The sequence below is a fragment of the Cornus florida genome, unplaced genomic scaffold, assembly GCF_030987335.1.
Source record: "Cornus florida cultivar Cherokee Brave unplaced genomic scaffold, ASM3098733v1 CherokeeBrave_3.0.0_Hap2_Chr05, whole genome shotgun sequence".
NCBI classification, from domain to species: domain Eukaryota; kingdom Viridiplantae; phylum Streptophyta; class Magnoliopsida; order Cornales; family Cornaceae; genus Cornus; species Cornus florida.
The window spans coordinates 80,045,502-80,117,590 of NW_026775575.1; the positions used below are offsets into that span (position 1 = coordinate 80,045,502).

A 72,089-nucleotide genomic window follows, 5' to 3' on the forward strand; every position below is an offset into this window, starting at 1 on the left:
ATCGTTATTTTGTAAAACTGGTTTTATAAAATTGAATAGATATGTGATTGCTTCTGGTGCATTGAAAGATGGTTAATATACTATAATCACAAGCTCTTAAGATTTGCAGGATGTAGAAACTAATGTTGCATCTTCTAGATTGAATGTTAAGAGAAAATTTGTTATTCCTGACTCATTGTATTTTTAATGTCTATTTTTGGGTTGTTATCAATCAAAATAAGATTCAAAGATTGGTCAAAGAAGGTTAATTACCTAGTAAGGCAGGGGAGCCTAAACCAAACTTGTGAACCCTGTTTTGAAGGATAGATAACTCTTAGGGCTTAATCAGCCAGATGAAATAGACATAAAGGACAATTGGAGTCGGTACACACTGACACGTGTGGTCTTATGAACATCCAAGCAAGATTACTCACGTTTTGGATAAGTTTATCTGATGCAACACAAGTCTTAAACTCTTGGTATATTCTGAGAAGGTTAAGACTGATGTGGAACACATATTAGGTAAACTTGTCAAGACACTTCGATCTGATCGAGGATATGAGTATTTCTTGGGATAGTGCAAAGACTATATGGTTAATGAGGGTGTTGTGTACCAGTTTTCCGCAATTGACGCTAAATTAATTTAGGTATCAAATAGGAATAACAGAATTCCACTTAACATGGTTAGATCTATGATCAGTTATGCCACATTATCTCTTTCATTTAAGAGTTTAGCGTTAATGACATCGAGGCGCATTATGAACTGCATTCCATCTTAGTCTGTCTCAAGGATACCGTTGAGCTGTGTTTTTGACTAAATCTTAGTTTGAATCATATGCACATATGGGGTAGTCTTGCACATGTGCACTTGATATGGACAAGTAAGTTGGAAACAGATCATATGCATGATAGATTTGATAGCTACTCTAAAATGTCACTAGGATGGATTATTTTATGATCTCAAAGATAAAAGTTGATTGTTTTCACTCACTGTTTATCTATAGGAGAATCATATTATGAATCACATACCTAGTAGCATAATGTTAGAGAATTTGGTATGAGTACCAGATGTACCACATCTGAACACACTTATTATAGAGATTGAGAATAATATATGAATTCCCTATTGATGCGTTAGCATCATCTACTACACAGATTCTTGCATCGGTACATTGATGTAGTGGGAGGATTATCATCCAATTCGACAGAATCATGTTTTTAGGTAAGACCATTATGGACATCCCTGTTAAACATGAGTTGGACCCAGTAAGCTACACGGAAGCGTGAACCGATGTGGATACAGATCGTTTTGGTGAGTTACTATGAAATCAGAGTTGGAATCTATGTATTCTAATAAATTCTGGGATCTTGTAGAATTTTCTAGTAGGGTGATTCCTATGGAAGGCAAGTTAATCTACAAAAAGATACCAGAAGATTTCTTAGTGAATAAATCATGAGTGTACAAGGGAATGTCATTAATTTTCTTAATTCTATATATTGATGACATCCTACTCATTTATAATGACGTGGAAGTTTTGTCATCAATTATAAGGTAGTTGTTCAATTACTTTTAAATGAAGGATTTTCAAGATGTAAGCTATATTCCTAGGATCAAGCTTTTGCAAGATCAGGTTAAAAGGAAAATAGGCTTATCTTAATAATCCTACATTGATAAAGTTTTAACCAGGTTTGGTATGCATAACTCAAAGAATGAGTTCTTGCTTTATTGATATGGATCGCTCTCTCTAGTAAGTAGTTTTTCAAGACTAGCGGAGGAGATTGAGCAAATGAGACTGGAACAATATGTTTCGGCATATGAGAGTCTCATATATGCCATGGTCTATACCAAACAGGACATCCGCTACATGGTAGGGATAGTCAGTAGAGATCAGTCCAATACTGGACTTGACAACTGGTCTATTGTGAAAAATATCATTAAGTACCTAAGGAGAATCAATGATATCATACTCATTTATGGATGTGATGATATGGTCCTAGTCAGGTATGCTAGTTCTGATTTTCAATCAGAAGTAGATACTATGAGGTTCATGACTTAGTGTATGTTCACTTAATGGAAGGGAAATCAGTTGGTAGATTGTCAAGCAGATTTCAACTGTTGACTCAAACCTGCAGGTGGAACATATTGCAGCCTTAAAGGTGGCAATATAAGCCTATTGGTTTGATCTCACTGATTTAGAGGTTGTGGAGCATACTAGCCTGCCTATCGAGCTATATTGTGACAATAGTGCAGAAGTAGTCCAAACCAATGACCCAAGGTTCCATAGAGGAACAAGATACACTGAGAGGAAGTATCATGTTCGACATGATATTGTCCGGCAAGAAAATGCACTTGTAGTTAAAACATTGCATTGGAACACAACTTTGTTGATCCATTATCAAAGGTGTCATTGATCAATAATTTTGAGCATCATCTGGATAACATTGGAGTTAGGTGCAATTTGAATTGGCTATGAGGGCAAGTGGGAGCTGTTGGGATTTATATGCCCTGGCATAGCAAATTCCTATCTGGATTGTATTGACATATGTTCCTGACATATCTAAAATATTTATGATTTATATAATTGGTGAATTCAATGTATTATGTTTCAATTCACTATGAAATTGATAGTGTCCAGTTAATTACAAGAAATATTTATATATATGTATGTGATGACAATCAATGCATGATATATAAATAGTAATTATAAATTGTTCATAGTCGGTAATTATGGATGGACTCATAATTAATTAAGACTTGAACGGGATCCGCGTTAGGTTGAGATATATTGCGAGAGCCGTCGTATGCAATTACTCCCTATCACTGTCATGGCATGTGACTCTTAAGCATGAGAAAAGTATAGACTCTTTTATTAATTAATAATTACTTTGATTTGTTCGGCGGATTCTTCGGGATCCTTAGACCGACACTTTGGGTAGTTATGTAATTAATAGTTAGAGGGTTATATTTTCAATATTTGCATCATTGCTACTTGTATTTATTTTGTATTGATTATGGTTGATCACAAAGTAAATTCGAAGGCCTTCGTGTGTTTTTAGACAAAATGATTTATTATATATTTATTTATTTAAATTATTATTTTTGTCAAACAAATGTTTTATTGTGATCGAACCAGAAATAATAATCAAAGGTACCAAAATAAATATATTAATTAAGTAGTCGGATTGATGGCTATATTTATCCGATAACTAATTATGCATAGAGGGGTCAAAGTGCAATATTGACTTAGAGGTTATTTATTATTTAATTGGAGTTCAATTAATTTCTTTTAGTGGAGTAGAAATTAATTTATGAATTAATTGAATTGGGTCCATGGACCGGACCAATTATTAATTCATTGTAGCCAATAAAATAATAGGCCCAATGGATTCTCACTCATAGCCCAACTTGATATTGGAATCATATTAGATTTGAGACATATGAATTAGAGATGGAGAAGGATTTGTTGTTTCCTTTTCTTTATTTTTATGTTGCCTATAAATATACATGGTCTATGTATATTTTATGGGGGTGATTTTTATGAGAAGGAAAAAGGAATAAATTTTCTCTCTCTAGAAAATTAGGGTTTATGTTCTCATCTAATGGAGGCTCCCACAAGCCTAGTTTTCCAAGGTCATTCATGGGGGCATATGAGTGATTCCTAAAGGCAAAATAATTACCAAGAAGATGGAGATCCAAGGAGAAGGCATCTTGCTAAGGGATCTACAATAAGTGAGAACATTCACTTTAGAGGAAAGTTTTAAAGGTTTACTCAGACCTTTGATGTAAGTATTCAATCCATTAATTGAATGATACATCATATTTTTATTTTTGCATAAAACTTGTCTCTATGTGATGAATCAAGATCTATGAATCAAAATCCCTCGAAAAGTTTTTAAAAACTTGCACGTTTCCCAACACCACTATGGAGGAGAGATCTTGTTTGTTTTGGGTTAGTGGAAAAGGTTATTTAGTCTGATTAATTAAACTTAATCATGATTAACCAATGTTACCATAATTAGGTTTTGTTACTAATTATAGTATCTACATACTCTGTAATAGTTGATAATGATTCTAGATCTACATATATTTATATATTATATTGAAACGAATGTTTGCACAAACTTATTAGTCTATAGTACAATCCAACCCTTTATTCAGTGAGAGACAATTAAGACTAGTCAAATAACGAATAACTAAGGTGATCAAGATTTAGATTTGATTACACAAAGCCCTTACGGTCATTTATTCAATCAAGGTGTGTATCCATATGCACCCCAACTCATGATAGTATCTCATCACTTGGGCTTCTCATCACTGGCATAACAACAAAGGGTTCTATAGCAATTCAGTGGCAAAGCTTGCTTTGAGCTCACTTGTTTACAAACATATGGATGGAGCGTAATAGGAGAATTTTTAAGAACTTCTTGTCCCAAAATGCACTTCTGCAACAAGTCTTAAATACAATTAGATAGAAGCTATTGTCATCTCAACTCACAAATTCCCCAAGCTCCAGGCGTATTATTGAAGAGTGGGAACTCCCAGCTTCTGTTATCCGACCATCGGCAAAGCCTCCAGACAGCAACTAAATCTTAAAGGGCGACAATCAGTCTCCATGATCACTGCTTTGTGTTGTGTCCAGTTTTGGGCAACTGTTATTTTATGCTTCTCTTGTATGAATTGTCTTTGTGGTGGACCTTATACTTTTGGACTTGTAATGTTTGGTTAGCCTGGGCTAATTATCTAGCTTGTAATTCTCTTGGTTTTTATAAAATTTATTTACCTTTCAAAAAAAAAAAAGATTTGATTTGATTGAGAAAATTTTGAGTCCTTGTGGCCACTTTCACTTGCATTGGTCAGTTTAGATAATGAAAACAAAGTCGGGTACAAGAGTCGTGGACAGACTTGATTAATTGTAATTATGCACACATGAATCATCAGATTGTTGAAGTCTAGTGTGAAGTTAATTAGTCACTAATACTCAATGTTCTCATAGACCAGAAAAAAAGTTTTATTTCGGATTTGTAATTGGTATATTTTTTTCGTTTCTATTTCAGTAGGCAAAATATCGACTTCGCCTTGCGTATTTCGCGGGCGAGTTATGTCATAAAAATAAAATAAATAAATAAATAAAAATAATAAAAAAACTAGCCCACTGTGTTGACATACCTTTATTTTTTTTATTTTTTTTTGGAGGTCATTGGGTAATGGTTTAAATGGTGACAATTTTTTAATTAATCGGATGAAAATTTGTTAGGTTATGTTCGACTGCATTGAATTGAAGTTTTGGAATCGAAGATAAATTTGGTTCAAATTTCTAAGTCACTTTTTTTCAATTCCACCAATTCTAATTGCAAAACATCAATTACACAGTGGCAGCGGTCTTAAGTGAATAGATATACATATATTGTCAATAAAATTTGTTGACTAAACATTCAAACCTAAACTATGATGGAAATATTATTCAAGTATTTTTTTCTTCATAATTTAAGGAGATGCATAAGAAAAAATAATAATAATAATAATAAAGTATATTTCATATCATCTTTTATGTACCGAGGGTCTTGTGGCCTAGTGATATTTCTCTTAAAGTGGATGATAGGGGTGGATTTTTCAAAAGAATTTTTTAACATTGAATACACACGCGCGCGCGTACATAGTCAAACTTTGATTTATAGCCTTACAAAATTACATATAGAATTTAAATAAAAAGTAATGATAAAAACCTTATTGACTTTTTTATATATAGAATATTTAATTTATATTTAATTTTATGTATGTTAAGGTCATTGTGAATTCAATATAATAGTTTTTTAATTGAATTTATGGTAGGCGCGCTCGATTTTATAGAATTGGTAGTTTAAAATTGGAGAAAAAATAATTTAAAGTTTAAATTAAATTTTCTCCAATTCCAAATAAACGAACCTAACATAAATCTAAATGGAGAAAATTAAAAGTATGTTGAATATTATGAAATTGGTGTCTTGAAATTAATATTGAAAATAAATTAGTTCAATTTTTTTCTTGTAAATAAAATCAATTTCAATTTAAAGACACCAATTTTATACCACCGAACACATTACTTTCTAAGTTTTATCTTTGAAATTTCAATGAAGATGGGTATTTCGATATTAATGTAAGATTATTTATTTAATTGTAGCCCACATGATTTGGACATGTGACATATTAATTGTAACCCACATGATTTGGACATGTGACATATTCCTCTCTCTGCCTTTATAAAAGTGCATATATTTCATCAATTATGTACAATTAATGATACAACACATAAAAGTTTTATGTGTGCAAAAAGTTAAGAGAGAAACCAGTTTCCACCTTTGCCTGTTGATCAGAGTTGCAGATTAGTTCGTGGTTAAAAGATCTAGAAGTTGGATTTAATCTCAACAAGGTTTGATATTATGAATCGAGATATTTATATCTAACTATTTATTTATGAATTATAGATATGTGAAAATCATGAAGTTCTAAGATTATGGGATTCATGTTTATTTGTGATGAATGATTTAATACGAATAATTATAGTTTATAATTAATTCAAATTGAAGAATGTGAAATAATAATAATAATAATAATAATAATAATAATAATAATGGGATTCAATTAATATGATTGTCCGGTGAATGTGAAAGCCCAACCTGACCAGCTTAGTGGGAGGGGCTGAGAGAGACCCAAGCTCTGTCAACAAGTTTGGAGTACTTCTTTTCTTTTCTTTTCTTTTTTCACTTAATCCATATATATAAATTAATTAATTAATTAAAAAGCCATTAGGTTTCACCTAATAATAAATCGGATTCAAATTAAATTCTTAATCTAATTCTCTCCCCCCTCTAAGAAGAAATGTACACACCTACAAATCCTTCTCCCTTACCGAGGAGACAATATTACAGTTTTAGAGTGGCAGCATACGAAGTTTGTCATCCCAACAACAGAGTCGTTACATTCATGGAAGTTAAGAGGACAGTGGCACCGTTGTGGGAGTTGAAAAGTAAAAATGAATTGCATTGTGCTTCTCTATTGAAAAGCTGGCCAACCTTGGCTCATTGGACATTGGCTATAACTTATAAGGTTGATTGTTGATATTCAATATTTGTTTTCGTGGCTTCAATCACAAATTCACAATATATGGGTTTCGTTAAGTTATTTATGAGGAAGTGTGCAAAAAAAAAATAAATAAAAATAAAATAAAAATAAAAAACACCTCTAATCTTTTCACATTATGCAAAATTACTACTCAAAAAAAAATTTGATATAAATTAGTATTATAATACCTGTTTTACCCTTTTTTTTCTTCCAAAAATGCTCAAGAGGGTACAAATGTTACTAACCTCGTAGTATAGGGATATTATGTTCACAATACCTTATATATATATATATATATATATATATATATATTGAAACTTTTTTCTCTATATATATCTCTAAATTTTTTTTTTTTTGAAACTTTAAGAATTTGCAGAATAAGGATTTGAATTTTTTAAGATTTCAATTTACTGTTTTCTACTAATTTATTTTATTTATTTATTTATTTATTTATTTTTCGTACAAACATTGTTAAACAAAAAAAACAAAAAAAAAAAAATGAAAAAAAAATTCCAATATCAATGTGCACTAGTTTTCGGAGTTTGCAACAAATTTGTTTTCTTTAATTTACACTTTATTTTCGTTTTGTATTTTTTTTTTTATCTTTATTTTTCTTTTAATTTTAATTTTCTATTTTATCTTTACTTGTCTATTGCCGGCGTCCTCCAATAATGTTATTTTCGATCAGTTTACAAAATTATTTATTTTTATATATTTTATAAAATAGTTCAGTAAGAGTAATTTAGTCACCTAAGGTATAAATTTGTCAGAGGAACCCATTTGTACCAAATTAAAACTTTATCGGTATTTTTTGCAAGTGAATGGCATTCTCCAATAGTGTCATTTTCAATCATTTTACAAAATTATTTATTTTTGTATATTTTATAAAATGGTTTAGTAAGGTTTAGTCAACTTATGATTTAAATTTGTCAGAGAGACATACTTGCAATACCCCTGATTTCAAAGCCATGAGTTGATCAAGTTCAAGCCCAAACCAGGGGATATCAAACAATTAAGTAATAAACGAACATAGAATACAAATTGATAAATAAAGAATAAATAAAAGCTGAAAGGAAAAAAAAATTATTAAATAATTAAATCCTCAATGAATAAAATCCAATAATTAATATACTTCTCTAATACCAATAATCCTCCAAAATACAACTCTGAAATCCATACTATGTGGACCTTTATTAAAATCTCAACTGAAATAATATTCAACTACTAAATTTGATAAATAACAAAATAATCTGAATAATGTCCTACATCAATGTTTCGGAAGAGTGAAGATGAACAATCTCTGATCTGCACGAACAACTCTAGGACTGGTATTGCCGAGGACCTGAAAAATAAATAGTGAATCAGACCCACAAACAAGTTCCCTCTACTACGATTCGATCAGATAAATGATAATCAATACATTCATAACCAAACTCATGTTATATATACATAGTTGATATATACATATATATACACTATTGAACTCTCACTAATAATAGGGCAGTCTCAACTGTGTAGTAGACAACATGCAAAGCATAGACAAGGTGGTCATGATTACTGTCATCTACCGAGGCACACACATTTCCTATTCCAGCTACCCATCAAAATCCGACAATATACGCTTCATACCTAACCATAGATCCCGAAACTTCAAGCTCGTATTATGGCTCACATATATATATATATACAATATCAATAAATAAATGTCATATCTAACAACGGTACAACTAGAGTGTCATGACTTAATAACCAGTCCACCTACATATCAATCAATACCATATCTAACAATGGTATAAAATACCAAGGAGACTGACTTATTAAACATCTCAATGATCACATCACAATCAAGAATAAATCTCATCATATCAATATCACAATAATTATAGTCCATTATAATTCCAACTAAGAACAATAGATATGATAGAAGCATAATTAATATCATAATAATCTTTTATTTGTAACTAATCATGTTAAGACAAATAATTACAACCATGAATCATGCTAGTAATTTCTAAGTAAATCAACAACAATGATTAAAATAATATAATCAATAATCATATTTAATTATACAAATTAAATATTAAGAAAGATTAAATTAAATTTATTTAATTAATTTAACCTTTTCCATCTAATATCAAAATATGAAGATCTACCACCAAAATATATATTTTAGACCCATATTACTGTTCTAAAGCACATAAACATGTTCGGGATTGATTACATTTAAAACGGAGTCATTTAAAACAATTTTAACAAGAACAGTCCCCAGAGCTCAAGCATAGCCCTGTGCTCGAGCACAAACCCCAGTGCTCGAGCACTGCATGTCGGACAGCTTTGTGTTCGAGCACAAGGCCACTGGGCAGAATGTGCAAATCCAATTTTTGGCCTGTAACTTCTCGATTTGGATCCTAAAACCTAAGTTCTAAGTCCCGTATGATCATCAATGATTTATACAACGAATATACCTCATATCTAACAATTTAAAACAAGATTTATGCATCAAATCAAAAAATTCATCAAGTTGAAAAATAAACAAATAATAACATGAAACCCTTTAGTGTAGTTCATGCATAACAATTAATTTGTCCATTCAAATTCTTTGATTTAATCCCTAAAGCCTAGCATGTGATGGAGAGATCATATATTCAAATGGGAAGAGATATCATAAGAACTTGTCTTCTGATTTTGGGATTGAAAATCAACTATATGAATTCTCCGGTCTTCTTCTTTAGATTTGGCAACCTCCAAGCTATTCTGGTTACCTTTTCTTCCTCTTCTTTCTCTCTCTCTCTAGATCTATGCCTCTTTTGCAACTCACGTATATATAAAAACTCTCTTCTTTTAACTACTACATCTATATATACTAACACCCAAATCTTAATTAACCTATGACTTACTAGAAATAACAATAAAAATAATAATAATAATAATAATAATATACACATACATCATAATATATATACATACATCATAATATATATAAATGCACTAATGGATTATAATCCTTACCTATCTAAGCTCATATTCAAGTAGTCCATGAGACCCATTTGGTGGGTCCATTACTACTATTCAAATCAATCCCCTTAAATAAAATAAAATTTTTAAACCTAACAATTAATTACAAATAAATACACGCAATTAAACAAGCAATAACAAACAATTAAATAACATAATTCACATTTAAACAAATTAAATCAATTCAACACATAAAAACATAGCCACATAATTAAACAAAATAAATAAATAAATCTTAATAATTCCTTTGAAAATTAGGGGTATTACACTATTTGCACTAAATTGAAACTTTAGAGGTGTTTTTTACAAGTGAGGAGTGTGATATGGACTGTAAGCATTCTTTAAATGTGTTTTCTGCACTTATCCTTATTTATGGTGATAGAGAAAATCAAAAGTATAGGTCAACGGTGAAGAAGAGGAATCTACAAGTCATCATAAACAAGAGAGGGAGAGAATTAGTTAGGAATTTAATTTGAATCTGATTTATTAATGACTTTAACCCAATGCCTTTTTAATTTTTAATTTATTTTATATCGCAATGATGGGTATCACTAGGAAGGGATGCAAGAATGAGAAGGTATTCGGTGTGCCCATTGCACGCTGTCACGCCATCTATGCATAACATGCATCCATATATGTATAACATGCGTGAGAACGACAGCTCTAATGGGCCAGTGCACCGAACACACAAAATATATTCTCCCAAGAAGGGCTCAGGCCGATGCCCTATTGAATTTTTTTATTATTTCCATTATACCGCTATAAATTTTGTAAAATTTCAAATGCACCCCCACTAAAATTACGAAAAGAATCTCACCATAAAAATATGCTCCGCTGAAATTTTTTGGTCTAACCTATTTTATGCCATTATATATATATATATATATATATACCCAAACATTTCAAGTAAAACAACTCAATATTTGCTTCAAGAAAATGCCTATTTAGCTTTTGAAATTATATATATACCCAAACATTTCAAGTAAAACAACTCAATATTTGCTTCAAGAAAATGCCTATTTAGCTTTTGAAAAAATGCCTATTTAGCTTTTGAAATTATATATATAACTTCAAAAGCTAAATAGGCATTTTCTTGAAGCAAATATTGAGTTGTTTTACTTGAAATGTTTGGGATGATTTATTCTTTGCTTCTCAATTTTGTCCAACAAAATTTTCTTCCGGGGCTATCATGATCACTTGATGATCAATAGGAGATTTATATGATGGATACGCACTCTAGTAACAAGTTAGTTTGAAAGATTGAATTTGTCACATTAACATTGAAAATATACTTAATAAAAATATCAATGAATTCTTTTGTTTATTATAATAATTTAATTTTTTAGTATTCTTTTTGTACAAGGCCGTCTCCTCTCAAATAATATTCTAGTCTAGCAGTGCGTTCATGTGACATATTTTTATTTTTATTTTTTAATTATTTTATTTTATTTTTTAATTATTTATTTATTATATTATTATTATTATTTTTTACCATATGCATTTGTGAACTAACACAAATTTTTATTGATTATAAGACTGAATTTCCCATCATTTTCTGCGAATTATTCCAAACAGAATTACAAAGTTTGTTTCCAAGAACATGGAGGGTTAATATATTCATCTTTACACACAATCACACTTATCCGTCGTCATAAAGCCCTGCATCTATTTTCTAACTTATATCTCTGTGCTTCCTCTATTCTTCTAATCAATTTTTCTCAACCATGTTAAAAAAAAAAAAAAAAAAAAAAAAAAAAAAAATCTTTGTATATTAGTAACAATCAAACAACAGCAAAATCAATGCAGATAAACAAACTGCACTAACATAAGTTAAGGAACAATCTTTTAAACTCATTCAATTGACTATATATTTATATTATCACCTCCTGACCAGTGGATGGCTATCATACATTACAATAAATGGTTAAGATTTACTCTCCACCTAAATACTTAAATATTTAAAAACTTTATAATATTCTATGCTCTTCTAAAATTCTCTTCAATCCACCCCTACATAAAATAATCTCTCCAATGTTCTACAATCTATTCATCTCCAATGTTTTAGAATCATCCCTCCTCCCTCGAGAGTAACTTCCATACACAATTCTATCACTTTTGCTTTCTAAAACCAAGCAAATGGAGTTCCAAGGTTTTTTAAAATAATATCAAAATTTCTTGAGAATATCACCCCCAACTCGTACTTTTCTTATTCAACGTCATATTTAAGACCACTAAGTCCAACTTTTGAAATTTTAGTCTCAAACTTTGATTTTTTTATTTTATTTTATTGACAAAAAACCATCACTTACACACTTATTTTGCTTCTTTACTTTAAAAAGTAGGGGAATTACCACTAGACCACACTCAAACTTTGATTCGCTTGCAACATTAGATATAAAATTTAAATAAAAAGTAATGATAACATCTTTTTAACTTTTTTATTTTTATTTTTATAGAATGTTTATGTGAATTCAACACAATAGTGTTTAGGGTGAATGGCATTAGACCTCCCTTTTTATCTGTATTTTGCACTAAACTCCTATTTTTTATTTTTTTTGTCAAAAAACTCCCTAATTATCCGAGGAGGTGATTAACTGACATAAGTTAGCTGAAATGGAGCTATTTGGACATTGAGTTTGATCATCTATTTTTGAGAGAAAAATATTCTTGTACCTATTTTAATATACCCCACATATATATATACTCCATTATCACTTTTAGTCACATATCCCCATCATTACAGCAATACCTACTCTTTGCTCAACTTCTTTTATTTACCCATCACATATATATATATACCATTATAATAATATATATAATATGTATCATAATATAATGGTATATATAATATGTACCATTAAATATTATTTATACTATATTTGCATTTCCAATCAGCCTTCTGACCTATATAAGTCTTGGATTTTTTCTTGAAATTTATTTGCTAATTTTTTTTTTCCTGAGAATTATATTGTGCGTCATTTATTTGGTTTTTATTAATTATCATTTTATACAGATTTGTTAAAGCAATTCATCTTCTAACACTGTGAGAAATAATGCCTAAATTTTTTTCTTTTTTTATTATTTATGCCTACATGTATTTCTTCTTCTTCTTCTTCTTCTTTCTAACTACTTTAACTAATTTTGCAGTATATTCCATCTTTCCTAAGCATAGACTATGAAAACATTCATTTATAAAAAAACATTGGAACACCATTGCATGATCTCCATTCTTATGTCCGAGAAGCTATTAGCCGCCAATCTCGTACACTAAGAATGGGTTGAGAATAATTAATGAATACCTAAATGTAAGACAAAGTATTAAATATTCAAAAACTATTCAAACATTAAAATCCAATTGATGTGACTTAATTGCTCAGAATCATGCAATCAAAATATATAATTCATTAAAATACCCAAAGTTGAAACAATCAAACCATAGTACTTAGATCGAGTTATATCAGTGCCCTAAAACAGGAATTATCTACTTATGGCGACACAGGATATCATCTGTGCTATTGTGATCTTCATCGTCACGGACGACACTTCTCTTCTCAGGATCTTTACCTTCTAAGGTTATGGAAACCCTAAAAGCCGCCACTACAATATGAGACTTCTAAAATAATACGAGAGAAACAAAGAACAATTCTTCTGACGCCTTGTGCCTTCTTTTACAAAAGAATTAAGATTCTGATGGGCTTTTAAGTCTTTTGGCCTATCTTAGATGAAATAAGACTTAAAAAGGATAAATCCCGCAGCTTATAATTCCAACCTGCCATAGAGGGCTCAAGCTTTAGAAGCAGAGCTCAAGCTATTTGGCACGGGCTCGAGTTTTGGAAGCAGAGCTCGAGCTTTCTTTAACATGGCTTGAGCTTCATGGAATGGTGCTCGATTTTCACTTTTGTACTTAGCCAAATTTCTTCAACTATTTTCGAAGCGTCTTTTCCATCAACACTTAGAATATTTTTGGGTTTTCTTCCTTTTAATAGTGCTCGATCTTCTCTTCAAGGTGCTCGATCTTTAGGTGTAAAGTGTGATACCCCTCGGATCCGAGATACGGGTTGATCACGCCCAGGCCCAAACCCGAGGGAAATATCAAACAATTAATATTTAATGAATACAGAATACAAATTGAAATAATAAGAAATAAACAATAAATGGCGGAAACGAATTCTAATTGAAAATCCTCAAAATATAATTATTAAAATCCAAACTCCAAAATAATTTCATTAAGTTAACAACTCGGGAATCCCTCAAATGGACCCCTAAAATAAAACTCAAAACTAGAAAGGAAATAACTATAATCCAAATCCAAAGCTAAATAAAATAGTAGTCTTACATAGTCGGAGGAATGGAAGTCCGTATCTACTCTACACAATCAAGCTCTAACTCTGGAACTGACGAGTACCTGAAAAATAAGAGAGCGGGTCAGGCCCACATGCAAGTCCTATTCTACTACGATCCAAACAGGAATCCGATATGCAGATACATCCTAGATAGACTCAACAATATCTAGAGTAGTCCATATATGTATAAGTACACACTATAGGATGCTCACTAGTCCAATAGGTCTGTCTCAGCCTGAGTAGAGATGTCATGCAAATCACACATAATGTGGTCATGTGTACCTAGACCTACCAGGGAACAACAATTACGATCCAGCTATCTATCCTAGGCGATATACGCACCCTAACCATGGTCCTGAGACTCAAGCTCATACTATGATACCATATCATATATATATATATAAAGTCCGTGTCCTCCTAATACAAAATATCACCCATCTAGTATAGTGGTTTGATATATGTATAACAATCCATCCCAGAAACCAAATTATGTCATTCAGTTATTTATTGACCTGACACTAATAGGAGTTCGATTTAACCTTTATGGTTAATCCACACCTTAATCCATTTTAGGTAGGACTTAGTGTTGAACTAATCCATACCTAGTATGTCACCATCCCATACCGGTGCATACTGTCCTCCAGCTAACATAGTTGACAAAAACAATATAAATATTTATCAACCACTTCCCAAAATAAGCATAAATACAGTTTAACTTGTGTATAACTAAATTATGCATCAAATAAAATATTTAGAACCCCAATTCTAGTCCTTTAAATTGACAAAGTAAGACTACGCAATTTACTTCTCCAAACAGTATCATAACTGATGCAATATATAGTAGGTTTAATACATCAGTTAAATCCATCTAAGCATACACATATTTAAATTACTATATGCTTATAACACAGCTGAAAACATGATTCACAATTTAAAATCATGCAGAGAAATCAAATTGCTAAAACAGTAAGCAAGATAAATTAATTATCCAATCTTCCACATACGGTTCTTCGTTTAACCTTTTGTTAATTCCATCCTCAATATCTAAATGTAAACATGCTTCCCAACATTTTTATAAGTCCCTAGCAATGATTTACGCCATTCATTAGCTTTTAAACAGCTTTAGAAAATCCAATCTCAGCCCAACAGACCCAAAAAAAACTGTTTTAGTGCGTTTAAGGAGAGAGCAGGCTCTCCCAAAATTGGGAGCCTGCTCTAATTTACCTAGAGCCAGCTCTAGGGCTCTTAGAGCCAGCTCCAATGCATCTAGAGCCGCCTCCACTTCTTTAGTAGCCGGCTCTAAGGTTTTGGGAGCCTGCTCTCCTTCTCTTAGCAGCCGTTGTCCGTTTTCCCCCCGCCTTCTTCGACTTCGGTGATTTCCCAACCACTATAATGGTTTTAAATTCTTGTTCTAATATTCAATTAACATTCCAGATTAATTATAAGGCATCGATATGTATCATTGATCTCAAAAAAGCAAAGCTTAAACGCATAAACAAAGAGAACCGACTAACAGAACCTTTAAGAATTTTGTATATAAGTTTCATTCAACGAGATTAATTATCAATCAAGCATGCATAAGCATTCTTTTAAACCCTGGAGTCCACCTAAGCATGCACAGAACACAGATTCATGGGAAAGAATAGAACAGAAACTTGCCTTTGAGACTTTGGATTAAAATCTCTAAATGTCGTCTCTATTTTTCTTATAAAAATATATTCCTTCCATTTGACTAATGTGAACTTGACAATCTTCATGACATTATTATAAAATTGTTTAATCCCTTTTACAAACAAAATAGATTTTTTTTTTAACTAAATAAAATATTGTTTTCAAAACCTTTTTTTTTTTTTTTTTTTCTCCTCGACAGTCTAGTAAAATGTTAACATATTAAAAATATATATATATCTAGAAGTGTTAAGGCTTGATAGGTATTTAATTCAATTTCTATTTTAGTTCCTTTCAACTAACTTCCGTTAATTAAATCACCCCCTCGGATAGTTGAAGGGGGTTTTTTGACAAAAAAAATTAAAAAGGGGCTTAATGCAGTTCACCCTAGTTTTTAAATTGAATTTATATTGATTGCATGGAATTAGTGTTTTAGAATAGGAGAAAATTTAATTTAAAGTTTGAACTAATGTTTTTCCAATTCTATGTAATGGAACATATATATATAAAAAATAAAAATAAAAAAATAAAAAATAAAAACTATGTTTGGTAATATAAAATTGATGCTGAAAAAGTAAAGATACATACACTTACAAATTAATTTATACGAACCCGTACAAACATAGTAAAATTTAAATAAAAAGTAAAGATAATATCTTATTGAATTGGATTTACAAAATAATTTTTGAATTAGATTTATGCTATCTTTCATTGCATGAAACTTGTCCCATGAAATTATAATTGGAGAAAAATTAATTTAAAATTTGAACCACATCAAGTGAGAACATTAATATCTCCAATTCCAATTCCAATTCCAATTATATGCAAGATGACATAATACAAATGTAAACTAGAAAATTTAAAACTATGTACGGTAGATAGAATGAAGTTCGTATCTTAAAATTGATACTTGAAAAATATTAGGACAATTTTACTAATTTTTAATACACCAATTTCATAGTACCGAACACATATTACTTTTTAAGTTTTGAATTTCATAGTATTTGAAATAAAAAAGGTCCAAGTCAGTTCGGGCTATTAATATGCTTGTGGGGCGAATATGGAAGCCCAACCTTACGAGCTACTACGGGAAGGGGCTAAGAGATCAGGCCTTGAGCGTGAGGGTAGGACCCAAGGTCTCTCACTAAAGTTTAGTGGGCCGGGCCGAAACTTCATTAGATGAACCAAACCATTAACTTTCGGACATTTTGCTGACCCTACTTTTATTGTGGGTCAATGCACGTGAAATTGTACGTACTGGGAATGTGTGAAATTTGGACTATTTCGCCGAAATTTTAGACTAAATAATACATAGTACCATACTAGTCTAATTAATACTAGTATTTCTGTCATTTAATTTTAAAATCGAATGTTAGGTCACTTATTTCTAACTTGTCACGGAGTATTACTTTACATGATTGAATTCACGAACCCAGCCTCGCTCATGTCTTCTTTTTTATCATCTCCAACTCAATTACAGATGCTCTGATGTAATAAATTCTTGCTGTAATATGATGTAATTCTTTTTTTAACTATTTAATAATTTTTTTTAATTTTTTTTTACTAATTTTAGATTAAAATTTAAAACAAATATGTTAAAATATATTTAAACTTTATTAAAATTAATTTTCAACATTACTATTTATAGCAGATGCCTCAATAATCCAACAAATTAGTGCTTCTAATAAGTTTTAAAGTGCCAAGCATCGACTATATGCATATATTAGTCTGATTTCTAATATTTCTTACCTGTTAAAAAAAAAAAAAAAAATTATTATTATTATTATTATTATTAATAATTTCAAAATACTTGAATCATATTTTAACTCATTAATTTTATTATTTAAAATTAAATATATTAAAACAAGATTTAAATGCTTGAAAATCTCTACCCGCACTCCTCCAACTCATATTTACTCTCTTTCGTTGATCGCACGTGGTAGAAAAGATAGAGCATCACGTGCTATCTTGTCTTCACTTGATCTGGACCGTCCAGTTATTTGGTTGTATGATTGGATTTGCCGTATTGATGTGGGATGGATAGATGGACGAGACTGTGGTCAACGAGGGTGGTCCACAGTAGAAATATGTGCCACGTGGTATAACGAGAAAAATTGATGTTTAATAACGCAATCATCGCATGGTATAGTCAATGTTAGGTGCAGCTAATAAATTTAAAAATAAAATAAAATAAATAATGGTCAACTCAATTGACGTGATTTGAAATATACAATGGAAAAGTATTTGAAATGTAGAGAACTACTGGAGAAAGTAGAAACACGTCTCTTACGTGTTCAAGAAAATGACAGGATGATGAAACAGGACAGGTGCATTCCAGAATCGCATTCAATTCTTCTAGGTTCTGAATCTTCTGATTTGAAATTCATGGGTTAAAATTATGTTATTTGAATCAAGTTTTTAAAACAAGAGATGTAAAAACTATAAAAAAAAATAAAATAAAAATTCAAATTTGATGTTCTTTTGTTTTTTGTTTGTTTTTTTTTTGGCTTTACTTTGTGCTGGATTTCTAGGCTGAAATGTTTTTTTTTAGGTGTACACAGCTCTGCCCCAATCCACATGTCGTTTTGGGACTTTAACTCTTAATCTTTTATTTTAAAAGGTAAGAAAGTACCACTAGACTATACTACGTAATAGTAATAGGAGCGGCCATGTATGAGATCCGATTAGGCATTAATCCTAATTAGATCCGCATTAATCCAAATCAGATCCCAATTAAAAAAATCTAAATCCTTCATCGATCCGTAAGATAACTGATTGGACCCGGAATAATGGATGGAATCGGATCCACGAATTGTGATTTCCCCAAATAGTCAAATATTGTTATTTCTTAACCATAACTTAATAGATAAAATTTCAATTTATCAATATTAATTCATTATTTAAATAAACATTAAGTAATATATTCTTACAGAGATCATTAATTAATACATTCTTAATATATATATATATATATATATATATATATCACATATTGGATTTCTAATAGCATAATTCAAAATCCAATTCGTAAACTACTAATTTTATATTATTAAATCCAGCAAATCGAATGAGATTGAATCGACTCATGGATTGGTGAATAAAAAACCCACCATTACAAAACCACCACTACATGGTAGTCACCTCTTAGTAAAAAAAAAAAAAAAATTATGTATATCTAAAAGCTAGTAAAGATCAAGCTTTTGAAATATTTAAACGTTATAAGGCTGAAATTGAAAATCAAAAGGAAAAGAAAATAAAAATTCTTCGTAATGCGAGGGGTAGTGAATATGTTTCTAATAATTTTTCTGATTATTGTGAAGAACATGGAATAATACATCAGAAAAGTACACCTTACACTCCACAACTGGAGCCATCTATTTCTTTGTTTATGCTAGTTCTACTTAAAGTATAATGAAATGTCTAGACATATTGGCTTGACAAATAAGTATGTCAATCGGTTACATTAAAGAATATATTTTGTAAGTCATGACTTGGTAGATTTTAACAATATCAAAATCTAGTGAAATATTTACATCTAGTGGAATGAAGGTTGAAACCCTTTTCTTGAAATCACTAATAATGGTAACCCGACTTTGTATTAGAATACCACTAGTCCAAAGTTTAATGGGTAATAACAAGTTACTAATAAGTGATTGTACATGCATTGAAAAACAATTGTACAATGCCCCTTCCAGGATGTTCAGTGCGGACTGCTACGTTTTTTGAGGATGAGTGGTACTCTTAAAGAAGTTCAAACTAATGTGAAGTGTCTACAGTAGCAGGGACACATATTAGAACTTCTCTTATATGAACATAAGAAGTAGTGTCATTTCTAGCAAGGGTTATTTTGGTTTACTCTTATAAATGTTCATGAAACCAGGATGAGCACAAGCCATAATAGTGTTAAATAAATTATGAACATCTCATATAAACTGGATATGATCACGCGTTTGGTATTTTGGGTTTTAACATTAAGGGGACTTGGTTTAAGCTGCGGCCACCATTGTTCTTCGTTAAAACTTTAAAGTGCTTACAGTAATTGAAGGTTTAAATCGAGAGATACCTTCTTGTATACGTGATGATATTACAATAATTTTGACTAGTAGTTATATATTACAATATAGTGGGGGATTGTTGAATATATTGTAAAATATATATGGATGAATATATGGAGTGAGAAGAAGGCAGTTAAGTGAATGTACCAAAAGTCACGTCTCGAGTTTGTACCCATAGTTATGCCTGTTGGATTCCTACAAATAGATATAACTTTTGAATTGGAACTAAAAGTTATAACCTCTGCACCAAGAGTCATGTCTGTTGTATACATCCTACATACTTTATAAATAGAGGTGGCTAATTCAGATTTGATATAAGAATATAATCTTTAATATATTCTCTTTTACTCTATATTCAGTCATTCTTATAACAGTTTCAACAGAGTGTTCAAGGGAATTCTTTTGTATTGCTAACCGCGGATTCCGGCTTTGTTGTATCCTGGAGGTGTTTTGCTATGGAACCCGATAACAAACTCAATTAGAGTGGGGGCAAATAACACATTAAGAAAAGTGACTACACACCTCAAAACTACAAATTATTCTTTCTTCTTTAATTCCGTGTATTTGTCTCAACGCAAAACCACCATTACATGGTAGTCACCTCTTAATAATAATAATATTTTTTTAAAATTTGGAGATTATTAATTTTTAAATTATCTTTAAATCTTGCAAACTACTTTTTGCTAGTTCGTAAACAAATTAAAAAACTATTAACTAATACAATGCTTATATCACATTAAACACAAAACCTACTTTTGTAACCACCAATTATTTATTTATCTGATTTGTTATTGATGTATGTATGTAAGCAAATTTGCCTTTAAAAAAAAACTTCCTTTTTGACGAAAAAGAAATTTAATTTGTGATTGCATAGTAATAAAAAAAAAATACTTTCTTTTCTGTTATTAAAATATTGGAGTGTCTAGTAATACTATAATGTAATAATAATAGAAGTGGCAGATTACTAACATCAAAACAACTTTTATTTGTTATTAAATCATTTATTATGGATAGCCGCATCCGGTGTTGAACCTCTGCTCCCTCCCCCCTTCCGTCCACATTTTCTCCTGTTCACACCCTGCCCATCTTCTAGACGCGAACTCTCTCTCTCTCTCTCTCTCATTTAAAAAAAAAATTTCAAAGCACGTTGAACGAGTTGAAGATTTCAGACTCGGTAAACATTCCTGACTCGGCTCTGAATCTGATATTCAACTTCAAGAATTAGCTCTTTAAGCTACATCGTCTGATCATTTCTTTGTTGTGTATTAACTTTTGGAGTTTGTTTTCTCTCTCTCTTAGTTTGTTGCAGAGTAAATGGCGTTGGTCACTACCAGAGGAAGAACAACAGACCTCCAAATGTCCAAGAAATGGAAAGAGAGAGAAACAAGTCCCGAACGGAACAAAGTCTGGATTGAACCTCCAAATAAGGTTAAGGCCGAGACAAAAGTCCCTGTTGTTTACTACCTCTCGAGAAACGGCCATCTCGATCACCCTCACTTCATCGAAGTCCCCCTCTCCTCCTCCCAAGGTCTCTTTCTCAGAGGTAACAAAACCACAACTGATAAACTAAATGGGAAATTTTTTTATTTTTTATTTATATATATATATATATATATTTTCTTGCATTTTCTCGGCAACCAAATGGAGCTTTACACCTCATCTTCCCAAATCAAATTGATTACTAGTTTAATCGGCGCCTTCTTTGAATCTCTCTGTTTTTCAGATGTCATCAATCGCTTGAACTCGCTCCGTGGACAAGGCATGGCTACCATGTATTCCTGGTCTTGTAAACGGTATACTTCACTTATTCTGTTTTTAAAATCCTATATATATATATATATATATATATATATATATATATAGTTTCTGTTCCTGATTTTGAATTTTTTGATTCAGGAGCTACAAGAATGGATTCGTATGGCATGATCTTTCCGAAAACGATTTCATCTACCCAGCACATGGTCAAGAGTATGTTCTCAAAGGATCGGAGCTTCTTGAAGGTAATTTGATCTCCAAATCTGATGAAACAGTGTCTTCGGGCTCAAAAAACTCTTTCCTGGAGAGTCGAAAATCCGAAGAAATTTCCGATTCTCCATTGGTCAGGCATAGGAGGAACCAGTCATTGAGCGCGATCGATGTTCACGAGTACAAAGTCTACAAGGCCGATTCCACAGGCGAGTACGCCGGAAGGGCCGCCGCCGACGCGTCGACACAGACCGACGACAGACGACGCCGGCGAAGAGCCATCAGAGACGAAGCACCTGAGAAGGACAAGAAAAGCGAAGAAACGTGTCAGAACCAGAGCACAGAGCTAAGCAGAGACGAGATCACTCCACCGCCGTCCGATTCGAGTCCCGAATCCCTAGAAACGTTGATGAAATCCGAGGGCAGGCTCACACTGTGCGCGTCCGGAGAAGTCGACGACGATCGGACGGTGAGTAGCCATCCAAGTGGACGGATGAAGGCGTCTTCAGTTCTGATGCAGTTGCTTTCCTGCGGTTCGGTCTCGTTCAGGGATTGTGGGCCCGGGTATGGAAAGGATCAAGGGTTTTCGTTGATCTCGTACTACAAGACGAGGGTGCCACGTGGTGCCGGGTCGAATCGGGTCGGGAAGGAGGCCGAAGAAGCTTTGGGGGAAAAGGAAAACCCTAGAAAGGTTATGGTGGAGGACAAAGAGTATTTCAGTGGGAGCTTGATAGAGACAAAGAAGGACGAATTTCCAGCTCTGAAGAGATCCTCCTCTTATAACGCAGAGCGGTGAGTCTCTCTCTCTCTCTCACACACACACTATTCTTAGTTACAGATGCATCTGCCTTGCACACAGTGATTCACGTGGACATTTTGTTTGATTCTCATCCTACAGTTTGATACACCACATGCACAAGTAATATGCATTTTGGGGTTTCATAGCCTTATTTGTCATTTGTGCACTTAATGCGTGTCTTGGGAAAAAAACTCAAATTGACTCTGTTTATAGTAAAACAAAATTAAACCTCAAAGATATAATATAAAAATACCTCTTGGCAGGCACTAGACAATAATGTTGTCAAAGTGGTCATTAATTTTAGCAATTTATTCTTAGTTTATTCTTAATTATTTAGAGATTAATAATATTTGTAAAGTGAAAAGCCTTAGCTGACTTCTTTTCTTGGGAGTGATCAATGGGTTACATGGGTTTATTATATAGATGTTGAAAATATATATCTTTTAACTCAGTTTTTAAAGTTTGTATATAATTGTCAATCGAACTAACTTTTTTGTTTTTTTTAAGTGCCATTTCTCGTTTTTCAGTTCTCTGAATTCAAAAAATTATTTTTAAAAACTGAACCAAACAACAGATTTGCTATTTTCAGAAGATCAATTGTCTCTTAGGAAGAAAACTGCTTATTCAACTGTATTTTAGTTTTTACAAATAGATGTACTCTTTAAGAATTAAATACATAATGAAATTGTATTTCTTTTATTTATTTATTTATTTTTATCTCATTTGAATTTGGCATTGATCTTTGGACCACTTTTTGAGTCTTGACAAAAAAAAGGCAAAAAGAGGACCTATTAAACTTTCCCTTGTTTCCTTAGCTAGCATAGACTTTGTTAAAGTACCACACAGTGTACCAGTAAGTTTGTTCCTCCAGTTATAATCACCACATGAACTCCACATCGTCCAATCAATTCCGGGGCGTATCTTCACTTTTCCTTCTGCACCATGGAGGGTGGGACCCACATGGAAACTATGCAGATGGGGAATTCAATTTTGGCAGCAATAAGGACAACCATATGAAGCTGTCTTAATGTCAACAGCTCATTTGGGGCTTCTAAAGTGCTTTCTCGTGAAATTCAATTGATTTTTCATCACACACACATTTTATTGTTTACTTGCTTAATCTTTCAGGGGAAAAAGAAACAGTGGTTTCTTTATTGTAATGGTTTCATTCAAATTTAATGGTTTCATGTTCAAAAAAATGTATTATAAATACTTGGCCAAACCATAGGAGATATATCCTCTTTATATATGAAATTTCACGAAAAAATGAGCTCTATGAAGCTTCTTGAATTGTACTACTACCTTTTTTAGGATTTAGATTTCTTGCGGCCATTTTTGACACCGACCATTACACGATGTGCAGCAATTGGGGGGGCGGGGGGGGGGGGGGGGGGGGGGTCATTTCTAAGCTTTCTTCTGCATCATGGCAGGGTCTGTCTAAATAATGTCATTCCCGGCAAGTGGCATCACAGTTTCATGGTCGAGTCATAAGGGGTTTGATCAATCTAAATGTGTGGCGTGTAAGGTTTTCATAAAATGTTAAACAGAGGATTATGGATGAAAATGATGCCTTTTTATCTCGAGTTTCAATTTTTTAAAATAGATTATACATTCCTGGATATGGTAGGTATTTTCATCAAAATTTTCTTAAGTAGTTATAGTTGGAGCTCTGTTAGAATATTTATTGCTTGCTCCGTTTGTGGTAGTGCCTAGTGGTTTATGTCTAGAAGAAACAGATATCAGAATTATTCAGCCATGGCTTTCAAGTTCAAAAGCAATGATTTTCTTAAGGAGCATTTCATGGGGTTTTCCAATGAAAAGATTTAGATCATGAATGTTGGGATCATCAAACTTATGGTGGTAAATTACTTCTGACGAGTTAACCATGTGTATAGGTTTCGGTGTTAAAAATTAAAATAAGTAATTCCCATGTCATGCTTAATTTGCTCCAATTTTCTTGATTGCATATATATGAACACAATCTTGAAGACATTCCTCATTTTTATTAATTCCTGGTAAGAAATTAATTTATGTGGCTGTAAGCAACGGGACCTTAAGCAGATGCAGTAGCTAGCATTCAAAAGCAGCCCACATGAGCACAAAATATTCCAGTTGTGCATTTCAACTAATTTCTTCACATGTCACGTGATACATATATATATATATATATATATACACACACACACACACACACACACACACACACTTTTGATTTACTTCATTACTCATGGATTGATCTTTTCAGGTGCTCGAAATTGGACCTTATCGAGGAGATAGACGGAGTAAAGGCAAGGTGCATACCGAGGAAGCCGAAGACGCGGTCCAAAAAGGAAGGCAACAATGACATCTCCTGTAATGCTGCTGATAGTCAACAGGTAGCAAAAGAGTAGTGGTCCAACTTTAAGCCTAGAAGAACAATAGAAGAAAAATAGTAGTATCATTTTTCTGTGTCCCAAAGTCGTAATGTGTAATTGTAATTGCAGTGTAGGAGAGATCAAAATGCAAAAGAAAACAAAAAATTGTAATGAAATAGATGGTATTAGTAATGTAGGCTAAATTTGTGCAGTTAATTACTTGCAGTTCATGACACAGTGGCACCTACGTTCAAAGAAAAAATGAAAGGGGCATTTTTGTTCATTTTTGAGTTTGTGAACTATATTTTCTCTCATGGGTTTGTGATTGCAAATTCTTTACAAAGAAAAAGTAGTTGGGTTAGAATTTAGATTCTTTTCTTATTTTTTTTTATCCCAGTCACAGCTTTAATTTTCTTAAATAATTAGCATAAATAAAAATACATTCTCAAGTATATATTTTCTTAAAACACAGTTTCTGTTATCTGGCTTTTAAGAGTTGTTTTTAAAAAACTGAATTTAGCAGACCTAATTTTCAAAACTAACTCATTTTAAAATTTTTTTGGGTTAGGCAAGTGTTATGGGCATACACAAATGTCCACAAAAGGACTCAAACTATAGGCGCTACTGGCCCACTGACTCAATTTGTGTAACATAGTCAACTCAAAATTATCTCAAAATTAACTTTAAATTGGTATTAAATCCTATGGAAAATTACAGTTTCATGGTTAGAGATCTAAAAGTATTCATGCTTTATAGTTTTTATCATTTTATCCATTTGCTCAATTAATCTGTGAATGTATATTCTCCTTTTTCTTTTTCATTTTTTTTTTTTTTTTTTTTTTTACTAAACAATCAACTCAAGTATAACATTGCTTCTTATTTATATATATATTTTTCAGTAAACAAATTCTTTGAACAAAAGAACGGTACAAGGAGGACAGCGGCCCAACAAGCCGGCAATCCACAAGCCCAAAGAAAAATAACACCAAACAAAATAACCCAAGGCACAGAACAACACCAAAGCTAGCCCACTACTCTATCACCACCGTCACCAGGTCAACATTGCTTCTTATTTATCCACAAATTCATTCAATATTTTCATTAAATCGGTTGAACTTATATTTAATTATAATTTCTTGAGTGATTCTTACAAATTATTTAAATTCTCATGTGAAAAAACTAAAAAAAATAATTCAATTGTGCTTAAACATCACAATAATATCGTTTCCAATTTTTTTTTTTTTTAATTGGTCAAACTAGTATTTAATTAAAATACAGAAAACCCCATCGACTTGTCATCTTTTCCAATAAACCTCTTCGCCTAATTTTTTATCAAAGAACCCTTTCGACTTGTAACCCTTTCCAATAAATCTTCCTCATCTAATTTTTTTTTTCTTTTACCAAAGAACTCCTCTCAACTATCTAAGGAGATAAAAAAGTTGATATTTGGATCAAAATGCTCTTTTATTTAAATCTTAATTTTTTCAAACTTTAAAAATTCATATCTCACAAACCGTACATCCAAATATTACAAATAATATATGCACAAAAAGCTTATAAAACAAGGATTCCAAAAATATAAGATTTGTTTAACAAAACTTCATAACCAGAGAGAAATAGACAATATAAAAATCTATTGCAACAATCTTATTTTATTTTATTTTTTATAAAATACTCGGGTCATTTGCAAAAAAGAAAATTCATATTGAGCATAACATATAAAAAAATTAGCCCCAATAGAGACCGAATATTCATTTTTATTTTATTTTTTAAAAAGTGAGTCTATAAAATAATGAAAATACTTTTGATGCAAAGTATGATGTCTCGTGAAATCGATCTTTGTTGGGACTAAATTTTTTATATATTTGGCTCTATATATAAATGAATAATTTTGAAAATTTTCTTGTAAATATCTCGAGTATTTTATTTTTAAAAAATAAAAAAAGATTGTTAGAGTAGATTTTTAGATTGTCTATTTCTCTCTGATTATGAAGGTTTGTTGTACAAATCTTATATTTATGAAATCCTTATTTCGTAAGTTTTCCTTGCATATATTATTTATAATTTTTAAATGTACGGTTTGTGAGATATGAATTTTTGAATTTCGGACAAACAGATTAGTGGCCTAGCGGTACCAAGCCCTTACTTTTCAAAAGAAGATTAGGAATTCAAGCCTCAGTGAAGGCATGGGTGTGTGAGTACTAACTAAGGATTTTTTTTTTTTTTTTTTTTTTTTTTGAAGTTCGAAAAAATTAAGATTTAAATAAAAGGGCATTATAATTCAAATATCAACTCTTTTACCATATTCAGATAGTTGATGGGAGTTCTTTGGTAAAAAATAAAACAAGAGGTTTACTAAAAAATGTTACAAGTCCAGGGGTTTTTTTTGTACTTTATCCAAAAAATAATAACTCCTTTTAGTACAGAGGTGCAACTTGGTTGGGTAACCTGAATCCAACCCGATTTTTCGCGTGTTTGAATAATTATTTTTACAATTATGATTGGTCGAGTGTTGAAAAGTTCCAACTTAAATTCTAATATTATTTTCGTATATATATTATTTAAATACATTATATAATATTTAAATTATGATCACCTTTTTTCATTTTCAATTTTTTTTTTAAAAAATATTAACAGGTCAGTGGCTTAGTGGTACCCGATTCTTACTTCCTAAAAGAAAGTTAGATGTTCAAATCTCGGTGAAGGTACGCGTGTGTGAGTACTAACTAAAAAAAAAAAATTTAAAATCTTAATTTATTGTATGTTAACGATATTGAGAAACTAATTTTTTAAGAACTTGTTTGAAATTTATTAAAATTTACTTTTAAATATTTTTGTGTTCATGGAATAATTTATTTACAATTAACTCAAAATTGCATTAAATTAAATTTTTAGTGTGGAGATTGTTCATATGGCCGAGTAGCTCAAACTAACCAGACTTTCTAATCAGAATTCTCAACCCAATCGAGTTGCAAAATCCTAACGATGATTGGGCTTGGGTTTGCTGGTTAAAGTTAAAGATCTACTTAGAGTTTGATTAACATTGAACATTTTATAATGTCGGATTGGGCTATTATACACCAACTCGCTCAACTTGCCTGTCTTGCAGCCCTAATCCCAGCACTGTAAAAACGTCACCAACTCATAGTTTTTCGGTTCTCAAATTTTAGGGTTTTGACAATGAGTGGCCAGAGATTAACGATGTCCTTCTTGGACAAGCTACCCGAAGAACTCTTGACTGAAATCTTCACAAGATTACCGATCAAGGCTATCGTGCACCTCACATGCGTTTGCAAATCATGGAACGTTCTAAGAACCCTAATTTCATCACAGCACACATCAATCGAACTACTGCAGACAAGAAGAAGACTCAATTACTACTCAGGTACCGCTCTCACGCTGACCAGAAAGATCACTACTCAGTACGTTTCGATGACGAAACATTTGATGAATGTATGACTCTCGACAGTTCTTATAATATGTTGTCACACCTTTATTACAGTCTAGTGGGTTCATGTAAGGGGTTGATTTGTTTGCGCAACAACGCTGGTGTTGTTGTTTGGAACCCGGCAATTAGAAAGACCCTGCGTCTTCCGAAGCCCCCTAGTTCACTCTCGGATCGTCGATTTCCTTGTACCGTTCTTGTTGGGTTTGGATTCAATTCTTGTACTAATGACTTCAAGGTTATTAGAATGTTTCAGTTTTTGGATTTGGACACGGAGATTTTTATGGTTCCACCTGTGGCTGAGGTTTATGAGATAAGCACTGGTTTGTCGAGAGCCATTAGTGCTGTTCCTCCATATAACATGTCTAGTGGGAAAAAAAGTTGTTCCTATTATGATGAGAGTGTTTTTGTTAAAGGGGCTTCTCATTGGCTATTAATTGAGAATCCCAACTCGATTTTGTCGTTCGATATGGCTTCTGAGGTTTTTCGCGAGGTGATGTTTCCAGCTAGTGTTGCTAACGAAACTGCCATGTCAATTTCGATTTTCAGAGAATCTCTATCTCTGTTCACTTATGATAGAGATTTATGGGAATATTGTATATGGGTGATGAAAGAGTACGGTGTAGTGGAGTCTTGGACGAAATTATTCACTATTGGACGACAAATAGGCAGAGTTTTGGGACTGAGGAAAACTGGTGAAATTCTTGTGGCAAAGGTGGCGCTGCTTTCATTCGATTTCGGGAGGGAGCTGGTTTCATTTGATCCAGTGAACAAGCAACAAGTCAATCTTGGAATTCGTTGGTCTCAATGCTCGCCTCGTTTGGATACTTATATGGAGAGCCTTGTTTTACTTGATCGGAAATATTAAGGCATGTTGAACCGTGCATACAGTTTCAGAATTTTTTTTTTTTTTTTTTTTTTTTTTTTTTTTTTTTTTTTTTAAGTTGTATTCGGTAGTAGAAGAAGAAAGATTGTGGCATTTTTTTTAAGATTGCTGAAGGATTAGGAAGCAAAGACAAATAGGAAGGCAGACAAGGTTTATACTTCCCATTATCTTTTTTTTTTCACAAATTCTTAATTAAGGCGGAAATTAAGTCACTACAACGTACGGCATTGTCTGTGCCGGGTACGTGAGGAGGGAAGACAGGTTAAGAATGACACTAGATTTTTATAGATTTTTAAAATTTTGTTCTTACATAGTATTTGAAAAGTTGTAGATCCGGAAATGAATAGTTATGAATATGTGGGATTTTATGTGGCAATCAAATTTATCTACCAATGTTACTTCTGAATGGGTTCCCATGCTAATTTAAGGTTCAAGATTAAAAAGGCGATTATTTATTGTACAAGTCTTGTTATTTTGTAAGTATTGAGATGCCAGTTGTGTTTTTTTAGAGAATGTTCAAATTCGGTATTATTATGATTTTGATTTCTTATACTTGAAACAAAAAGTTTTTAAAAATTGAATCTATATTGTGATTATGGATACTTGATACGTTGGGGTTATACTTATGAATTTGTGATTTAATTGACCGTATATTTTTGTGTTATGGGGTTGTGATATTGTGATTTTTCAATGTTATTTGGTGGAATTTAATCTTACTCATTGATATCTAATCTTTCATGACTGGAAGGGAGGCTTTGGTATTTTTCTTTGTAGAGAATCGTCTCCCTGCTGTTGTATATGTAAAAGGGATAGAGTACTCTTAAGGATCTTTTAAAGTATTGTCAAGGTATTCTAAGGCCTATTCATCAATCAGGTAAAATTGTTTAATCCCCTCTTTAATTTGTTGATAATGTCTCCTTTCTCAAAATTGTGAAAACATCCTTACAAAAAGCAAGTTCAATTATACATCAGAACAACTTGGATGATGCATTAGCAATCTGAGAAGTAATGAAGAATGGCTTGTTAGTTTTTACTTCCCGGAAAAAAAAAAAAAAAAAAAAAAAAAAAAAAAAAAAAAAAAAGAAAGCCCCTTTAATCATGGATAATAAATGAAATTTTCAGTTCCCAGAACAAATGGAAACTGAAGCTCATTGTATTTAGTTATTAGTCATTTTTTGTGTAACAGATCAGATTTATGAGAGATAGCGAAGTAACAGATCAAAATGCCTAGACCCATTTTGCTCAACTACATTTATTTTCAGGGACGCTTACATAGTTTAGAAAAAAATTGAACTGAAATCTTGAGTTTTGGATCTTATTACAGATGTCAATATATGTATATTTTTATGTAGAGTTAAGTGTAAAAAACTACACCAATAATAAATTGACATGTGATCGTTGAGTACCAAATCAAAGATGGTGGGTTGTTATTTACTTATCAAATTAGAGATAGTGATTGATTACCATGATTTGGTAATTAAAATAAAACGTGTACATTTATTATTGGTTCACAATAACCGTGAGTATATTGTAGGTCCATTAACTAATAAAGACATAAGTATTGTTCTTTTTTTAATATTATTTCATTTTATTGACAAGAGGGTTTTAATATCTTTTTATGCGAACAGAGGAGTAATTGTACCAAATTAATAATATAGAACCATGTAAACCAATAATAAATTTACATGTGATCATTAATTTCCAAATCAAATATAGTGGGTAAATATTCACTTACTAAATTAGAGATAGTAATTTGATTACCATCTATAATTAGTAATTAAAATAGGACGTGTCCATTTATTATTGGTTGTCCTTAAAAAGAAATCAGGCAATGTAAAAAATCAGGTGAGTATGCTGTAAATATTGTCCTTACAAAAATCAGACAATGTAAAATTACCATTTTAGGCAATTTCCTTTGATTCAGTGTTCAGAGCACTCATTCTCACTCTTGGCAAATGCAGGAGGATTAATTTTGGAATATCAACTTACCAAAAAATATATATACATATTTGGCCTAAAGCCACAGCCTAAATCCACTCTTTCCTATTGTCCGTTGCATCTTCTCCACCTCTCTATCGTCTCAGTAGAGGTGCTTCGACCGACTGTCACTCCCGCGCCGGACAGCCACACCAACCAGTCAACCTGCGATGGACATCCACCATCCTTATCTCGATGTTCGTCGCATCTCCTCCACCTCTCCAGTGCAAGTTAGCATTTAGCACCAAGATCAAAACCCTAGCCTATGGCCGATGCATCACCATCATGTCAAAAAAAATTCCTTCAAGATCTTCGTCAACTGTGTCATCATCGGTGTCACCATCTTCATCTTCTGGCAAAACGGCGCCGTGGTTGCCATTGCATTGACCTAACCAGTCTCAACATCTATGCGCGAAGATCTAACCGTATACATGCACTGCACGAGCTCATCACTCTGATCTTCGGTGGCCAATACCCTTCACCGTCGGCAACCATAACCTGCTGCACTCCCTTCGCCCTCTTCTTCACTATCGACAACCATAAGCCTGAACTGATTGTTAAGCCATGGTTGCCGAAGCTCTGTAATCTTGCCGGCTTTGTTTACCGGCAATCAACAATCCACTGCTAGCACGATCATCGTCGGAGGCGTCGACTTACACCTTCGCTGAACGCACTGTGATGCACCACTGGTTGTGATGAGGGGCGTAAGAGAGAAGCAGTCTCTTAGAAAATGGTAGAATAAGAAGAGAAAAGGGCAAATTAGAGTTTTTAAATTAATTTTGACCAAAAAGTGGTTAGGAGGGTTTATTTGCACATTTTTTAAATTTTATGAACTGAAATACATATTTTCAAAAAGAAATGACCATTTGTGTACAAAACATCTAACTATATATATATGTAAGGATTTAGGTGGTTATTGATTGATTTATTGATCAGTTCTCACATAAGAAAATTAAATCCACTTATAGATGGTAAATGGTGGACACTTAACCAGGTGAGCTATATGTAATCGCCATCTTCTTCTCTGCAAATGCTCAAATTCATGGTGGATTTGAATTCAATATGTATGACTAAAAATTGGCAAAATAAAAGATAAATAATCATTACTATTGAAAGTCTAAAATCTACCACATTTGAATTCAAAGGACAGATCAAAATCCTCAATTGGGAAGATGGCGATTATATATATATATAAACATACATTATGGTTATTCTAATAAATATAAGATCCAAGACTTGATCCCAAGTACCACTCACAAACAATACCTCAATACTAATAAATATGTACAATATACAAAGAAATTATACAAAAAAAAAAACTGAGAAGAAAATGACAACTTCAAGATTTTAAGAGTAAATTTACATATATTTGAAGGAAAAGAGAGAAATAGACATTAGAAAAGAGAGAGAGACTTTTAGAGATAACATTAAGGGTTGAAGCGTAATTTCTCACATACTAAAGTATAGGGTTAAAGTTAGGGGTGGCCACATATCTGATCGGATTAGATATCAATCCTGATTCGATTCAGTCCCAATTAATTGAAAAAATCTGAATGCGCCACCAATATGTGAAATGACAAATTAGATCGGATCGAATCCGATCAGATCTACGGATTGGGATTTTTCCAAATAACCTAATATGATATTATTACTTTTCAACTTATCAATATTAATTCATTTATTCAAATGATCATTAACTAATTTTAATCTAAAAGATCATTAATTATTTCATTCTTTATATATATGTATATAAGTCACGGATGAGATTGGCTAGATATTTCGCCCTTGATTTTGTCGTTCGATATGGCTTCTGAGGTTTTTCGCGAGGTGATGTTTCCAGATGGTGTTGCTAACAACACTGCCATGTCAATTTCGAATTTCGGAGAATCTCTATCTCTATTCAGTCGTGATGGAGAAATTTCGGAATATTGTGTATTGGTTATGAAAGAGTATGGTGTAGTGGAGTCTTTGACCAAATTATTCACTGTTGGACGACAAATAGGCAAAGTTTTGGGACGGAGGAAAACTGGTGAAATTCTTGTGGCAAAGAGTAAGGGGGAGCTGTTCGTATTCGACGAGTGGGATCTGGTTTCATTTGATCCCGTGAACAGCAAGAAGTCAATCTTGGAATCCGTTGGTCTCAATACTCGTCTCATTTAGATACTTATATGGGGAGCCTTGTTTTACTTGATCGGAAATATTCAGTAGTAGAAGAAGAAAGATTGTGGCATTTTTTTTAAGATTGCTGAAGGATTAGGAAGCAAAGAAAAATAGGAAGGCAGACAAGGTTTTTACTTCCCATTATCTTTTGCTTCACAAATTCTCAATTGAGGTGTAAATTAAGTCACTACCGGAAGACAGGTTAAGAATGACACCAGATTTTTATACAATTTTAAAATTTTGGGTGTCCCGTTCCTAGAATAAATGGAAACTCAAGCTCACTACAATTAGTAACAAAGTAACAGATCAAAATGCCCAAACTCATTTTGCTCAACTACATTTCTTTGCAGGAAAGCTTGTCTAGTTTAGAGAAGATTCTAGCTGTTTAAAAAAAAAAAAAAAAAATTGAAATGAAATCTTGAGTTGTTGCCTCTCATCACTGACATCAATTTATATATATATTTACATATTACTGTGTAAGGATTTGAGATGGTTATTGATTGATTCCTATATGAGAAAACTAAATCTAAATTGGAGGCGATCACCTAATGGCAAATACACTCTCAATCACACCATCGAATCCTTAGGCATGCCTGTCCCCTGCTCCGTGATACCAGTTGGTTTGGACTCAATGTCCATCCCTAGACACACAGTGCATTAATCTTTGGTTAGCTGTACTCAATAGACTACCTAGCTACCCTCGACTGCCATTCAGTGGCTTACAAACATATCCCAAATCATTGCTCACTGTGTCTCATCCGAAGAATCCCTGAACGATCTATTCTTCTCATGTTCTTTTACATCTCCGATATGGTCTCACATTCAGAACACTTGTAGTCTTTGTTATTGGTGGTCCTTGTTTAGACCTGGGTTAGTTTTTGGGTTGATCTTGTGTTGTTCAGGCTTTGGCCTCTTGTATATACTGTACATTTTCTTTTTAATCTACGACTATAAAATTGCTTGATACTTAACCTACTGGTAATCGCCATCTTCAACTATGCATGGTGGGTTTGAATACAATATGAATGACTAAAACGTGGCATAATAAAAGGAGTAATACTTGCATCTTGCGCAGGGAGGATGAAGTTCATCCTCCTGCTGACGTGGCCACCTCTGAGAATGACACCTGTCCAAAACTTAAAAACTGCATTTAGATGGGCAATGCACATTTTTGCGAGTTAAACCCGTTTCCCTCAAATCTCACACGTATCTACTCTCTCTCTCTCTCTTTCTTTGTCTCTTTTCTGTTCATGAGAACCGTGGAGAGAAACGGCAATGCAAGAGTCCGGCAGAGATGAGGACGGTGAAGGACGGTTCTTGGAGGATCTTGGATCTGTGAGCGAGTTGGCGGTGTGGGGGAGAGCTCGGAGGTGGCGCCGTCAAAGAAGAGGTTTTCTTGGAAGAGGAATAGGGTTCTGGAGTGGTGTGAACAGTCGCAGCGGAGCTGAGGGCGAGAATAGCAGAGAGCAGCGGCAGAAGGCGACGTGTGCGTGATACTGAGGGTGACGCGTGAACGTGACGTGCCCCTGTTGTTGGTGCGAGTAGATCTGACGCCCTATCGCTGTAACTCCGACGGCAGCGACGAGGTTGGTTCACGGCGACGACAAGTTCATGATTAGTGGCGCACGACGGTGGTGACCATGGCCATGACGATTTTTGGAGATAGTGGTGTACCTGTATTTGGTGATTCAATAGTTGCACATTTGGTCTGAAATATTTGGTTAATTCTAGATTAATTTTGTTGTTGAAGGTTTTTGATCAGTGAAGTTGGCAAATTTAGAGTGAAAATACTTGTCAGAATTGCTCTTTTCGTCCAAAGGAAGATCTAGTTATGTACAAAGAGGTAAAAAAAATTGATTCCAAAAAATAATAATAATAATACGCCGGTGTAGTAGATCCTCTCCACCATATCCTCCTCCGCATCTTCAATTTCTTTCTCTGCCTTCCCTTTTATTTGGATCGCATTATTTTTTATCTTAATCTCCAGTCACTCTTTTTTATGTTCCATTCGCTCCATCAAAATCATTTGAATAACTATATATATATATATATATATATATATATATATATATATATATACACACACACACTAGTAAAAGACACGCGCGATACACGTGGTGAATATTTAATTTGTGGTAAAATTTTGGTAATTTGTATTAGAATTTTATAAAAATTATTTAAATATATCCTTATCTAATGTGATAATGTTTTATTGTAAATAAAATAAATAATTTATGGTAGAATTTTATATAAATAATTTATTTTCTTTAAATATGTATATCCTTATCTAATTAGATTTTTTTTTATTAAAAAACTCATAATAAAAGATAATTTGTAGTAGAGTTTTAAAAAAATTATTTTATTTTTTATACCAATTATTAAATATTTTTTATATTAATAATTCTTGTCTAGTTATATTATATTTTATTAAAAAATTCATAATAAATACATAAATAGGTAATTTTTATTAGAATTTTATATAAACTCTTTTAAAAAAATATTTTATTTTCTTTAAAAATATTTTATTTTTTATACCAATTATTAAATATTTTTTATATTAATAATTCTTGTCTAGTTATATTATATTTTATTAAAAAATTCATAATAAATACATAAATAGGTAATTTTTATTAGAATTTTATATAAACTCTTTTAAAAAAATATTTTATTTTCTTTAAAAATATCGTTGTCTAATTAGATTTCCTTCATCAAAAAAACTCACAATAAATAGATAAAAACAAGTTATATGTATTAGAGTTTTAAAGAAAATAAAATAGATAATTTATGGTAGAGTTTTATAGAAATTATTATATTTTTTGAAAATCTATTTATAATAAATAAATAAATAGGTAATTTGTGTTACAGTTTAATAGAAATTTTTTAAAAAAGACTTTTTATATCAATTAATAAATATTTTTTTATATTAATAATTATTGTCTAATTAAATTTCATTTTATTAAAAAAATCATAATAAATAGGTAATTTGTGTTAGAGTTTTATAGAAACTCTTTTCAAACCTCTTTTTATATTAATTAATAAATATTTTTTTTATCTTAATAATGCTTGTCTAATTAGATTTTCTTTTATTAAAAAAACTCATAATAAATAGATAAATCGGTAATTTGTGATATAGTTTAATAGAAACTCTTTTAAAAACTCTTTTTAGATCAATTAATAAATAATTATTTATATTAATAATACTTATCTAATTAGATCTCATTTTATTAAAAAACACTTAATAAATATATAAATAGAAAATTTGAGTTAAAATTTTATAGAAACTCTTTAAATATTATATCTTTGTCTACTGTAATAGAGTTTTATTGAAAATAAAATTTGTGATTTGTGATAGAGTTTTACAAAAATTATTTTATTTTCTTTAAATATATCCTTATTTAATTAGATTTAATTTTATTAAGAAACTCATAATAAAAGTTAATTTGTGGTAGAGTTTTAAAAAAATTATTTTATTTTATATATCAATTAATAAATATTTTTTATATTAATAATTCTAGTTTAATTAGATTTTCTTTTAATAAAAATTTCACAATAATAAATAGATAAATAGATTAAATTAAATTTTATTAGATAGATTTTAGTGTTTGATTGACATATATATATATTTTAATAAAAACTCTTTGCATATCAATTAATAAATATTTTTTTTTTATAAAAATAGATAGTCAAATACTGAAACTCTTTGCACATGTAATAATACTATAGATAAAAACTTTTTTTTATATCAATTAAAAAATATTTTGTTATATAAATAAATAAATACTTAAACACCTTGGCACAATTTCTGTATTTTACTCAGAAAATTAAGTTTTCTTTTATTAAAAAATTCATAATAATAAATAGGTTAATTTGAATTTTATTAGGTAGATTTTAGAGTTTTATAAAAGTTTTTTTTCTATAAAAACTCTTTTCATATCAAAAAAAATATATTTTTTTATATAAACAAATAAATATTGAAATACTGAAACTTTTTTCACATTTAATAAATATTTTTTAAATAAATAAATAAATACTGAAACTTTAGATTTACTTTTATTAAAAAATTCATAATAATAAATAGATTAATAGGTTAATTTGAATTTTATTAGGTAGATTTCAGAGTTTTATAAAGTTTTTATTTTCTTTTTTTTTATTTTCTTTTTAATAAAAACTCTTTTCATATCAATTAATAAATATTTTTTACACAAATAAATAAATACTGAAATAATGAAAATTTTTGCACATTTAATATTTTATTTTCATTAAATATATCCTTGTCTAATTTAATTTAATTTTATTAAGAAACTCATAATAAAAGTTAATTTGTGGTAGAGTTTTAGAAAAATTATTTTATTTTATATATCAATTAATAAGTATTTTTTATATTAATAATTCTTGTCTAATTCAATTTTCTTTTATTAAAAAATTCATAATAATAAATAGATAAATAAGTTAATTTAAATTTTATTATATAGATTTTGGAGTTTGATAGAGTTTTTTATTTTTATTTTTTTTAAATACTTTTCATATCAGTTAATAAATATATTTTTTTATAAATAGATACTTAAATATCGAAACTCTTTGCACATTTAATAATAGTATAGATAAAATATTTTTTTAAATTTATTAATAAATATTTTTTTATACAATTAAATAAATACTGAAACACTTTGGTAGAACTTCTGTATTTTACTCTGAAAATTAGATTTTCTTTTATTAAAAAATTGTAATTTGTAATACGTGTTAGAGTATTATAGAAAATATTTTTTAACTCTTTTTACATGAATTAATAAATATTTTTATATTTGAATAATTCCTATCTAATTAGATTAGCTTTTATTAAAAAAAAACTCATAATAAAAGGTAATTTGTGGTAAAATTTTAGAAAAATTATTTTATGTTTTATATCAATAAAAAATATTTTTTATATTAATAATTCTTGTCTACTTAAATTTTATTTTATTAAAAAAACTTATAATAAATAATTAGGTAATTTGTGTTAGAGTTTAATAAAAATTCTTTTAAAAACTCTTTTTATATCGATTAATAAATATTTTTTATTTTAATAATTATTGTCTAATTATATTTAGTTTCATTAAAAAAACTAATAATAAATAGATAAGTAGGTAATTTGTGTTAGAGTTTTTTAAAAACTCTTTTAAACCCTCTTTTTGTATCAGTTAATAAATAATTTTTTATATTAATAATACTTGTTTAATTAGGTTACTTTTTATTAAAAAACTCATAATAAATAGATAATCAGGTATTTTGTGTCAGAGTTTTGTAGAAAATAAAATAGGTAATTTGTAATACAGTTTTATAGAAATTATTTTATTTTCTTTTAATATATATACTTATCTAATTAGATTTAATTTTATTAAGAAACTCATAATAGAGTTATATAAAAATTATTTTCTTTTATATATCAATTAATAAATATTTTTCTATGAATAATTCTTGTCTAATTAGATTTATTTTATTAAAAAATTGATAATAATAAATAGATAAATAGGTTAATTTAAATTTTATTATGTAGATTTTAGTGTTTTATCATATTATTTAATAAATATTTTTTTCAGTATTTATTTATTATGTAGATTTTAGTGTTTTATTATATTATAAAAACTCTTTTTATATTAACTAATAAATATTTTTGTATATAAATAAATAAATATTGAAATACTTAAACTCTTTGACAAAGCTTCTATATTTTACTCTGAAATTCAACTAGTTTTATATCAATTAATAAATATTTTTTTATATAAATAAATAAATACTGAAACTCTTTGACAGAATTTCTGTATTTTACTCTGAAATTCTAGATTTCTAGAATTCTCAATTTCTGTATCCCTTCCTCCTTCCTCCATGCCTCTATTTATAGGCTTCTTGGATGAATAGGATAATGACATGTGTCCTTTTCTGATAATGACATAATCATAACTGGGCCGGGCCAGTTATATTGTAATAATTATCCATAAAAAATAACTAAAAATAAGAGTTTGATATAGAATATGATTGATTTTATTAGGTAATTTTTAGATTTTTATAAAATTATAATTATCCATAAAAAAAAAACTAAAAATAAGAGTTTTATATAAAATGTGATTGGTTTTATTAGGTAAATTAGATTTTCTTTTATTAAAAAACTTGTAATAAATAAATAAATAGGTAATTTGTGCTAGAGTTTAATATAAACTCTTTTAAAAACTCTTTTTATATCAATTAATAAATATTTTTTATTTTAATAATTCTTGTCTAATTAGATTTACTTTTAGTAAAAAAAACTCAAAATAAGTAGATAAATAGGTAATTTTTGTTTTAAAAACCTCCTTTTGTATCAGTTAATAAATAATTTTTTATATTAATAATACTTGTCTAATTAGGTTTCCTTTTATTAAAAAACTCATGATAAATTGGTAATTTGTGTTAGAGTTTTATACAAATTCTTTATATATATCTTTGTTGATAGAGTTTTATTGAAATTATTTTATTTTCTTTAAATATATACTTGTCTAATTAGTTTTAATTTTATTAAGATATTCGTAATAGAAGCTAATTTGTGGTAGAGTTTTATAAAAATTATTTTATTTTATATATCAATTAATAAATATTTTATATATTAATAAATCTTGTCTAATTAGATTTTCTTTTATTAAAAATGGATAATAATAAATAGATAAATAGGTTAATTTAAATTTTATTATGTAGATTTTATTGTTTTATAGATTTTTTTTTTTTTTTTTTTAGTTTTAGTAAAAACTCTTTTCATTCCATTTAATAAATATTTTTTTATATAAATAAATAATGAAACTCTTTACACATTTAATAATAATATAGATAAAAACTCTTTTTATATCAATTAATAAATATTTTTTATATAAATAAATAAATACTGAAAACTCTTGAAAGAGCTTTTGTATTTTACTCTGAAATTCAACTCAATTAATAAATATTTTTTATATAAATAAATAAATACTGAAACTCTTTGGCAGAGTTTTTGTATTTTTCTCTGAAATTCTGGATTTCTGGAATTCTCAATTTCTATACCCCTTCCTCCTTCCTCCATGCCTCTATTTATAGACTTCTTGGATGAATAGGATGATGACATGTGTCTTTTTCTGATAATGACATAATCATAATTGGGCCGGGCCGGGCCGGTTATATTGTCATAATTATCTATAAAAAAATAACTAAAAATAAGAGTTTTATAGAAAATGTGATTGATTTTATTAGGTAATTTTTAGAGTTTTATAGAAACTATAATTATCCATAAAAAATAACTAAAAATAAGAGTTTTATATAGAATGTGATTGATTTTATTAGGTAATTTTAAAGTTTTATAGAACTTATTTTTACAAAAACTATTTTTATATCAATTAATAAATATTTTTATTTAAATAAATAAATACTGAAATATTGAAACACTGAAACACTTTGTACATTTAATAATAGTATAAATATAGATATAAATATAAATATAAATAAATAAATACTGAAATACTGAAACAATTTGCATATTTAATAATAGTATAGATATAGATATAGATATTGTTATATATATCGAAATGAATAAAAAAAACAAAGTAAACAAAGGAGTCAAGAAAATCAGTACTCCATGGTAACAGATTTAGACAGAGATGATGAGTGCGAGTCGTTACCTTCTCCTCGGGAGGACGGGGAGCTGAAGGTGTGACGCCCGGCGCCGTCAAAGACCGGTTTGATCGAAGGTGGATCTTTGCACCGGTGAAGCATTTGACAGATAAAGAAAACGGGTTTAACCCACAAAAATGGGCATTGCCCATCTTAATGCAGTTTTTTAATTTTGGACAGATGTCATTCTCAGAGGTGGCCACGTCAGCAAGGAGGATGGCGCAGGATGCAAGCATTACCCTAATAAAAGAGAAATAATCATTAATGCTGAACATCAAAAATATACCATATTTGAATTATCATAATTTATTGGGAAGATGGAATCATCTATTCTTCTTGTTTAATTTATTTGGAGCATCATAAGAACGAACCACGTATCTATATCTATAATATTATTAAAAGTACAAGTAATTAAAATCATTGACTTACAAATAAAATAATTAATTTTAATTTTAACTAAAATAAAATATCAATTCTTAATTTAGTTGGATTTTCAATTTAGATTCCTATTCGGCTGGGGATTTCTATTATAGGAGACGGTATGTAATTGGCTTCATGTGTTTGGCTTCGTGATTCAGGAGACGGTCTGGACGATCTTGAAGAAGATATTGAATTCCTGTAAGTTCTCTTTCTCTGTTATTTTTCTAATTTAGTTGGGTTTCCAATTTTTTTTTTTTTTTTTGGGTAAGTAATTTAGATTCCTTTTCTGTTTGGGATTCTTATTATACTCTCCTATTTTCATATATATACTATATTTCACTATTTATAATAAAATCAATCTCAATCATAATAAAATATTTATTAATTGATACAAAAAGAATAGTTATTTTTTATGGTCCGCCCAGTTATGATTATGTCATTATTAAGAGAGAACACATGTCATCATCATATTAATACAAGAAGCGTATAATTAGAGGCATGGAGGAAAGAAGAAGGGGTAAAGAAATTGAGAATTCTAGAAATCTAGAATTCCAGAATAAAATACAGAAACTCTGCCAAAGAATTTCAGTATTTCAATATTTATTTATTTATATAAAAAGTATTTATTAATTAATATAAAAATAATTTTTATCTATATTATTATTAAATGTGCAAAGAGTTTCATTATATATTTATTGAGATAAAAAAATATTTATTAATTGATATGACAAGCGAAAATTCTTTAAAATTCTAAATCTACCTAATAAAATACAAATTAACCTATTTATTTATTTATTATTATGAAATTTTTAATAAAAGAAAATCTAATTAGATAAAAATTATTTATAAATATTTATTAATTGTGCAAAGAGTTTCATGTTTCAGTGTTTCAGTATTCAGATAAAAAATATTTATGAATTGATACAAAAATAGTTTTTATAAAAATAATTTCTATAAAATTCTAAAAATTACCTAATAAAATCAATCTTATTTATTAATTGATATAAAAAATAGTTATTTTTTATGGATAATTATCACAATATAACGCCTAGTTATGATTATGTCATTATTAGGAGATGACACATGGCATCATCCTATTAATCCAAGAAACCTATAAATAGGGGTGAGAATTCTAGAAATTCAGAATTTCAGAATAAAATACAGAAACTCTGCCAAAGATTTTAATTCAGTATTTTAATATTTATTTATTTATATAAAAAAATATTTATTAATTGATATAAAAAGAGTTTAATCTATACTATTATTAAATGTGCAACGAGTTGTAGTATATATTTATTTGTATAAAAAAATATTTATTAATTGATATGATAAGAATATATATATATATATATATATATATATATATAAACTCTATAAAACTCTAAAATCTATCTAATAAAATTCAAATTAACCTATCTATCTATTTATTATTATGAATTTTTTAATTAAAAAATCTAATTAGATAAGAATTATTAATATATAAAATATTACTTAATTGATATATAAAATAAAATATTTTTTCTAAAATTCTATCACAAATTATCTTTTATTATGAGTTTCTTAATAAAATGAAATCTAATTAGACAGTAATATATTTAAAGAAAATAAAATAATTTCTATAAAACTCTATCACAAATTATATAAAAAATTATTTATTAATCGATATAAAAAGAGATTTTAAAAAAGTTTCTATAAAACTCTAACACAAATTACCTATTTATCTATTTATTAGGAATTTTTTAATAAAAAAATCTAATTAGACAATAATTATTAAAATAAAATTATTTATTTATTAATATATAAAGTAAAATAATGTTTCTAAAACTCTATCACAAATTAGCTTTTATTATGAGTTTCTTAATAAAATGAAATCTAATTAGACAATGGTATATTTAAAAAAAATAAAACAATTTTTATAAAACTCTATAAGAAATTACCTATTTGATTTTCAATAAAACTTTATCACACTAGACAAATAGATATTTAAAGAGTTTCTATAAAACTCTAACACAAATTTCCTATTTATTTATTTATTAGGAGTTTTTTAATTAAATGATATCTAATTAGACAAGTATTATTAATATAAAAAATTATTTCTTAATTGATATAAAAAGATGTTTTAAAAGAGTTTTTATAAAACTCTAACACAAATTCTATTTATCTATTTATTATGATAGGTTTTTATAAAGTTTCTATAAAATTCTAACACAGATTACATATTTATTTATTTATTATGAGTTTTTTAATAAAAAGAAATCTAATTAGACAAGTATTATTAATATAAAAAATTATTTATTAATTGATATAAAAAGAGGTTTTATAAAACTTTCTATAAAACTCTAACACAAATTACCTATTTATCTATTTATTATTAATTTTTAACAAAAAAAATTTAATTAGACAAGAATAATTAATATAAAAAATATTTATTAATTGATATATAAAGTACAATAATTTATCTAAAATTCTACCACAAATTAGATTTTATTATAAGTTTCTGAATAAAATGAAATCTAATTAGACAATGATATATTTAAAGGAAATAAAATAATTTTTATAAAATTCTATTACAAATTACCTATTTTAGTATCAATAAAACTCTATCGCACTAGATAAAGATATATTTAAAGAGTTTCTATAAAACTCTAACACAAACACAAATTACCTATTTATCTATTTATTATAAGTATTTTAAATATAGAAAATCTAGTTAGACAAGTATTATTAATATAAAAAATTATTTATTGATTGATTTAAAAAGAGGTTTCAAAAGAGTTTATATAAAACTCGACACAAATTGCCTATTTATCTATTGAGTATAAGTTTTTTTAATAAAATGAAATCTTATTAGACGAGAATTATTAATATAAAAATATTGATTTATTGATATGAATAGAGTTTTTTAAAAAAAATTATTAAACTCTAACACAAATTACCTATTTATTTATTTATTTTGAGTTTTTTAATAAAAGAAAATATAATTAGACAACAATTATTAATATAAAAAATATTTTTTAATTGATATAAAAAATAAAATAATTTTTTAAAACTCTACCACAAATTCTAATTAGGCAAGAATTATGTGATACCCCTCGGATCCGAGACACGGGTTGATCAGACCCAGGCCCAAACCTGAGGGAAATATCAAACAATTAAGTATTAATACGAACACAGATGACAAAATGAATTTGATAAATAAAGTTTAAGCTGAAAGAAAACTAAATATAAAAACCTTTAATATTAAATATACTCAAATCTCAATAATCCAAAACCTCCATAAGTTAACAACTCGGGAATCCATCTCCAGTGGACCCCTAAAAACCAAACTGAAATGAAAGTAAACTGAAGATAAAATCCAAATCAAATATCTGGAAAGAAGTCCTATATCGTCGGTAGAATGGAAGATCTTCTCTGCCCAGCACGAACAAGCTCAAGCCTCGAACTGACGTACACCTGGAAAATAGGAGTGGGTCAGGCCCACGAACAAGTTCTAACCTACTACAATCCAAGCAGAGACTCGATACGCATATACACTCTAACCAACTCAACAATAATTATATAAGTCGTGTATGTATATGTGTGTGTGTGTGTATATATATATATATATATATATATATATATATATATATATATATATATATATATCCATACTATGGACTCTCACTAGACTATGATATGGGTCTCAACCTGAGTAGAAGGTAACATGCAAAACGCACCTGAGTGGGCATGACTACCTAAGCCCAACATGGTACACCACAACCAGCATAGCCAGCTACGCATCCTACTGCATATACGCTCCTTAACCGTCGACTCTGAGATTCAAGCTCATGTCACGGTACCATAATAATATATTTAAAATCCGTTCATAACAATCCATAATAAATCTAGTAAGTCGTTCAGATTATTTAACTGCACAGACTTAACATAGATAACCAATAATCCAGCTAGTCATTCAGCTTGTGCAGCTTCTTTGACTTAGCCTAAATATAAGTAGGATTTATTTTTAATCCATTCCCTTATTCCGTATAAGTAGGATATAGCAATTTTGAGCCAATCCAAACCTAGTATGTCACCGTCCCATATCGGTGCATACAATCCAATCCATCCGGTAGTTAATAGAATAAATAAAAATCAACCAATCCATACATTCCACAATTGACAATAAAACATTAAGTACAAATATCAATTGTTCCATATTAAGCATGATAAAATAATTGTCAATTAACAAGCTTAATCCATACTACTCTGAAATGTCCACTAATTGATATTACAAGTTATACATGTAAACCAATTAAATCTAACCAATCGTAACAGAAAATAAATGTTCACAGGTTTATTTTTAGTAATTCTGGAACATGACTAACTGCAAAACATCACTAAGAATTTTAATACCAAAGCTTAAACATCTTGCAGCTCCTCCCATCCAAACTGTAAACCTACTTAGGGCCAAATAAGCATACTAAACCATTGCTTATTTGCGTAATAGTTTTAAGGTTTATTTGTTTAATCAGTCATGTTACTTAATTAATTGCTTAATGGTTTATTTATTTATTTAATTGTGTTTTTATTTATTTAGTTGTGAATTTGTTGATTAAGTGTGACTTTATTTGTTTTTATTTATTTAGTGGTGGTTTGTGAATTAATTAATTAGTTATTAAATTGTATTTTCTTTTTCTATTTTTCGTTAATTGAATTAATTATTAAATGGTATTTTATTTTTCTATTTTTCGTTAATTGAACTTAGGGTTTTGTTTTTTTTCTTTAGCCGACTTAGTTTCCTGTCTAGTATTAGGACTAGAATTAGGGTAGCCTTAATCCTATAAATATATACATTAAGGTTTTACCTAGGGTTTTAGAACTTAAACACGTCGGTGGAGGCAGAGAGAGAGAACAGAAGAAGGCTTACAGTAGTCGGAGTTCGCCGGAGAATTTAGGAAGCAACGGTGCAAGGTTTCAAACTGAGACCTAAAGGCAAGTTCTAAACCTATCTCTTTCCCTTAGGCTCGTGTTCTTTGCACGTCTAACACAACTCCAGGGAACTGTTAAGGATTAAAATTAAACTGGATTTCTTGTACCTTTGTTGTTTTTAAAACTGATTATAGTTGAAACGTGTGTACTGTTTGTTTTAATTTCTTCCTTGTGTAACCTCTATTTAATTCGTGTAAACTAATGAATAATGATTTTTAATTAGTTCTATAACATGTTGGGAAGCACTAGAATTAATTTAGGTTGCAAGTTTGTTTTACTACAACAGTCGATGCTCAGGAATGCTTAAACTGCTCGTATTAAATTTTTTTTGCAAAATCCATTTATTAGTTGAGTTTAGAAATTGAACAAAGAATTTAGTGGATTATGGATTAACTTGGAACCTAGTTTAATCATCTAAGTACCTTAGGAATGGAATTCAGATCAACAGAAACACACCGGATGTGGAAGGGATGAAGAACAGAGAAGAGACGGCTCAAGATTTCAAAGAGCAGGCTCCATGGGAACATGGAACCGGCTCTAAGGGGTCTTGGAGCCGCCTCCAAGACAAGGAGAGCTGGCTCCAAGTAAGAAAGAGCAGGCTCTTTAACCGGCTTCCAGTTTTAAGTTTTCTGCGATTAGTTTGGCTACGGAACTCGGATTTTGAGATTTTTAGTTTCTGTTGGAGGCTATACTGAGGTGTTTAAAGGTGGTCTAAGCTTGATTAAAATCCTTGAGAGAAGATTTATGCAAAATAAAACAACTTTGTTTTAATGCGATGGTGGGAAATGCTTAATTAATCAGTTTACTGTGTTCGTATTACATATTAATTGTTTGATATTTCCCTCGGGTTTGGGCTTGGGCCTGATCAACCAGTGTCTCAGATCCGAAGGGTATCACAAATTATTAATATATGAAAATATTTATTAATTCATATTAAAATAGTTTTTAAAAGATTTTTTATAAAACTCTAACACATATTGCTTATTTATCTATTTATTATGAGTTTTTTAAATAAAATAAAATATATTTAAAGAAAATAAAAAATTTCTATAAAATTTATCACAAATTAGCTATTTTATTTTCTATAAAATTCTATCACGTTATCTATTTATTATGAGTTTTTTAATAAAATAAAATCTTATTAGACAAGAATATATTTAAACAAAATAAATTAATTTCTATAAAACTCTACAAAAAATTAGCTATTTTGTTTTCTTTAAAACTCTATTACATATAACCTGTATTTATTTTATTTATTATTAATATTTTTTTTACAGAAAATAAAATAATTTTTATAAAACTCTATGACAAATTTTCTATTTTATTTGGAATAATATTAAAAAAAATGGTGTTTTGGAGGTCAAATGACAAATAGATGGAGCCAAATTTTAGTTTTCCAAATTAATGGAATTTTCTCAAATACTGACATGGGCATGGATTTTACTGTAGATTATCTTTTGATTCCCAAACTGCTCATCTATATTGTTGCGAAATGACCCAACTACCCAGGTCTCTAACAGACCCTCAAGTCTCTCTTTAAAACCTTCCCCAACTGGTCTAACTTCGCTGACGCCGCCTCCTTCCTCGACGCGCGCGGTCGACAAATTGCTCACTGCCATTCGTGGCCGCTGAGAAGTCCATCGCCGCCTGGCTAGTGGATCAAAACGTCGACGTGACAAACCCTCAAGTCTCTCTATTCTCTCTCTAAAACCCTCCCCATCTGGTCCGATTCCACCAACGTTTTCTCCTCCTTCCTTGACATGGTCGACAAATTGCTCTTCCATTTGTGGCCGCTGAAAAGCCATTCGTAACCTACAGTAAAATTTCATATAAAAACTTCTGAAGCTGAAATAGCAACAAGAGGATATACAGAACGAACTGAATGATGTAGAAAAGCGCTTGCAAAGTACTACACATTCAATACAATGATTGGTCATGTTTTTAGCCAAAGTATTTAACCCAACCAACCTTTAGCAGTTCATGACTTCATTCTACAGCTGAGGAAGAATAGAGAACTGGCAGGTGGTGAAATCTCAAAGAAACGGAAATTTATTGCACCATCAAGTAATGAATGCCCAGTGAAGGCTGTGGACACCACGAACCAAAATGTCAATTGTATTAGCCAGAATGAGGAGGAACTGGCAACTCTTCAATCCAATATTCAAACCTCGGTTTCCCCACTAAAAAATGATCAATCAAGCAGTCCTAATCATGACAAAAAGGATCTTCAAGTTTTCGGAACAAGTACTTCAGCATTCAATTCCAAGGATTTCATACCTTGGGAGAAACTGATCACTGATGTTCGAAGATTTGATTTTCGAGAATGAAGCAGAAGAAGAGTTGGGTAGTTCAGTCATTTCGTAATAATATAGATGGGCAGTATGGGAATCAAAAGATAATCTATAGTAAAATTTCTTGTTCACATCATCATTTGAGAAAACTCCATTAATTTGGGAAACTAGAATTTGACTCCATCTATTTGTCCTTTGACCTCTAAAACACCATTTTTTAGGAATTATCCCTTTTATTTTCTTTAAAACTCTGCCACATACAACCTGTATTTATCTATTAATTTTGTGTTTTTTAATAAAATAAAATCTAATTAGACAAAGAAAATAAAATAATTTTTTTAATACTCTATCACAAATTATAACATATATGTCTTTTATTTTCGTTTATACTCTATCATATATAATATGTATTTATTTATTTATTATGAATTTTTTAATAAAAGGAAATCTAATTAGACAAGGTTATATTTAAAGAAAATAAAATAATTTTTTTAAAGAGTTTATATATAGCTCTAACACAAATTACTTATTTATCTATTTATTATGAATTTTTTAATAAAATAAAATATAACTAGACAAGAATTATTTTTATAAAAAATATTAATAATTTATATAAAAAATAAAATAATTTTTCTAAAACTCAATCACAAATTACCTTTTATTATGTGTTTTTTAATAAAAGAAAATCTAATTAGATAAGCATATAAATGTTTAAATAAATTAAATAATTTATATAAAATTTAATAAAAAATTACCTATTTTATTTTCAATAAAACCCTATCACATTAGACAAGAATATATTTAAAGAGTTTCTATAAAATTATAACACAAATTACCTAAACTATACTACAAATTAACTATTTTTTTCTTTAAAACTCTATCACATATAACAAACTAGCTTTTATTATGAGTTTCAGTGTTTTAGTATTTTTTTTTATATATATAAAAATAGTTATTAATTGATTTTAAAATAGTTTCTATAAAACTATAAAAATTACCTAATAAATTCAATCAGAATAAAATATTTATTAATTGATATAAAAATATTTTTATAAAAATAGTTTCTATAAAACTTAAAAAATTACCAAATAAAATCAATCAGAATAAAATATTTATTAATTGATATAAAAAGAATAGTTATTTTTTATGGATAATTATTACAATATAACCGACCCGACTCAGTTATTATTATATCATTATCAGGGGAGCACACATGTTATCATCCTATTAATCTAAGAAGCGTATAAATATAGGCATGGACATAGTAGTTAAAGGCGCCGAAGGCGCGCGCCTGGAGGCGCCTTCGGCGCAAGGCTCCTCCAGGCGCCATCTCAGCACCTTTAGTGACTTAAGGCGCAGGGAGTAAAAAAGGCGTGCGCCTTTACCAAACAGGCGCCAAGCTATAGGCACACCAAAGGCGCGCCTGCTTGCAAAATGCAATTTTTTATTGGTTTAGTTCTGTTTGTTTATTTTTTTGTGTATTGTTATATTATTATTATTTATATTATTTTATTTTATTAGTTAATTGAATAGAAAACCTATAAGTTACATTGTTACAACATAAAATAAAAATAAAAAATAAAAAAAAAAGAAAAAAGAAAAAAGAAAAAGAACAAAAAGCAAAGGAAAAAAGACAGACTCGACAGAGGCAGCGACTATTTGGACTCTCGGTCTCGGAAGTCAGATCTGCCGAATCTGCGTCTGCGACTCTGCCGGTAAGTTCTCTAACTTCTCCTTCCTCTCTTCTTATTCTCTTCTTCTTCTCTCGTCCTCTTCTTAGATTTGCTTCTTCTTCTCTTCTCTTCTGCGACTCTACAAATTTTTTTTTTTTCTTCTTTTTCTTTTCTTCTTCTTCTTTTCTTTTCTCGGCTCTCTCGGCGGAGTAGAGTTTGGCAGATTTTTTATTTTTTTATTTTTCTTCTTCTTTTTATTTATTTATTTATCTTTATTTTATTATTATTATTTTTTTCTCGAGTCTGGACTCTGGACTGTCTGCAGCTCTTCTTTTTATTTTAATCACATAAATAAATAAGAAAATTTATAAATTTTGAAAAACTTTAGTTTGTTTGTAGAATTGGAGTCGTTGCCAAATCTATCAGATGCCGACCTATTTAGTCCTTATTTAGGATTGTTCTTCTTCTTTTTTCTTTTTTTTTAGTTGTCTGTGTTTATTATGTACTGTAACTACTGTTCTTTATTTCATACTACGTGGCAATAAAAAGATCATTGTTTGCGTTTTGTATATACAATTTTGTGCATGTGGGTATCAGAAAGATGTTGGACTTTAAAGTGAAGACAAAATTTGATCTTTCTCCATCATACATAACCTTCTACATGATTTTGGGTACAATAAGATTAATGCAAGTAGACACTTTGAATTGGTAATAATGACAGCAAAATGCAGTAACATTATAATGCATTTTTTCTACATCAACCCCAATTTTTGAAGTAAATATATTTTATCATATTGAATTTTAGAGATTGAATCGTCGATTTATTTCCATGATATTCTTCATCAATACGAATAAAAATCTGATTCATTTTTTTTTTTTTTTTTTTTGTCTCATAATCATCAAGCTTAATTCGTGCTTAATGAAAATTAGATTTTTTTTTTTTTTCCAAAATGCTTAATGAAAATTAGATTAGATTTGACTTAAAAATAATAATAGCACATCCATCATATCCATGTGTTTTTTTGCATGAAATAATATCTGCTTTTTGCATTTTGTCAAAGCTCTGCATTTATTTTTTTAAATTGAAATGTTAATATTGCTTTGAAGCTCTGTATTATTTATTTATTTTTTTTGTCAGACTTGTTGCAGACACTGATTACATAATGCTATTATTTTCTTATCTTGAATTCGATTGTAGTTTGTACATTAAAAGATGCCTAGTGATGGTTCAAGAGAGGATCTGGCATGAAATTACTCACATTTGGAGAATCCGAAAGATACATATGCCGTCACTTGTAACTTTTGAGCAAAAGTTATAAAAGGAGGTATTTATCGGGCTAAGCAACAATTAGCTGGAGGGTATAGAAATGTGACTACATGCACAAGATGCCCATCTAGTGTTAGAGAAGAAATCAAAGAGTACATGATTAAGAAAAAGGATGAAAAAGATCAAATGAATTGGTTACCTAGTGATGACATTAATTTCATTGATGGAGAGGATGAGGATGATGTTATGGAAGTTAGCAATTGGGGAAAAATGATAGCTAGTGAAGGTAGTGCTAGTAGTAATTCCTCAAAGAAGCAAAAGCAAAAGGGACCGATTGATTTATATTTCACTCCCAGACCAGAAATTGTGGTACAAAAACGAAAGGAGGGGGGAAAACAGACAACCATTAATGATGCATGCAAGAAAGAGTTGAGAGGAAGAGCGTGTGCTACTTTTGCAAGGTGGATGTATAATGCAGGAATTGCATTCAATGCTGTGAAGTATGATAGCTTTGCCGAGGTTGTTGAAGCATTTTGACAATATGGTCATGGCATGAAACCACCTAGTTATCATGAGGTGAAAGTTCCTTTGCTTAGGAAGGAATTGGATAATACCAATGCTTTTATGAATGACCATAAAGAGGAGTGGTCAAAATTTGGATGCTTATTAATGGCAGATGGGTGGACAGACAAGAGAGGGAGAACACTGCTTAATTTCCTAGTAAATAGTCCAAGGGGAATCATGTTTATTGAATCGATAGATACTTCTTCTTTTTCAAAGGATGGTGAAAAGATGTTTGACTTACTTAATAAATTTGTGAACCGCATTGGAGTAGCAAATTTCGTCCAAGTCGTCACGGATAGTGAATCAAACAATAAGTATGCCGATAAGAATGTTCAATGTTTATAACTTTTAGAGTTTACATTCTTTACAAATATATAATTTAAATCAATTTTGATTTACTCATCTCTTTATATCATTTTTTTTTTTTTTTTTTGGTTTCAAATAGGGAGGATGTTAGAGAAAGAACACCCACATTTGTATTGAACACCATGTGCTGCTCATTGCTTAGACTTGATGTTGGAAGACATTGGGAAAATACCGTCCATCTCTAGAACAATGCAGAGGGTAGTGGAGTTGAATAGTTATATTTATATGCGTCCAAAGTTGTTGAACATTATGAGGAATTTTACTCACAAAAAGGAGTTGCTTAGGCCTGCTAAGACTTGATTTGCTACATGTTTCATCACACTATCTAGTATTCACAAGCAAAAGAATAACTTGAGAAAGATGTTTACTTCTGAAGAATGGAATCGTAGTAAATGGGCGAAAGAGGAAGCCGGTAAAAGAGTTGCTTCTTATGTTTTGATGCCTTCCTTTTGGAACAACATTGTCTTTAGCCTTAAGGTTTCCGGTCCTCTTATTCCGGTTTTGAGATTAGTTGATGGCAAGAAAAAGCCTCCCGTGGATACATTTATGCGGCTATGGATAGGGCTAAAGAAGCCATTGCAAAATCATTTGGGGGAGTAAAAGATAAATACTCAGATATTTTTGAAATAATTGATAAGAGGTGGAATGTTCAACTTCATCACCCTTTGCACGCAGCAGGTTATTATTTGAACCCAGAATACTTTTATTCAAATCCGAAAATTGAAGAAGATGAAGAGATTGCAAAGGGTTTGTATGCATACATTGCAAGGTTAGTCCCGGATGTCAAAGACCAAGATAAAATTACTGAGGAGTTGTCCTTATATTCTAAAGCTGATGGCCTCTTTAGTAATCCCTTTGCTATTAGACAGAGAAGTACACGAGGACCAGGTAAAGTGGTAAAATATATTAAATTAGTATAGCTAAGTGTTAAAATTATTTTGACAATAGAGTCGATAGAAAAATGAAGCTAAAGTTGCTAAACATCATTATTAATTTTTTTTTAATAGCTAATTGGTGGGAAGCTTATGGCAAGTCAACAAAACTTCTCCAAAAGTTTGCTATAAAGGTTTTAAGCCATATTTGCAATTCTTCTGGTTGTGAACGAAATTGGAGCGTGTTTGATGACGACGGCCGTTCCTATACGCCAAAATAATGTAGTGAATGTGTGGTTTAAGAAAATCCTTTTATATCAAATTTAAATTTATAAAAACCACTACCAACACTACTACTAATGTATCAAGAGTGAGTAGGGATCATCCCAAGGGATTATACGTGTTGGAAATTAACTTCGACTCTAGTGGATCACAAGATTGCACAGGAGAGATTGATTGTTTAAATTAAACTAAAATTTAATTAATTAAAATGCAAGAAAAGTAAACTATTGAGAGATAGGGTTTTAAGAGATATGAAGAGATGTCTTAGGGTGTTGGAATCACCACTAAACTTATGTAATTAACCACTTGTTTTCCATTAATGGGGAATACATTGTTGTGAACAAAATGCGACTACCAATTGCAATATTAAGCATGGACCATCAAATTCATGTATGAATTGTCTACCTAACCAACAAATAAACTAAGTGTAGAACAACCCATCAAATCTAAGCATGACCCATCAAACTAGTAACAATTATAACACACATCAATTTAGAGAATCATGAAATTTGCAATAATAAACCATGGAATATCAAACCAAGTATAGATTGTCTACTTACCTACAAGCATGAATTAAATTGTAGAACAACCCATCAAGTATAAGAATAATCCATCAAATTAATTAACAAACCCATTCAATGAAAACCCATGTTTAGCCATCACTAAATCCTTAATTAATCACACATGGACATGCAACCAACATAGAGAATCTAGTGTAGAGATTAATTCCCAAATAATCACACATAAGACAACATGTAATCAAATAGAGAATCAATAGAAAGAATTAACCCATATGAATCATGTAAGAAATAATTCCTAATTTAATAACACATAAACATGTAAATAAACTAGAGAATTAATAGGAAAAATTAAACCATAGAAATCATAGAAATATACCAAGATTCATTAAATTCACAAAGGTAAAACACTAATCACAACAATATATAAAAATCCCCAAAAATAGAAATACAAGGATTTGATTACACAAGACTTAGGGCTCATCCAAGCCCTAAGTGTAGATCTAACCAATCATGGATGAGGTAGATGTGGTCATGAAACCCTCAAGGGTAAGCTCCAAATATGGCTCCATTGTCTTCTTCTTCTTCTTTGAAGCTCTAGAGAGAGAGAATATGGAGATCTAGAGATGTATTCTTGAGATGAGCCTCCACTTCCCTCTTTTCTTCTAACCCTAATCTCTAACTTTTTTAGAGAGAGAAAATAAATTTACAATGTAAAAATAAAATGATAAAAAGCTTATTTACAAAATGGGTCACTTCCTTTTATATAGAAGGTCCTTTTCTTAGCCACTAAGTTAGAAATATAGCCCCAAAAATATCTAATCCCGTACTATGTGGTAGATGGAGTTTTGGGCGCGCGTGGGAATAAGACAGCTCGCTGCCAGCACATTTTCGATCAATCCAACTTTTCTTCGATTGATCTCAGAAAAGTTGGATCTATCTAACTTGGCAGTTTTTCAGCATTAGCCTCCTTTTGCTCCAAATCAACTTTCTTTTGTTCCAAATCCTCACGAAGACTTAGTTTGACTCCAAAAAGGCCTTAAGACACCATTTTTAGCTCGTTTTAATTTTATTGATCTAAAAAGGGAAATAATACAAAATTAGTATAAAACGGGAAAATAAGATAAATAAAGGTCCTAAAATATTCAAGCTTAAGGGGTTTAAAAGCACACTTTTCAATGCTCATCATTTGAGTATGTAAGTATATACTATCTACTAACTAGGTTTGTAATTTAATTGTTGAAAATTAAATTTTTAATTTTTTATACTTACTAGTTAAAGTTGAATTTATTACAGCTTCCGGAAATCCGGGGGTATCACAGTAGAAGTCAGCTTCCTTTTCAGCTCATCAAAAGCTCGCTGACAGTGTTCATCCCACACGAACTGTTCACCCTTCTTGGTCAGATGAGTGAGTGGTCCTGCTATCTTGGAGAACCCCTGGATGAATCTCCTGTAATATCCTGCCAGACCGAGAAAACTCCGAATCTCAGTAGGTGATGTAGGCTGTCCCCACTCAACCACCGCTGAAACCTTGGCTGGATCCACTGCTATCCCCTTTTCTGACACCACGTGACCCAGAAATTTCACCTCCCGCTGCCAAAATTCACACTTCTCGAACTTGGTATATAACTGGTGCTCACGAAGCGTCTGCAAGACTATGCGAAGATGTCTAGCATGATCGTCCTCCGACCGAGAATAGATCAAGATGTCATCAATAAAGACAATAACAAACTGATCCAAATAAGCCCGGAAGACTCTATTCATTAAGTCCATGAATACTGCAGGTGCATTAGTCGTCCCAAACGGCATAACACGAAACTCATAAGAACCATATCTCGTGAGAAATGTTGTCTTAGGAACATCCTGCTCCCTAACCCTCAGCTGATGATACCCAGAACACAGATCAATCTTGGAGAAGTATGTGGCTCCCCTTAACTGATCAAACAAGTCATCAATCCTGGGCAAAGAATACTTGTTACGAATCGTAACCTTGTTCAACTCCCTATAATCTATACACAGACGAAGCGAACCATCCTTTTTCTTCACAAACAGAACCGGTGCTCCCCAAGGTGATGTACTCCTACGAATAAAACCCTGGCTGAGTAACTGCTGAATCTGATCCCTCAGTTCTCTCATCTCCACCGGTGTCATCCTATAGGGTGCCCTAGCAATAGGCGCAGTGCCTGGAGCTAAGTCTATCACAAAATCAATCTCTCGACTGGGTGGCAACCCTGGAATCTCTTGAAATACATCCGGGAAATCCTGTACAATCGGTATGTTATCCAATGGCACAGTAATCCCCTCCTCATTTTCCCCCTCCACATGGAACAAATAGGTGCTACCGCCCCCTTTAGAACGTGGCATAGCTACTACATACATATCCTGACCAGGTGTGGTAAAAATAATAGATCTATCAAAACAATCAACTTGGACATGGTAGTGAGACAACCAATCCATCCCAAGTATCACATCATAAGTGTGCATGTCCAGGACCAATAGATTGGCTAGAAATCTGAGTCTGCCAATATCTAGTGTCACAGGCCCATCACTCTCATGTACAATAGCTGTATCACCCAATGGTGTAGAAATACCCTGAGGTCTAGTGCATACCCTCGTCCTAATCCCAGATAAAGCAACAAATGTCCTAGCTACAAATGAGTGTGTAGCACCTGTATCAAATAAAACACGTCCATGCAAACCATGAATAGGAAACTTACCCTCAATAGTCTGAGGTGCCTGAACATCCTGTGGCATGGGGTTATACACCCTGCCATAGTGCAACTGCTATGGTGCCTATCCCTGAGTCTACGGCGGTGTTGGTAAAGCCAGATGTGTCTGTCCCTGAATCCGTGGAACCTGTGGAGCTGGTAGAGGTACTTGCGCCTTCTGTCCCTGCTGCACATATTGTCTCTGTCCCTATCCCTGTCCTGCTTTAGGACACTGCCTGGTGGTATGACCATACTCTCCACAAGTGTAACAACTACCCTGGAAAGTACCAAATGGCCTCCTCTGTCGGTTAGCCTGTTGCTGACCCTGTCCTACCTGTGGTCCGTCGTTCTATTGCCTCTCCATAGATGCCCCATTCCGGTGAGCATCTGAACCACCCTTGTGCTTCTTCCAAGGCTGTTGTCCCTGGAACTTGCCTTTGTCATTCTGCCAGTGACCATTGCCATTCCCCTTTTCAGCTGACTGGTTAGTAGAGTCTTTTTCACCCCGCTTCTCACCACGAGCCTGTATGATGTCCACAGTCAACTGATACTGTTGTAGAGCGGCGTCTACCACCTGAGCATAGGTAGTATAGGCTGGACTACCTGTAATAGTTCTCTTGATAGACCATATCAGTCCCTTGACAAAACTGTTACGCTTCTTCTCATCTGTATCCACCTCCTCCGGTGCAAAGAGAGACAAGCATGTGAACTGCTGCTCATACTCCGCCACTGTCATGTTTCCCTGCTGCAGATTTAGAAACTCGGTCTTCATAGCTGCTCTGACTGCATAGGGAAAATATTTCTCGTCAAAGCGAACACTGAACTCATCATAAGATAATGTCATCCTCTCCTCTGAGGTGGTAACTGACTCCCACCACTGTAGTGCATCCCCAATTAGCTTGAAAGTAGCAGGCATCTGCTTCTGAACCTCCGTGCACTGAACCAAACGAAGATGACGTTTAATATCCTGTTTCCACTGGTGAGCTGCTCTCGCATCGGTTGAGCCTGAGAACACAGGTGGACTCCCCTTTGTGAAAGAGCTCCTAGCCTTTCCCCAAGAATCCGTCTGAACCACTGGTGCTGGTACAGGTGCCTGCTGAACCTGTGGTTGGTTCCAGAGTGCAGTTGTTACCCCAGCCTCTATAGCCCGAGCAACAAGGTCATTGAGGTGTGGAGGAATCTCTGGATCTCTGACCCGACCCTGAGCTTGTTGAACTTCTTCCTGCTCCTCTTGAAACCCTGGCATTTGCTGCTCTTCTTCCACTTGCCGACGTTGTAGACGTTCCTGCTGTCTACGTGACGCTCTCCTCTGTCGACTGTTCATGTTCTGTCCTCTTCCAGTGTTAACCATGCTGTTAACATAGAAAAACAGACATCAGTACGAGTTTAAACGAACCGTAAAAGAATTCAACGAATCCTAAACATGAGCTCTATATAAAAAAAACGTTACGCGGAAGTCTTAATACGAAATGTCCTAGAGACACTTGAATCCGGAGTGCTCTGATACCAACTGTGATACCCCTCGGATCCGAGACACGGGTTGATCAGGCCCAAGCCCAAACCCAAGGAAAATATCAAACAATTAATATGTAATACGAACACAGATGACAAAATGAATTTGATAAATAAAGTTTAAGCTGAAAGAAAAACTAAATATAAAAACCTTTAACATTAAATATACTTAAATCTCAATAATCCAAAACCTCCATAAGTTAACAACTCGGGAATCCATCTCCAGTGGACCCCTAAAAACCAAACTGAAATGAAAGTAAACTGAAGATAAAATCCAAATCAAATATCTGGAAAGAAGTCCTACATCGTCGGTAGAATGGAAGATCTTCTCTGCCCAGCACGAACAAGCTCAAGCCTGAAACTGACGAACACTTGGAAAATAGGAGTGGGTCAGGCCCACGAACAAGTTCTAACCTACTACAATCCAAGCAGAGACTCGATACGCATATACACTCTAACCAACTCAACAATAACTATATAAGTCGTGTATATATATATATATCCATACTATGGACTCTCGCTGGACTATGATATGGGTCTCAACCTGAGTAAAAGGCAACATGCAAAACGCACCTGGGTGGGCATGACTACCAAAGCCTAACAGGGTACACCACAACCAGCATAGCCAGCTACGCATCCTACTGCATATACGCTCCCTAACCGTCGACTCTGAGACTCAAGATCATGTCACGGTACCATAATAATATATTTAAAATCCGTTCATAACAATCCATAATAAATCTAGTAAGTCGTTCAGCTTATTCAACTGCACAGACTTAACATAGATAACCAATAATCCAGCTAGTCATTCAGCTTGTGCAGCTTCTTTGACTTAGCCTAAATATAAGTAGGATTTATTTGTAATCCATTCCCTTATTCCGTATAGGTAGGATATAGCAATTTTGAGCCAATCCAAACCTAGTATGTTACCGTCCCATACCGGTGCATACAATCCAATCCATCCAATAGTTAATAGAATAAATAAAAATATAACTATCAACCAATCCATACATTCCACAATTGACAATAAAACATTAAGTACAAATATCAATTGTTCCATATTAAACATGATAAAATAATTGTCAATTAATAAGCTTAATCCATACTACTCTGAAATGTCCACTAATTGATATTACAGGTTATAAATGTAAACCAATTAATTCTAACCAACCATAACAGAAAAATAAATGTTCACAGGTTTATTTTTAGTAATTCCGGAACATGACTAACTGCACAACATCACTAAGAATTTTAATACCAATGCTTAAACATCTTGCAGCTCCTCTCATCCAAACTGTAAACCAACTTAAGGCCAAATAAGCATACTAAACCATTTAAATCTACACGCTTATTTTATAACATTGGGATAGGTTTAATTGAGAATTTTATTACCAAGAACTGCTATTCTAAGTGTAAGGCAATTCTACATCCTTTCATAACAAAAACACAGTAAACTGATTAATTAAGCATTGCCCACTATCGTATTAAAACAAAGTTGTTTTTATTTTGCATAAACCTTCTCTCAAGGATTTTAATCAAGCTTAGACCACCTTTAAACACCTCAGTATAGCCTCCAACAGAAACTAAAAATCTCAAAATCCGAGTTCCGTAGCCAAACCAATTCCAGAAAACTTAAAACTGGAAGCCGGTTAAAGAGCCTGCTCTTTCTTACTTGGAGCCAGCTCTCCTTGTCTTGGAGGCCGCTCCAAGACCCCTTAGAGCCGGCTCCATGTTCCCATGGAGCCTGCTCTTTGCTCCAAAGAGCCGGCTCTTTGAAATCTTGAGCCGTCTTTTCCCTTAAACTCTCTGTTTCACTCTCTATATTTTCACTATTCGTGAATAAGGTTTGTGTTTACAACCCTAAGCAGACCCTTATTATTTTATTTATAGGCTTAGGAAAAGATATTAACCTAATTCTACTTTAATCGTAGAGACGGAAATCAACAATTCCTTACACCTCTAAGGCGGCTTAATTAAACAAGGCGGCTTTATTCAAACGTGACAGTAAAGAGACAAAACCCTAATAATTTAACCTATTTAATTAAATAAAATAAAAAAAATAATTAACCAATTAATTAAAACCACAATTAAATTACATAAAATAATTAACCAGCAAAACAATTCAAAAACAACCTAAATGACAATTAAATCAATTAAAGACTAAACAATTAAATAAAATAAAGAACGAACAAATAATTTAATCAATTAAACCTAAACACATATCCACATAAAACACTTAAAATAAATAGTAAAATCCCAATTATATCCTTTTTAATTTTAGGGGTATTACATTCTTCCCCCCTAACAAACGGAATTCCGTCCTCGGAATTCATGAAACTCTGAATTTTTCTCATTAACATTCATTATCGTTCCATTGTGGACACTGCTGTTGCGTAGGAGCTCCACTGAATTCCAAAACTTCCCAGAACCATCTACGGGTCCCATATAAAGAAAACACAAAATTGTTCAATATATAAGTTGGATTTAGTAACTACTCACTCTTACCCAAATTTGTTTATACAGGGGAAAGATCCACATTCCTCCAAATTCCATAGCATAGACTTGCAAAACGTCTATGCACCCATTCTAGTAATTTAGTAATACTATCCATGAAAACAATTGAATACATAACAACTTCCCCGACAACACACCTTGCGCCCGATATGGAAGACATTCCAAATCAACTGATCAAATGTACACTCTCGATTCAAACTTCCGTCGAGATATGAACCACAGCTATACCTCCGTTATTAGTGCAATGTAGAATTGATGCGAAGTCCAAAAGTGAACATTACGAGAATTAATGTCCCTCAGCAAACTTGCGTAATCCACCACTCTTAATCCCTATGAAATTAAAATTCCAGTAAATGTTGATAATGTCGACCAACCATCCATTCCTGACTAAGCCTACTCTCCTTTTCTAACAGGTGTGACTCGTATAGACGTTTATATACACGTCTTTTCCCAAACTTGTTTACTAGAACTGAAATTTAATGTCTTGATGTTTCTTATAACCGTCCGAGTGCATCGAGAAAATTTTTACAAATTTTACATCTCAGTCACTCCGACAACATTCACCGAATCAACGAATCCTCCTCTAGTACTGTATACTGTTTTTGAGTAAGGTAACATTGCCTCTAGGGTCAGTTCCGATATTTGAGGTTAACCCCCCTTAATTTCCTTGGTAAAAGCAAGTGTCATTAGTACATAAACTAAGACTTCAACTTCTAATGCAACAACTAACCGAAAACTCCTATTGGTTGTTGAGAGCGTCCACCTCCACATTCCATTCCACCAGACAAAACTTCAAGCGAAGCGTAAATCCCCACTTTAATGCATCTAAGTTGTCACGTAATCCACTCTATCCATATGAACTGATGTCCTACCAGTTCAAAATAAACTAAAAATTGAGCTGATTTCATTAGAAATCAACCAGTATCCCATCCAGAATCCTAACCCTCTGGTAAAGTTAGCAATCCCTCAACTAAACCCGTGAAAATGCTCTATCATTTCCACTTTTGTATAGAAAATGACTGCAAAGATCTAGCGATCTCTGCTGGTCCATCTCGACCATCTAATTATATCAGACTGGAAGACAAAATCACTTTATCCCTCCTCCGACCCTCCAAAAATCTGCTCCAGATCATCATATTATCCGTCAGTATGAAGAAAGAACTAAGTGTTCTGAACGTCAGTCCCGGTATCCTTCTCCCAATCTGTCTACCAAAAGTACCATTAGTTTGGTACCACCAGCTTCCGTCTGCACCAAATACTTAATTTGGGGCACTGTCAAAAGCTAACCCTGCACCAATTAGTGATATCTTACCGCTCATAAAATCATTCTAGAAATTCAAGTCATTGAAAGTCAACTCACTATGACTTTTTCACATACACCGTGCATCGCTTCATTATATGGGTGTTTGATTTCAACATCCTGTCTTTGACACACCCTACTTCCTTAATATAAGTAGTGTCAATTTTACTCCTTGTTTCGTTCCAAACGAATATGGAACTTTTCCCATTCTCCATATAGTCATCCATGTCCTAACAACAGCTAATTGTTGCGAACTATGACCCTAAAAATTTCCACATTTTATACAGTGTAGAAACTTTGGTTCCTCCTCTAAGTGCAACACCAGCAACCCCTCCAAATGACACCCTTGTGAATAGTGTCTTAATTACGAATAGACTGATGAATATTTAATCGGTCTACCCTCATCTCTCGACGACATTTTACTAAATACTACCAACACGAAATTCTCCTTCCGTCTTGGTGGTCACTTCAGAAATTTCCCTGAAGCTTTTCCGCACCTTCGACACCTTTCACAAACTATGGTAGCATTTCAGCGGTCTTTATCTACCACAACCCCATGAATACAATCATAATGATATCCACCAATCCTAGGGTGTTGAAAAAAATAAATCCCTATCTAGTGTAAAACACATCAAACCCATCGTTTTAGGTTAGTTGACGCGTACTGATAGGTTAATTATCCGAACCCAAGTAACATACCATAATGATACATATTCAGGTCCAATAGATTGGTTAGACTCATGTATATTTACCAAATCCCATGACCACACACTCACAAATCCTAGCGCACATAGCGCTATTACTCCGTGTTAGTAAAACAATAGTTGGCTGATCACATATGTGTGCCCCCAACTAAACCATACTCCCAATCCGAACTAATTAACAAAAAACACAAATGAAACACATAAGATACATACAATAACACAAATGAAACACATAAAACGCATACCATAAACAAAAATATAATCCTCCTCTAAACATTGTTCCTTCTAGAAAAGTAAGTCTCCTTTGGACTCAACCTTACTAGATTGGTTCACCCTTTCCTTTTATAGTTTTGTAAGTAACCATCCAACCTTGAAACCCATCCATTAAACATAGCTTAGTAGCAACAATCGTTTGCCTAAACAGAAACCAACGAGCTTAACTCTCTTCCTCCTTATATGCGGAATGTAACCCATCTAACGTGGCTTTACAAAGCAACTTAGAATGTCACATCCTAATCCCAATACTCTTTGGAATATGATAAATCACTATGTATTTCGTTCTGCGAAGAACTCCATCTGCTCCCTAAACTTCTGAAGAGTACCTCTTACATATCTCGCTTAGAGATGATACAAGAGTTTCACTATATGTAGATTGGTTCACACCCACTCTACTTGTTCCATTCATTCTACCACGAGTGAATCAAATTCATCCTCTTGCAATCTTTCATCCCGAAGATTTAGTATCCTTTCTCTTGGATATTCTAAGATCTCCTCCCTTGGGATCCACTTCGGACCCCTACTCCACACTTGTCTCCTAGTTGAGGACAACTGAAATCGTGTTGATCCCGATAGACGGTGACCTAACACATACGCCATAATCTTTTCTTGACTCATACTTTCTAAGTAATGCTAACCCTATAACTAAACATTCGATCCCAAGTTCTGTTTCTGGCAAAGAACTCAACTATGTACTCCTTTACTCCTTAAGGTCTTTATTGCTTTTACCCTAGACCAAATCCTCTTCCCAGTGTCAACCATTCTGTATCTACAGAATTTATTGACATCAGCTCCTCCTAACGAATTGTAATTAGAGTACAACAAATCCTAATATGGCTCTAAGTTTTAAAGAGACGCAACGCGGAAGTCCAACAATGAAAGACACTCCTAAGGATACTAGAACCTGGAGTGCTCTGATACCAACTGTGATACCCCCGGATTTCCGGATGCGGGTTGGCCAGGCCCACGCCCGATAACCCAAGGATATCAAATCAATTAGCAATTTAATGAACACAGAATACAATATAGGAAACAAGAATAAATAAAATTTTGCTGAAAAGAACTAAAATGAAAATCCTTTAATGGAAAAACCCTCCGAATAAACTTTATATGCAAGAACTAGTTTGTATACACCAACTTCTCCTTTACTTCTAATACAACTCGGGAATCCATCTCGTGGACCCCTACTAAAAATATTCCAATACTGAACATGAACAACTGCAAAGACAACCAACGATCATAATGAGAAGAAAAATACTCCTACGTCGTTGGTGGAGTGAATAACTGTATCTGCTCAGCACGATCAAGCTCTAAGCCTGGAACTGACGAACACCTGTAAAAATAAGAGTGGGTCAGGCCCACATGCAAGTTCTATCCTAACTGCAATCCAGACAGTGACCCGATACGCAGATACACCCTAGATATCTCAGCAATAGCTATCTAGTCCATACATATATAAATATCCACACTAAGGGACATTCACTGGACTATGAAGGGGGTCTCAACCTGAATAGAAGGCAACATGCAAAAACGCACCCAAAGGTGGGCATGAGTACCTAGACCTAACAGGGTACACCTCAACCTATTATAGCCAGCTATGCATCCACTGCATATACGTACCCTAACCAACGAGTCTGAGACTCAAGCTCAACTCGTGGTACCATAAACATATATATAAAGTCCGTCCAAATCCAGGGTATGCAGTTCAACTATTTACTAAACTGACATACAATAAACCAACTAGTTAGTCACTCAACTTATTCAGTTGATATGACTTAACTACCATCCGCTAATCCAGGAAGTCATCCAACTTGGTTACAGCTGATCTGACTTAGTCACAATTAGGATTCAATATCTTTCAATCCATTCTATTAATCCATTAGGTTAGGTTTATGCGTTTTGAGCTAAACCGTCTCTAGTATGTCACCGTCCCATACCGGTACATACAATCCTCCATATCCATGTAAATTTCAACATATATAACAGTTCAATAATTTACAGACCCATAAACCACCATCCAAATAATTGTAGAAAAATATTTAAAGCTTCAGCAATTTAAATCCAAGCATTTAATCATATAGTTGCAGGAGACGATTTAATAAATCAACAACTAACATCCAGAGCATGCATAGACCAAATTTAATATGTCAGGGACTCCATCATGCATGTGAATAGGTTAAATAATCCTATTATTATCCAATAAATTGCTAAAACAATTTCAGAAGATTGTTTAATAATTCAGCAATTTAAATCCAAGCATTAACCATATAGTTGCAGGAAACGATTTAATAATTCAGCAACTAGCCTCATAAGCATGCATAGATCAAAATTAATAATTAAATGACCTTATCATGCACTTGAATGCATTCTAAAACAAGTTTTATAAACACATTATATTCCATCAAATTGCTGAAATTTAATTCAACAATTAATTTATCTTCCATTTGTTAACAACATAGGGAGTGTCTTAATTTTTACACTGTTTGTTCTGACAATTTAGAATTAAACTCTAATCAATTTAAGGTCCTAACAACACCCAAATTCAGCCTTCTAAACTCTCTGTGGAATCCCAGACCCAACAGATTTAAAACCCATGCTCCAATAGTAAGCACAGTACGTAGAAAATAAAAATAAAAAATTAAAACAAATCATAAAATAAAAAGGGAGCCTGCTCCAAATTTTGGAGCAGGCTCTTTTCAGCCTAGAGCCGGCTCTAAGACTCCTTAGAGCCGGCTCTACTTGTTGTGGGAGCCGGCTCCCACTTCTATGGAGCCGGCTCTCACCTCCTTTGAGAGCCTTCAGTCCCCGGTGCTTCGTTTCAATCTGTTTGCTCTGTCTCTGGACCATCCCTACCACTCTGTTGATTTCTAAAACTCATCTTAAGAGTCTTATAACACCCTAGTAACATTCCCATGATTCATTTACAGAAGTTGAAATCAAATTAAAACTAAATTTGTTACCGTAACAAAACATGTTTTAGGAACAAAACTGAAACTATTTTGCAATATCAATTCCATTCCAATCCCCTCTGTTCCTCTTCACTACTGAACTTAGGAGTCTTATCTAATCCCAGTAGCATCCCAATCATTCATTTACAGTTGTTGAAAGAAAATACAGTAACTAAAATTCCAATAGAATTTACATGCTTTAAGGAACCAAAACTAAACAGACCTGCATGAATTGTAATAGATTTAATTTCAACAACGAACAGCCATCAATATAGCATATATTAACCATGTAAATTCCAGTTCCTGATTAATTAAACCCTAGAGACTATCTAGGTGCACAGAACACAAGCCAAAGGAAAGGAGGAAGAAAAGAACTTGCCTTTCGGTTTCGGTTTGAAACCTTTCAACGTCGTCTTCTTCCTAGACTTTTCGGCGATCGTGATCGCCGTCAAGAATTCCTCTGCTCCGGTTCTAACCCTCAAACAGCCCTCAAGCTTCTTCCTTAGTCCGGCTTACAATCTTTGGCTCAAACCCTACCTTCCTCTCCTTCAGTTTTTCCCTTAAACTCTCTGTTTCACTCTCTGTATTTTCACTATTCGTGAATAAGGTTTGTGCTTACAACCCTAAGCAGACCCTTATTATTTTATTTATAGGCTTAGGAAAAGATATTAACCCTAATTTTACTTTAATCGTAGAGACGAAAATCAACAATTCCTTACATCTCTAAGACGGCTTAATTAAACAAGGCGGCTTTATTCAAACGTGACAGTAAAGAGACAAAACCCTAATAATTTAACCTATTTAATTAAATATAAAAAAAACAATTAACCAATTAATTAAAACCACAATTAAATTACATAAAATAATTAACCAACAAAACAATTCAAAAACAACCCAAATGACAATTAAATCAATTAAAGACTAAGCAATTAAATAAAATAAAGAACGAACAAATAATTTAATCAATTAAACCTAAACACATATCCACATAAACACATAAAACACTTAAAATAAATAGTAAAATTTTAATTATATCCTTTTTAATTTTAGGGGTATTACATATTTTCTTTCTAATTCCTTACTTTGATGGAAAGTACTAAAAGAAAAACTAGTCCTCTCTCTGCCTTTATAAAAGTGCATATACTCCATCAATTATGTACGATTAAGGATACAACACGTGAAAGTTTTATGTGTGCAAGAGGCCAAGAGAGAGAAACCAGTTTCTGCCTTTGCCTATTGATCAGAGTTGCAGATTGGTTGTGGTTAAAGGATCTGGACGTTGAATTTAATCCCAATAAGGTTTGATATCATAAATAGAGGTATGTATATCTAACTATATTTATTTATGCGTTATAAGGATGTGAAATTAATTGAAGTTCTAAGATCTAGGGTTTTATGATAATTTGTGATTAAAGTCTAACACAAATTTAATTAGAGTTTACAACAATATCCTTCCAATCAAAGTCTCACATATATATATATATATATATATATATATATATATATATATATTTAAAAACTATTCACTTTTCTATTTTATTTTTTTAAAAAAATAAGAAACCTTTGATTGAGAGTGGTACACTCATGTGTCAAAATACCTTCTGAGCTTCTCATTTTTCTTGAAACTCATTTACCAAAAAGATAAAATTTTGATTAGAAATGACTCCCCATGTCAAAAGAAAGTTTTTATTTTTTCCTGTCCAACCCAAAAGAGGATAAAGTTGAGGCATAAATGATAAAGTTGAGGAGGGAGCACAGTAGAGTAGAGTTTTTGGCAAGTTTTTGAAACCAAATGGGGTAGAGTACCATTTGACTATTTATTTATTTATTTTTAAAAAGGAGGTCAACTCAATCAACTAGACTAATCGGGTTAACAAACATAACCTGAAGTCAGGATAGGTTTGGGTTGGCCTTCGGTGACCCAAACTCAAGTTAGTTTCATTTTGGGGTCAAACAACTTGGAACCCTAACAACGACATAACCATTCATTTACTCCATTATTAATTATTATTATCTCTTATAATCAGGGGCGAGGTTAGGATTTTAATTCGAGAGTAGACGCAATGTAAAAGAAAATATATATATATATATATATAATTTTTTAAAAAATAAATAAATAAAATAAAATAAAATCTACATACTATATAGATCATTCTTAAGAGCAAAAAGAAGAATGTTAAGAAATTGGGGGCCAAAAAAAAAATAAGAAGAAGAAGAAAGAAAAAGGGAAGAAAAATGAGAAATTTGAAAGAAATAAAAAAAAAATCGAGTTTTATAAAAATTTAACTTTTTTTTTTTTTTAAGAAAATCAAAGGAATATTAAGAGAAAGAAAAAGGAAAAAAAAATTTAGAAAAAAATTTTAGAAATTAAAAATTTTAGGAGAGGCATTATATAGAAATTTTCTTATAAATGTACAAATTAAAATAAAAATTAATATATTTTATAGTGGGCGGGGTCAAGTCGGGGGCATATGCCCGTCTGGGCACACACTGGCTCCGCCCCTGCTTATAATTAGGGTTGTGAATGATCTAGCCTAGAATTTTGCTGATCAAGCTCCAACTTGAGTTTGGTTGTCCCTTAAAGTAAGTATGCCAAGATTGATTGGCGAGGCAACAAGGATTAAGGAGAATGGAAAAGAGAAGTGTTGCCCATGGAAGAGTTAGTGATGAGTTGATTACTAATTCCTACTGGGGTGATAGGGCTAAAGTTAACACTCTTATCAGACAATCCCAATGGAGAATCAACAAGACTTTTCAGGCCACTGCTGCCACTGTTGGGACTTCTGAGGTGCTACCCACCATCAACACCAACTCTCCAGATAGAGTTATCTGGACCATTTCTCCCAATTGGTTCCTTCCACCTTAAGAGCACATATACTGCTCACCTCTCTCCTAGCCCAATGGTTAATTGGACACACGTTATTTGGCTCAAAAACCATATTCCAAGACATGCGTTTATTGCATGGGTTGCTATAAATCAGAGATTAAAGACTAAGGACAAGTCGAGATTCTCTAGAAGGACTTTTGATAGGAAATGCTCTCTTTATTCTGCAGAGGATGAGAATTATGATCATATTTTCTTTAACTGCCCCTACTCTAACCAAGTGTGGCAATTCTTCCAAAATAAATGTGAAATTTACACAGGTGAGCATGGTACTCAGGCAATTGCTATCTGGATGGCGAACCTGTGGGATTCAAATTCAACATCTCCCAGAGCTATAGCATACAAGCTTTGTTTTGCTGGATCAATTTATTACCTTTGGCAAGAAAGGAACAATAGAACTTTTTCTGGGAAACGGTTGCAAGCGAGTGAGCTCTGCAAGATGATTGATGATTGTGTGAGGTGCAAGCTCGCCACCATTAATTATAAGGATTGTGCAGCCTCGAGGTCTGTCGTTGCTGACTGGAGCCTCCCGAGCTCAGTGATCAATGTCATACCTCCTCAGGTTGCTTTGTAATCCTTTAATCTTCTCTCTCTCCCTGTTCTAGTTGCTACGTTTGATTTGTAGTGGCTTGACTGGGAGGTTGTTTCCTTTGGTTGGGAGTGTTTAGCCCTTTGTCTTGCCCTTGGGCTTTTGTTTGGTTGGGCCTTAGGCCCCTTGTACATCTCTTTATTTCTCAAATAAAATTTTACTTACCGATAAAATAAAAAAAAAAAGAGAAAAAAAATAATTTCTTGTGCCTTTTTTTCTTGGGGACTTTTTACTTGTAAATTTTATTTTATTTTAGGATGTGAAAAAAATATTCTAAATCATGTTACCAATAGGCTCTAACTCCTTTCCTTCGAGAAGAGTAAGTGTTTGAGCCTAGGTGATGCAAAAAAATTATAATGAGTGGGTTTATTTGTTTTAACTTTCAGAAATAAAAAAGAAACTTAGATAAACATTTAAAAAAAAAAAAAAGCCTGTTTCATACCGCGCTACTTGGGATTTTATGTGACAATTACTTCTAAAGGGTTCTATACTATTTCATGTGTCAGTCAAAATTTATCTATCACTATTACTTCTAGAGACACTAGTATTGTTCGACGTTAGATGTTCAAATTGTTAATGTTATAAATATTAAGATGTCAGTTATGTTTTCAAGATTATGTTGAAATTAGATATTTGATTTGAAGTGTGGTTAAATGAATTTTTTTTTTATTTAAAGGATAAACTTGTATATAAGAGAAGAAAGAATGTACATGAAGTCTCAATTAAAGGGAAGAAACATCAAAAGAGATACCACACACTTGGTACACCAAAACAATTTCCCTAACATGCAGTAGTAGCATGGTACAACCAAAACAATTTCCTAATATGCACCAGTAACTCTTCAAAGACAGACCATGTGTCCAAGGAACTGAATGTGTACAGCAGAGCAACAACTTCCCCATTCTAAGGGATCAGCAAAGTTTGACCACAACCCTGCTTAAATGATTTTTGATCTTGAATAATGTTCAAGAATTTTAATTAAATTGTTTATATAACAATTATATAAGTTTGGTTAGGTTTGCTTTCCTGGGTACATTTTAAAATGTTGTTATAGGGAGTAGAAACATTTATTTATTTTTATTTATTTTTTGGACACAAACAAATCCAGCCCGATTAAATTTGTCACGTGATTCGAAATGAAAGGATCCGAGTGAGAGAGGACCCGGTATTCTCACGGTGAAGATCTGAATGTGCGAGCACTTCAATTGCATGTAGTATAAAAAACGTCACGCACTCAAAAGTAAATCTTGGGTCTCAGTTTTTTAGGGTTTTGACGATCAAAAGAGAGGGTAACGATGTCCTCCTTCGAGAATCTACCTCAAGAACTCTTTACTGATATCTGCACAAGATTAACAATCAAGACTATCGTTCAAATCAGCTGCGTTTGCAAATCATTGAACGCTCTCATCAAGAACCCTAATTTCATCGCAGCACACACCAACAGAACGATTGCGGAGCCGGAGACGAACACTCCATTACTACTACTCAGGTACCACTCTCACCCCGAGGACAAAGAGCACTTCTCAATGCATTGCGACAACGAAACATTCGATGTACGTATGACTTTGGATAGTTCGCATATTATTTGCTCGCGTGGTTACTACAGGATAGTTGGTTCATGTAATGGTGTGATTTGTTTGTGCCGCGATTCATTAGGTATCACAAACGTTGTTGTTGTTTGGAACCCTACCATTAGAAAGACCTTCCGTGTTCCGATGGCACCTAGTTTACTATCGTGTCCTCTCCATGACAGCGTTGTTATACGGTTCGGATTCGATTCTTTGACTGACAACTTCAAGAGTATTAGAATGGTGAGTTTTTGGGATTCGGAGGCGAAGACTTATAGGGTTCCTGAGCTTGAGGTTGTGCTGTTGTTCCTCCATATGACTTGGCTGACGTCATCACTCCCCATGATTGTTCGCATGTTTTTCTTAAAGGGGCTTCCCATTGGGTAGCATTTGAGCGGGGAATGGAAGAGAATCGCTATTTGATTTTGTCGTTTGATATGGCTTCTGAGGTTTTCGGCGAGATGGTGCTTCCC

At 31.8% G+C, this 72,089-nt stretch overlaps 4 protein-coding genes across 4 annotated transcripts in view; all 4 read left to right on the forward strand.

Moving 5' to 3' along the window:
- Positions 1–21,169: 21,169 nt before the first annotated feature.
- On the forward strand, positions 21,170–25,590 carry LOC132307057 (protein SOSEKI 5). The gene is made up of 5 exons (XM_059804714.1): positions 21,170–21,333; positions 21,459–21,702; positions 21,883–21,952; positions 22,056–22,916; positions 25,169–25,590. Exons 2-5 carry the CDS (start codon positions 21,474–21,476, stop codon positions 25,311–25,313), a joined length of 1,305 nt encoding a protein of 434 aa, XP_059660697.1. The 5' UTR covers positions 21,170–21,333; positions 21,459–21,473; the 3' UTR covers positions 25,314–25,590.
- Positions 25,591–28,576: 2,986 nt separating this feature from the next.
- On the forward strand, positions 28,577–29,590 carry LOC132309542 (F-box protein CPR1-like). Its single transcript, XM_059807838.1, has one exon. It carries the CDS (start codon positions 28,577–28,579, stop codon positions 29,588–29,590), a length of 1,014 nt encoding a protein of 337 aa, XP_059663821.1.
- A 41,753-nt stretch (positions 29,591–71,343) lies between these two features.
- Positions 71,344–72,003, forward strand: LOC132309543 (F-box/kelch-repeat protein At3g23880-like). The gene has a single exon (XM_059807839.1). The coding sequence runs from the start codon at positions 71,344–71,346 to the stop codon at positions 72,001–72,003; it is 660 nt and encodes a 219-aa protein (XP_059663822.1).
- Positions 72,004–72,017: 14 nt separating this feature from the next.
- LOC132309544 (F-box protein CPR1-like) overlaps positions 72,018–72,089 on the forward strand; it is a 423-nt gene continuing 351 nt past the window's right edge. Inside the window, exon 1 of the mRNA XM_059807840.1 lies at positions 72,018–72,089. This exon is cut by the window's right edge and continues 351 nt beyond it. Coding sequence (XP_059663823.1) covers positions 72,018–72,089 — 72 coding nt within the window.

Excerpts from the sequence above, each read along its gene's own strand:
- LOC132307057 (XM_059804714.1), top strand. The coding sequence starts at position 21,474 with ATGGCGTTGGTCACTACCAGAGGAAGAACAACAGACCTCCAAATGTCC. Across the intron at positions 21,953-22,055 it reads TATTCCTGGTCTTGTAAACG|GAGCTACAAGAATGGATTCG; the intron begins GTATACTTCACT and ends TTTTTGATTCAG. Across the intron at positions 22,917-25,168 it reads TCCTCTTATAACGCAGAGCG|GTGCTCGAAATTGGACCTTA; the intron begins GTGAGTCTCTCT and ends TGATCTTTTCAG.
- LOC132309542 (XM_059807838.1), top strand. The coding sequence starts at position 28,577 with ATGGAACGTTCTAAGAACCCTAATTTCATCACAGCACACATCAATCGA.
- LOC132309543 (XM_059807839.1), top strand. The coding sequence starts at position 71,344 with ATGTCCTCCTTCGAGAATCTACCTCAAGAACTCTTTACTGATATCTGC.